General features: G+C 39.1%; 1 protein-coding gene across 1 annotated transcript; it reads left to right on the top strand.

The window, feature by feature from the left end:
- Nucleotides 1–16128: 16128 nt before the first annotated feature.
- Nucleotides 16129–33868, top strand: CDC7 (cell division cycle 7; the record flags this gene model as incomplete). The annotated part of the gene is made up of 11 exons (XM_084243252.1): nt 16129–16234; nt 19860–19943; nt 20186–20321; nt 24809–24902; nt 24987–25129; nt 26328–26580; nt 27201–27296; nt 28043–28221; nt 28925–29007; nt 31510–31659; nt 33480–33868. The coding sequence occupies exons 1-11, from the start codon at nt 16144–16146 to the stop codon at nt 33866–33868; spliced, it is 1698 nt and encodes a 565-aa protein (XP_084099378.1). The 5' UTR covers nt 16129–16143.
- Between the last annotated feature and the right edge of the window lie 38221 nt (nt 33869–72089).

Consider the following 72089-nt stretch of genomic DNA (forward strand, 5'->3'; position numbering starts at 1 on the left):
TACTGACTCAGCTTCATATTTAGGTTCTTTCATGGCATGTCTTTGGTATTTGTGCATGTCACATCTTCTTGCTAAAATGTTCATGTTCTTTAATACAAATGGAGCACCATAGATTATCTGTTTCCCACTGTGAGATAGGATGAGGTTTGGCTTCCCAACACATATTAGCAGTTCCTCTTAGCATGTTAGTCCCAAAGACCCCCAATTTTGACTGTACTTTTCCCCTCCTGGCAATTACATGAGTTCTCTGAGATTTTGGTGAAAAGGAAGAAGACAGGCCTCCCTGATGGTGCAAGGGGTTAAGACACAACCTATGAAGCTATCCACAGCCTCTGCAGCATGAGTTTGATCCCCAGCCAGGGAGCTACCCACATGGCGCAGCAGACCTCTCCTGACTTGCCCGCTGCTCCCCTCAGCAGTGTCTTCAGTCCATCTGCCTGTTCTGTTCCCCACTCTGTCTCTGGTGAATCCTCTCGCCCCCCATACCTATGGCCTATACTCCAGTTCTTGCATTCATAAATAAATAAATCTTTAAAAAAAAAATGAAGATGAGAGGCAAACAATGTCAAACAAAAAGCCAGGAGGGGTTCTGTGATATTATAACTTGTAAGAAATGTTGATATTTATAAGAAATATATTTCTCATATATATTTGCTCTTCACAATTTCTGGCTCACAGCTCCCAAACCCCTTGGGATTTCCTAAGTGTTGAAAGCCCTTAAGGTGTCTTTTGTTACTGAATGAGGTGACTTGGAAGTACCTAAGGATGGAGGCTTGTCACCTGGAGAATAAAGCTTGTGATGATAGGTTGGAACTTCCAGTCCCACCCCCAGACTTCCAGGGAAGGGAGAGATGACAGGGTAGAAATTGAGTTTAATTTTCAATGCCAGTGATTCAATCAAGTGTGCCTAAATAGTGATGTTTGCAGGCTGATTGAGGGGCAACCTGGGGCCCCCAAACTTTACACACTCTAAATAGGTTTTGCCATCTGCTGTATAGAGACAAAATATACTCTTAGTGCATAAGACCTTCAATAAGAAAGAACTTCATCAGAAGTAGTGTGCAAGAAAGAATAACAGTTTCTAATTAAACACCCAAAGTTGTCCATCCTCTTGAGAGTAAATACCCAGCCAAACAGGACTGGCCCAAAGCAGGGCTGCTAAGGCCTGAAAGCCTGCCACGAGTCTAAGGAACCCTCTGGCAGGGAACCATAAGAAAGGGGCAGAAGAGGTCAGGCAAGTCTGGAAAGAAAAGAGCAAAATTAAAATACAAGATTAAGATTGCCCTTGTCAGCCTCCACATGGGTCTCTAACCCACGTCTCTTCTAACTATCTCCTTCCATGTCCCCAAGTCCCTGGTGCAAGTCCCAGGCCCAGAAGCAAGTGCAGCTTCTTCACATGTTTCTGCTCCATGTGCCTCCTCCCAGTCTTCTCTCTTCTCAGTATCCTCTTGCAAGATTCCTTTTTATCTTCCCCTTAATGGTCAGCTCCACCCTTCTTCAGGTAAGGCAGGAAACAGGGAACCTCCATGTGTTAATTTATACTGTTGAACTGGTGAAGGAAATTCTATGGGGACTTCATCTGGGGGTATGGATGGGGAAGCAAACATTGTTTAAAAATGAACAATGAAATTAGAAAACAGACAGTAGGGAGTAGAAGAACCACACGCAACCTAACAACTCCTCAGGAAAAAAGCACACCACAAAAAGATAACCACCCCCCAGATTACAACGACAGTAACTTGGAAGAACTTCTGAGACTTCCAGAAAGAGAATTTAAAATTGCCATGATTAAAAAAGTGACAGAAGTCATAAAGGAAAACAATGATATGAGAAAAATAATCAACAATCAGAAGAATGAAATTGAGTCCCTAAAGAGGGAAGCAAAAGAAACGCAGGAGATCAAAGAATTAATGGAGGAACTAAAGAACTCTGGGAAAAGCAATGAAAGCAGAATAGATGAAATGGAAGAACGAATAAGTACTCTTGAAGACACAGAAATAAAAAGAACCAAAACAGAAAAGGAAAGAGAAGTACGAAGGGAAAAGAACGAAGAAAGACTTCAGGAACTATCTGACTGCATGAGGAGAGGAAATATAAGAGTTATAGGAATTCCAGAAGGAGAGGAGAGAGATGTAGGAACAGAGAAAATATTCCAGGAGATAATTGAAGAGAACTTCCCAAATGTGAAGAAGGAGCTGAAAATTGATATACAAGAAGCAAGAAGAACACCAAACTTCCACGACGAAAGGAAAAATACAGCAAGACACATAATAGTAAAGCTCCCAAGAATCCAGGACAAGGGAAAAATAATGAAGCTGACAAGAGGGAAGAAACAGATAACATTCAAAGGAAAACCAATCAGGCTGACATCAGACTTCTCTGAAGAAACACTACAGGCAAGGAGAGAGTGGAGGGACATAGTCAACAGACTCCAAGAAAACAGATGCCAACCAAGAACACTCTATTGCACAAAGATCTCCTTCTTCTATGAAGAAAGAATAAGGACCTTCCCAGACAAACAGAAACTCTGGAATTTCATTACGACTAAACCCCCACTCCAAAAAATACTACAAGGAATCCTAAAGCCAGAACCTCAGAGGGATGAATAACAATGAAAAAAGGCCAAAAAAAAAAAGTTATTAAAAGAATAAATAAATAAAATCAAAGGAAAGACAAACACAATGGCAAATACAGATGCTAACATATCAATATTAACTCTAAATATAAATGGACTAAACTCTTCAATAAAAAGACAGAGTTGCAGCCTGGATTAAGAAACAAAACCCAACCTTTTGCTGTCTCCAGGAAACACATTTAGCTACAAAAGATAAAAATAGGCTCAAAGTTAAAGGATGGAAAACAATCCTACAAGCAAATGGACCAAAAAAGAAAGCAGGAACAGCTATACTTATATCAGATAAAACAGATTTCAAACTCAAAAAAATAAAAAGAGACCCCAATGGTCACTACATTATGATCAAGGGGACAATACTTCAAGAAGAAATAACACTCATTAACATATACTCACCAAACGAAGGAGCACCAAAATATATCAGACAACTGTTGTCCTCTCTGAAAACAGACATCAAAGAAAACACATACGTAGTGGGAGACTTTAACACACCACTATCAACAATGGATAGATCAACAAGACAAAAAATAAGTAAAGAAACTAAAGCTCTAAATAAGGACCTAGAGCATTTGGGCTTAACAGACATCTATAGAACACTAAACCCCAAAAAAAACGGAGTACACATTTTTCTCAAGGGCACACGGATCATTCTCCAGGATCGATCACATACTGGGGCACAAGACAAACATCAACAGATACACAAAGATTGAAATCATATCAACCATCTTTTCTGACCATGAAGGCATCAAACTAGAAATAAACCATAAAAAGACGGCAAGGAACTTTCCTACCTCATGGAGATTAAAAACCACACTACTGGAAGACCACTGGACTAATGAGGAGATCAAAGAAGAAATTAAAAAATTCTTTGAATTGAATGACAAGGAGGACACCAATATCCTAAATGTATGGGATGCAGCAAAAGCAGTAATAAGAGGAAAATATATAGCAATAGAAGCTCACATCAAGAAACAAGAAAGAACTCAAAGAAACAACCTAATCTCGAAGCTCAAAGATCTAGAAAAAGAACAACAAAAAACCCCAAAACCAGTAGAAGAAAAGAAATAATAAAAACCAAAGCAGAAATAAATGAAATCGAAACTAAAAAAACAATCCAAAAGATCAATGAAACCAAGAGTTGGCTCTTTGAAAAGATCAATAAAATAGACAAACCCCTAGGCAGGCTCACAAAGGAAAAAAGGGAGAAAGCACAAATACACAGGATCATCAATGAAAGAGGAGAAATCACAACGGACACAGCAGAAATCAAAAGAATAATCAGTAACTACTATGAACAGTTATATGGAAACAAGTTCAACAATCTAGAGGAGATGGACAAATTCCTACAACTCTACAATCACCCAAAGGTAGATAAAGAAGAAATAGAACACCTAAACAGACCAATTACAAGCAGCGAAATTGAAATGGTAATCAAAAACCTCCCCAAAAACAAAAGCCCTGGACCTGATGGATTTATAAATGAATTCTACCAAACATTCAGAGATGAATTAGTGCCTATCCTTCACAAACTCTTCCAAAAAATTGAGAAGGAAGGGACAATACCAAACACGTTCTATGAAGCCAACATTACACTAATACCAAAACCAAACAAGGACAACACAAAAAAGGAAAACTACAGGCCAATCTCCCTAATGAACACTGATGCAAAAATCCTCAATAAAATTTTAGCTATCAGAATCCAACAATGTATCCATAAGATAATTCACCACGACCAAGTAGGATTCATTCCAGGGACACAAGGATAGTTTAACATCCGAAAATCAATCAACATTATCCAACACATCAACAAAAAGAAATATAAAAACCATATGATAATATCAATAGATGCTGAGAAAGCTTTCGACAAAGTGAACACCCATTCATGATAAAAGCCCTTGAAATTCTTGGGATACAAGGAACATACCTCAACATCATAAAGGCCATCTATGACAAGCCAACAGCCAGTGTCATTCTCAATGGTGAAAAGCTGAAAGCAATTCCATTAAGATCTGGAACAAGACAAGGATGTCCACTCTCACCACTGCTTTTCAATATAATACTGGAAGTCCTAGCCAGAGCAATAAGACAAGAGAAAGACATCCAAGGAATCCAAATAGGAAAAGAAGAAGTCAAACTATCACTATTTGCAGATGATATGATAATATACATAGAGAAACCCAAAAGCTCCACAGAAAAACTAATTCAACTAATCAATCAGTTCAATAAAGTGGCAGGATACAAAATCAACACGCAAAAGTCAGTAGCCTTCCTATACACAAACAATAAATGTGAAGAAGAAGAAATCAAAAAAACCATTCCTTTTATTATTGAAACAAAAAAATCAAAAATTGGGGAATAAATCTAACAAAAGAGGTAAAGGACCTATACAAAGAAAACTATAAAACACTGTTAAAAGAAATAGAAGAAGACACAAAGAAATGGAAAGACATCCCCTGCTCATGGATTGGAAGAATAAACATTATTAAAATGGCCATCCTACCAAAAGCAATCTACAGATTCAATGCTATTCCAATCAAAATTTCAATGTCATTCTTCAAAGAAATAGAACAATTATTGATGAAATTCATATGGAATCACAAAAAACCCCGAATAGCCAAAACTCTCCTGAAAAAAAAAAGAAGGGAATGGAGGCATCACACGCCCAGACTTCAAACTATACTACAAAGCCATAATCATCAAACTGCATGGTATTGGAACAAGAACACACATACAGACCAATGGAATCCAATAGAAAATCCAGAAATAAACCCACAGATTTATGGTCAACTAATCTTTGACAAAGGAGCAAAGACTATGCATAGGAGCAAAGAAAGGTTGTTCAATAAATGGTGCTGGCAAAACTGGGTCACTACATACAAAAGAATGAAGCTTGACCACTACCTCACACCATACACAAAAATCCACTCAAAATGGATTAAAGAACTAGACATAAGACCTGAAACCATAAAATATATAGAAGGAAATATAGGCGAAACACTACATGATTTGCACATCAAAGACATCTTTACAGACACATCACCCAAAGTAGTGATAGTGAAGGCAAAGATAAACAGCTGGGACTACATCAAATTAAAGAGCTTCTGCACAGCAAAAGAGACAATAACCAAAACAAAGAGAAACCCCATCAACTGGGAGAACATTTTTGAACCCAACACTAATGATAAAGGACTTATCACAAAAATCTGCAAAGAGCTGATGAGACTCAACAACAACAAAGAAAATAATCCAGTCAAAAAATGGGCAGAAGAGCTAAAAAGAAACTTCTCTGAAGAGGAAATGCAAATGGCCAACAGACATATGAAAAAATGTTCAACATCACTTGTAATCAGGGAAATGCAAATCAAAACTACCATGAGATACCATCTTACACCAGTGAGAATGGCGCACATTAAAAAAACTAGCAACAACAAATGTTGGCGAGGGTGTGGAGAAAAAGGAACTCTTCTGCACTGTTGGTGGGAGTGCAAACTGGTCCAACCACTATGGAGAGCTGTGTGGAGATTTCTGGACCTACTAAACATAGAGCTTCCATATGATCCAGCAATTCCACTCCTAGGTATTTACCCAAAGGACACAGAAACATCAATTCCACAGAATACCTGCACCCCTATGTTAATAGCAGCACTATTTACAATAGCTAAGCTTTGGAAACAGCCCAAATGCCCAAAAATAGATGACTGGATCAAGAAGATGTGGTCCATATATACCATGGAATATTACTCAGCATTCAAAAAAGATAAACACATGCAATTTGCAGCAACATGGATGGCGCTGGAAGGGATCATGCTCAGCGAAATAAGCCAAAAAGAAAAAGAAAAATACCGGATGGTCTCACTCATAGCAGGAATCTAGAAAACTTAAATAAGGGACCAGGAAAATGAATAACTATAAGAAAGTGAAAATCAAAATCAACAAAAATCTATGAAACAGAGACACTTTTTGGGGGGTGGGGGGCGGGAGGGGAGGGATTGGGGTCAGAATGGGGGGGTTGCAATTGTATGGGGAATATAAAAATAAAATTTATTATTAAAAAAATAAATAAAATAAATCTTAAAAAATAAAAAAATAAATAAAAATTAACAATGATGTAAAACATATATATATAAAAATATTTAAAAAATAGATTACACTGTTACAGTGAAAGCTCCATAAAAGCACAAGGGGATGGGCTTTACAGAGTTTCCAGTTTGATGAACATGTGGAGATTCTACGAGAGTGATGAGACTGGAGAGGTCACGGATACTCACTGTGTTTTTGCTATAACTTGCCTTATGCATCTCTTCCATCTCACTGTTCCTAAATTATATACTTTTTAAAATAAATCAGAAATCAGCCCATTTGCTCAGGACATCATGGAAGGAGGTCAGACCAAGGAACTGCATAGGCGACTTCAGGTCTGACTTGGGTGGTGCTGGGGGTCCAGGGAGGAGTTTGGTCCCTCCTCCATTCCTGGCTGCTCCCACACTTCTCACCCAAAATTATTCCAGATTGAACAATTTTGGTAAAGTATATGGTCATTCTAGCTAGATCATATATTGTGGTGAAAGTCTTAGCATTAACTGAAGTTTTTTTAAAATGAAGTTTAAACTTTAATTAATAACATATTTATAGTTTTTACTTCTTTATCAAAGAAAATAAACACCTCCTATTTCAAATTATTCTATCTTGTCCTAAGAATAAAGAAACAAGAGTAATTTTTCATCTTTCACTCTTTATTTGAAGATTGTCCAACAGATTTAAGTTACATAAGTGATTTCTAGAAAATTTATGAGCTTAATGGCCCCTTTATTTTCTGTTTCACCATTAAGATTTTTTGTTACTATGAGCCAGACATTTCCCAACATAAGAGTCTCACCAATATCTTAGTTTTCAAAAGTTTTTGCAACAGAAGATGCAAAATGGACGCTAATTATTCTTCCTATGATAGTGTAATTGCTTGTTTTAAATAGCGTAAGGAAAATACTTTAAACAATTTATTTTACTTTATTTTATTATTATTTATTTATATTTTACATCATTGTTCATTTTTAAACAATGTTTGCATTCCCCTGGCCCCCTATCAGATGTAGTCCCCATAGAATTTCCTTCACCAACATACCGTACCGGGGCACCATCACCTCAGTCCCCTGTGTTTCTCACTCCCTCCCTCTGTTCCCTCTCCCTCCTACTCCCCTGCAATATGTCTCTGGTTTATAATTGTCTGTTTGTTTTTGTTTTGTTGTGTTGTGTTTTTTAAACAGTTTATTTTAAATCACAACAGTTCACCTAGAATGATCAGGAACCTTATGAAATATTCCTAAAATACTCTCAGTAGTTTGGGAGAACTGAACCTGCAGATGATTTGCCTTTAACATTTAAAGCAAGTTAAAAGGGACAGACACAGGCAAGCACTGGCACCTTTGAGATATGAACATGGACTTTCCAATTCCAAGTTAAGCTGAGATGAAACCTAAATCAGTCAGATCATAAAGTTCTTATACTACACACTGTACCGTGCTACCCGCCAAATAAAGTATGGCTCCTTACAGAAAAAGTGATATTGAAAAATAATCAAGGGAATTTTTATTTATTTTTGTATTGAGATAACATTTGTTTACAACACCATATTTTTTTAATCCATGAACATACAAAGTTGACTCACCATATGAGTGCTGCTATTTGCTCCTGCTTGATAATTGAAAGGAAAGGAAAGTTTAAATAGAAATAAAGTAACAACACCCTTATCAAGTATGTCAAGGAATGTTGTACTTCAATATTGGTATATAGATTTCTTTTTTGATCTTTCACCTTTTCTTTTGGGCAACTCTAGTCTTTCATTTATTTAATAGTTCATTCAACAAATGCCTCTTTGAGTGTCTGTATTTCCCAGCTATTTTGCTAGGTGCCAGTGACATAAAAATGAGTAAGATGTCATTCCTGTCCTCAAGTTACTCCAAAAGAAAAATTAGTTACAGCTTATAAGTTGTATAGGATAGGTTGTTCCAATACTTTTAACTATCCATAAAGCAACGTTGCACAAATTTGGATACCTTCTGTTTTTCACTGCTGCTTAAACACTGAAGATTGCCCACCTCGGTGCAAAATATAAATCTTCATAAACTTATTTTTATACGGTGTGTATAAGAAAAGTTAGCAATATGATGTAAGTACATCATGTGCAGTTATTAGTTATAACAATAGTGGGTCATGACCACAATGTAGGGGAATGAGGGAGAATCAAGGGAGACTCAATATTTCTAAGTTTTTTCATAGTTTAGCTCAGATAATTATATGAGTTTTCCAGACTCTGGACTAAGCTGTTTAATGCAGAGTCTGGGATCTTGTGTTCGAGCAGAATACCAATGGTTTTCTGGTGACTTAACAGAGAGTTTAGTCCCTCTTTTTATTGTTTTCGTAGGACTTCCTAACCTCATGCTGAAAAAAGAACAAATGTAAAATGACAACCCCAAAATGGCATGGAAGAGGGATGTGGGCATATCCTATATTTCTATAACTACCTACCTAAGGTTTACGGAAGAAAAAATATAATAAAATTTGTAATACTAGTTGTTAGACCAATTTTGCAATAAAGTGCTCACTTTGTTCAAGCAAAATGTAAAGTTTAAGGGAACTTACCCTTCATTTTTAATCTTCATGGTGACTACCCATGGGTGAAATGCAGTGGAAATGCAGTGGAAAGAACGCATTGGCCAGGAGAACTATCTTGTAAAGTCAACTTGCTTGACAAGTTCCAGATGTTTTGGCCAGAAATATTGAGATACTATAGTCTCGCCTAGACCACAGAGATATGATTTCTTGCTATACTTAAAATGAGTATTTATTTATATAGTTATCTGCTTCTAGGAGCAAAAGTTAGAATTTTTAATTTTAGTACTTTTTGTTTGGATTGCTGTTTATTTGAAATGTTATGCTTTATTGTGGCACGTGTAAGAAGGCAGCAATCATATGTATTCTTTGATCTCTGCTTTCCCTTCTCTTTTGCTCTTTGGTTGTCACCCTCAGCCATTTTCTTAGCTCTGAGATTGCCGAAACATCAGGGCTCCACATTCTAAAGCTTATGACTTGTCATCTTCAGGGATGGCTACAGGCAAGGATATTCCTTAGCTCCCTACAACATATTTTGCAATCAGTTACTCCTTTTTATAGGGGAGACCACAAGGAGGTAATTTGTAGGCAGTGGGGATATAACCTGCTTTTATAACACCCAGGGGAACTTCAGCTTTCTACAGAGGTGTCATAAAAAGTCTCAAGAAGTTTATGATGTAACTTAATTTACTCCAAATTTGAAGGCATATGCTACTCTATCCTTTTCATAGGGAGAGTTAATGTATTAGAATGAATGAGGAACAACATAAATAGGATTTAAAGGATTCGATCATTGCTTCCATTCCCAGCTCGGAGAGCCTGAGACTCAGTAGCTATTTGCCTTTGCTTCAAAACGGCACTGAGTATTTCCTGGTTTCTCCTTCCTCGTGTTTAAAATCGAGCACCAAAGTGTCTGACCATCCATTTTTACACTGTTCACAAAGATTTCATCCGGTGGATTTGTGCCATATTTCCTCCATCTCTGCCTCTGTTTTGTTCATCAAGAGGTTAAATTGGGACTCTCAGGTTACGGGAAAAAAATGTCAGGAGGCACTAGTAATAATTTTTAACTGCTGTAATTAAAAAACACTAAAGTAAATACTTGTGTTCTCTTCCCAGCACCCCCCCCCCCCATTTTAAACACCGGATTTACTGTATGATAAACATTTCTTTTGCACTCCTTAGAGACATTTGTTTAATTTGTGCATGCCATGATGCACAATTTTTTTGTGCTTTTGTGATGCTTCAGGAGTTCGCAGACCTCTTCCAGAAAGGGTTGAATAGTAAATATTTTAGACTGTGGGCTATATATCTCTGTGGCACCTTCTCAACACTGTAAGGCAAAAGCAGCCACAAACAATAGATAACCAAGCACTCATGGCTATGTCCCAGTAAAAGTTTATTTATGGGCACTGAAATTTAGGTTTCATAATTTTCATGTGTCACAAAATACTTTTTCAGTATTTCCACCGTAGCCTGCAGTATGTAGAAAACAGGCAGCGAGCTAGATTTGGCCCTCTGCATAGTTCACAGACCTCTAATGTGCCAATATCAGTCTTAAAGACAGATAAGTTTCTTACTGTATTTAATGCTTCAGAATAAATTGTTCCTGTGTCTTCACAGTGAGAGGGGCAGGTATTTACAACCCAATTGTAAAATTGTCCTTTGGGATAAAATTTGGCATTTAAAACCTAAAACAGAAAGACAATTGTTCTAAATTTGAAAAATCACTAGCACTGAAGCCCAAATTAACATTGCTGTGTTAAACTATATTTCAATAAATTTCTTAAAAAACAAACATTCACATCTTTACGTTTTTTAAATAAAAGCTGACTAATTATAATATTATTCTGGAATTAAATACATACAGGAATTGAAAAGTACTTTATACAGTACTGATACATTATTTTAAAAATTTACTCTCAAGCATATTTCTTTTCCAACAAAAGGGCACCAAGACAAAAATCCTGAACTTGGAATTTCTAGGGATTTTTCAAAAACTTAAATAATTTTTAAAGTTAACAAATAATTGGAAGTCAAGCCATTATGACGTCATTGTAGCAGGTATTTATCCCTGTAATGACTGAACTATGTTGTTAGTCCATTCCATAGTGGTACCAGATGCTGGCGAATTCTAGTCCCTGGAGATGGAACTTGACATATCACAGTATTTGCTCCTTGACCTCCCAATCCTAAGAGTGTTTTACTTTATCTTGCAGCACAGTGATTGTAAAGAAAATCTCTGTTTTTAATAAATTTGCATTTACATTTTTTTCAGTAGGAATTTGGCACTATGAGTCTCTATGAATTTTTGTAATAATAGGATTTTCTCCAAAGTGCTTGAAATCTGTTTGTTTCAGGGAAAAATATGTTGTTTTCTTTTTATGCTGTTATCACCTTCCAGTATAGTAGGTTTATTTCATCCTATAAATATGTTTTCTCCCTTGGTAGACTTCCAGGTATTTTTTTACAGATATCCCCATTCTTCATGTCTTTAATTTTGAAACTGACCAACAACTACCCACAGGTTACACAAAAATGGATAAATGAACAGAGAGAAAAATCAAGATAGGGAATTATTATGCTAAACAGCTTGACTTCCCTTTTTCATTGTTTACCTAAGAGATTTGTATCTCTTCAAACTATACTACAAAACAGCAAGACAAAAGTCATTAACTTCTTTCCAATAATAGAACATGCAATTACTTAGAATTTCAAATTGAATTTCAAATATAACTTAACCTGAGTGATTTATTTGCCAGCAATGTTGAACAAAATTTTAAGAAATATATAGTTGGGTCTACTGGAAAAACTGGATATCCACATGCAAAAGAATGAAGTTGTGCCCTTACGTAACACCATATATAAAAACTAATTCAAAATGGATCAAAGATCTAAACATATGGACTAAAACTATATCACTCTTAGAAGAAAATAAAAGGCAGAAGTTTCCCTGTTTTAAATTTAATGATTTATTGAATGTGACATAAAAGTCAAAAGAAAAAAATGGACAAATTTGATTTCATAAAAGTGAAAACCACTCATGCATCAAATGACGTTATCAACAGAGTTAAAAGGCAACCCACAGAATATTAGAAAATATTTGCAAATCACATATGTGATAAGGAATTAATGTCCCAAATACAGAAAGAACTCCTAAAACTCAACAAAACCAATTAATTAACCAATTAAAAATGCACTCAGGGTATCTCTTCTAAGATATACAAATGGCCAATAAGAACCTAAAAATATGCCCACCATCATTAATCATTTGGGAAATGCAAATCAAAATCACAACAAGATATACTTCACTGCCATTATAATAGTTCTCAAAAATACAGACTATCACAAGTGTCGATAAGGATATGGATAAATTAAAACCTCTGTACACTTAGGATAGGAATGTAAAATTGTTTAATTGCTGTGGGAAACTGTAAAACAGTTCCTCAGAAAATTAAAAATATACTTATATGATCCAGCAATTCCACTTCTGGTAATATACCCAAAAGACCTGAAAACAAGGCCTTGAAGAGATATCTGTACATCATGCCCATAGCAGCAGTGTAAGAGGGTTCTCCTTTTCACCCACATCCTCCCCAGCATTTGTAGTTTCTAGTTTTGATAGGGGCCATTCTCACTAGTGTGAGGTGGTATCTCATTGTGGCTTTGATTTGCATTTTCCTGATAATAAGTGATGTTGCACATATCATTTTTCATCTGCCTGTTGCCATTTGCATTTTTTATTTGGAGAATTGTCTTTTCCACTCTCCTGACCATTTTTGCACCTGGCTGTTTGCTTTGTTTTTGTTGAGTTATATAAACTCTTTGTGTAGCTCTTTGCTATCAGTCCCTTATCTTTTACCTGACTATTTCTTAGTCCATCCAGCATACTATGAAAAAATACCATAGACTGTGTGACTTAAACAACAAATACTGATTTCTCCTTATTCTGAGGGTTGGGAAACCCAAGATCATGGCCCAGATAGATGAGTGTTTTGTGAGAACACAGCTTCCTAGTTCATCAATAGCATCTTCTATCTATGTGTCATCTTCTAGCAGAAGGGAGAGAGTTCTTTGGAGCTTCTTTTATAAGAGCAGAAATTCCATTTGAGGGCTCCACCCTCATGACCTACTCATCTCCTAAAGGCCACACCTCCCAATACCATCACATTGGGGATTAGGTTTTAACATCTACAGGAATATTTATGAGGGATATAAACATTCAGCCTATAGCAATTGCCCTAAGAGAAAATTTCTGTCCATATTCAAAAGCTATGTATTTGTTTTATCTTTATTCTAGGTTGTCTATCATTGAGTTTCTGCAAGTGCCTCAGCTTAATAGTAGAGTTAAAAAAAAAGATGGGAGGGGAGAATAAGACTTCCAATAACTTTTCCTTTTTGTACGCAGACATTTCTTTCCTTCCTTTCCTCTTTTCCTCCTTCTCTCCCTTCTTTCAGTCCTTCTCTTTCTCTCTCTCTCTCTCTCTCTTTTTTTTTTTTTTTTACCACAAGTTGGTACTTCCATACAGAGAGAGACAGAACAGAATTATTTGAAAGTTGTTCTGAGAACTTACCCTGAGCTGACTGTACAACTAAGCAGGGGAACCCCCTACCCCCTTTTTCCAGAGTGAGAGGTTGGACCCAATTCAAATTTACACCATCCCTGAGGTCTCCAAGTGCTGGACATTTGTTTTTCCCAAATTAGTTGTATATAATCACTTGGCATTGAAATGCAGATCAGTTAGGCCCAAGTAGTTTAATCCCCATTAATAAGATTGTTCTAATGTGTCCCTTATAAAAAAGGAGACCAATAGGCAAGATAACCTTTGCTGCAGCACAGACTGTCAACAGCAGATCAGTAGCTCCTCTTGCTAAGCCTTAATAACTTTCCCAGATAATGTTCCCTATTTACAATTTTTGCTTAAAGAAAAAGATAATCTCATCTATTCCCAAGGTTTAAGTTTCATATATAAACTTAAACTGCCAAATTTGTCTTCAGCTTAGACTCCATTTCAAACCATTATGTTCATCTGGTCATTTATTTGACATTTTCAAGGATATTTGGGACTCAATTAGTCAATTACCTCCAAAGACCTCTAGGAACACAACTGTCCTTCAATAAGTTCGTTTTGTTCATTTTATCGCTTGTTTTAGTGAGTGAGAATGCACACCATGGAGAATCATGGGACATATCAGTTAGAAAGGACATGTTATAAAAAATTTGGACTTGCGTTTAAGTGCTTTAGGAAAGGGTCACGGAAGAGGGACTTTGCTCTGGATTGGAAGCTGTATGAAGTAGAAATAATTCTATAACTGAGTATTTTAACACGTGTTATCTAGAAGGACTGAGTATTAGCTACTTTACTGAGGCTAAAATTGTAATTAGTAAGCTCCTCATCATCCAGATCTCCTCAGAGGAGTCACTCCTGACCTTTCCATGAAGCCACTCTTCTCTTAAGCCACTAGCACATCCTTCCTTTGGAGCTCGAATCAACATCTGAAAGAATGTTATTCGTTTATTCCTTTATCATCACCACCTCAATGGAATTTAACTTCATAAAGGAATGGCCTTTGTCTGTCTTGCTCACTGCTGTTAACTCCAACCCCTTCGAACCTGCCAACCTCAGAACCAAGGACTCAAAATATATACTGAGTGAATACTACTGTGTTCATTTCTGTGACTACAACCACAAACTTCCAGCAATTGTGCTTTTTGTTTGTAAAGGATAGGGCACTCAACACAAAGGAAGTTAAAGCAGGAACCCAAAAAAGTGTCTTTTATCAAGTGTGCTCAGTCTCCTGTGGTCACAATAAGTCAGGTCGTGCCAGGTCCACACAGAAACTTAATCTCAAATTCATCCTCTCTCTTTCTTTAACCGCACAGGATTATTCTTGGCTTTTACTTCCCTAACCGCTCTCCCACACAGCCGCCCCCTAGAGCAGCAACCCACTGCCCTGCGCAAGCGCCGCTGGCGGCGCCACAGCGCCCGGGGGTGCACAGTGCGCATGTGCACCCAGAAGCAGCGAGGCGGGAAGTGTTGCGCAGGCGCATTTGGCTGACTCGCTAGTTGGGGCGCTCTTGGAGGCGGGGGCCCACTGGGCAGCCACAGAGGCCGTATTCCTTTAAACCGTGAGTTTCGGACGGTTTGTTCATGGCGTGGGATTATGAGGGATTAGAAGTGAATTCTGGATCGTGGCTTTGGTCTTGTCGCCAGGCGGCCCCCACCCCCTCCCCTTCCGAGCCCGCTGACCTGCGGCGGGAAAGTCGCGCGCCTGCGCACTGAGCATTGTCTGAGTGAGGGCGGAAGGTCCTCCCAGGTGAGCTCGCGGCCCGCGCTCCCAGAAGGATCCCATTCATTCCACCTCGTCCTCTTCTAGGCCCTCGTGGCCAGGGGCGTATCAGTTCTCGACCAACTCGCTGGGGACCTCGGACGAACCTCCTGCCGCTCCCTAGCAGCAATCAAACGATTTCCTCCATCAGTGCTACTCAGGTCAAACCGCTTTCCCCGCTGAGGCCTGCCACCCCCGAACCCCCAAACACACACACCTGCGCGAGCAGAGCGGCCCGGACGCGCTGTGTCAGCCGTCCCCCCACCACGCCTCCCTTCCAGGGCCGCCGGGGCGCGGAAGTCTCCCCTTCTAGCCCCGGCCGCTGTTTCCATAAGGTAGAAGAGAGGTACATGGAATCCTTAGAAAAGGCCCACTGTCTTCCTGGGGATGTGGACGTGTGATGCGTTTTGCCCTTGGGGGTATGATGTTTTAGTGCTTGGTTCAGTGAGTGATTGAAACCTTTCATCTCCAGGATCCTGAATTTCTCGGCGGCTTTGCTCCCCCCCTGTGAACATGACCCCTTAGGTGGCCCTTCGCATCCCAATTTTGTGATAGAGGCTTCTTTGGGGATTCAGATGGATGAACCAATGGCTTTTACTCCCCTGTGTGACCGGCTTCAGGCGGATGGCTCGTTAAAAAAATATGAGCAGAATTATAAACTACCAGGTATGTATTTAATTCTAAAAATGCACGGTTTCAAATTCTGTATTTGCAGTTATTTGAAACAAGAAAACTTTCTGAATCTCAAAGGTGAGTTATATGCTTATAGAGAAACATTTTACAAATCAGTAAAGCTTAGTGAGTTCTAGATTTAAGATTGGATTGCGTTTTATTTTATTTTATTTTAAAGGATACCAACCTATCTTTTTTTAAGATTTATTTATGCATACAAGAACTGGGGTACAGGCCAGAGGTGTGGGGGATGAGAGTATTCACCAGAGACAGTGGGGAACAGACAGACTGACTGAAATACACTGCTGAGGGGAGCAGCAGGCCAGTCAGGAGAGTTCCACTGCACCATGTGGGTATCTCCCTGGCTGGGATCAAACTTGTGCTGCTGTGGCTGCAGATAGCTTCATAGGTTGTGTCTTAACCCCTTGTGCCACCAGGGAGGCCCCCAGATTGCATGGTCCAACCATGTCATTTTATCGATGACAGTGCGAAGGTCTGTATATTAGCAGTTGTCCAAAGAACAAAGTTTGTTGATAGCTAGACTAGAATTTCTCTTCTCCTTGACTTATGACTCCTTTCTCTTCATCATATTGCAATAAGCTTGGATTGAGAAGTCGATGAGGGATTTTCATTTAGGTATTCAAAAGTAGAATTCACTAACAAAAATAAATGAAATGTTCTTAGCAATAATAAAACACAAGGTCTGGGAGTACATCATGAACTCCATCCTGAAAAAAATATGATGGGACAGGCTTCTGCTTTCTAACTAAAACTGAACTCATCTTTTGTGTCATATGAGTATTTTTCCTGATGTCCCTATTTTTGGTCAGTATTATGTCATTTACCTATGCTTATAACTTTGGAGTTGCCTTTGATTTATGCTTTATATTTGCTCCCCATGTCCAGTTACTAACTTTATCTTACTACTGTTTTTTTTTTTAAAGAATGATTTATTTATGCATATGAGAGCTGGGGTACAGGCCAGAGGTGTGGGAGTTTCACCAGAGACAGTGGGGAACAGAACAAGCAGATTGACTGAAATACATTGCTGAGGGGAGCAGCAGGCAAGTCAGAAGAGGTCTACTGTACCATATGGGCAGCTCCCCAGTCAGGGATCGAACTCATGCAGCAATGGCTGGTGACAGCTTCACAGGTTGCGTCTTAACCCCTTGCACCACCAAGGAGGCCATCTTACTACTTTTTATGTATGGCATTGCCTCTTCTTCCATTCCTACCACATGAATTTATTCTCTTACACTTTACTCCTGAATTACAATGAAGTTTTTTACTGAAACTGTCTGCTCCCAATTCTTTTCTATCCTCCAGTTCATCTTGTGCTACTGGAATAACCTTAACATGCCACTTTCATCTAATTTCGTAAATGCTGCCCCTCTTCCCTTCAATCTTTTTGTAATTGCCTGCTTTTCACAGTTCAGTTTTCCTTTATTAGTCCTTGGGCATAATACAATAACCCAGTCCTTGCATTCTTGTATTGTTTTAGCTCTCTGTATCTTGTCTCTTCAGATACATCATAAGCTCTCTGAAGGCAGTATCTCCTTTACATGTAATGTACATTTGGCTGAGTGTATGAACGAACAAATCTGGCTTTGTTTTTGATTTATATTGAAATGAAAGCTACTGTTCTAATACTCTTCTGAAAAAAATACTGGGAAATAAAGAGTGGGTGAATTTTATTCCAGATTTCACCAATCTCTCTGAGTGCCCATGATAGTAATAATTCATTCATCCAGCGAACATGCTAGGCTAGGCACTGTTTTAACTCAGAGCTCAGTATACAGTGAATTATACAAACAAGCAACATATATTGGTGTAACTTATAGTTTAGTGGGAGGAAAACAGTGATCAAATGAACAGACAGGAAATTTGATACTGGCTAAGTACCCCAAAGATACTCAGGTAAAGCAAGTAATGGGGAAGAGTACTTCTTGAAATAAAATGTCAAAGACTGACAGTTGAGCCAGTCATTTGAAACCATAAGGTAAGAGTATTTGAAGCAAATAGAAGATAAAATTCTTCCTCCACCTGTTATCTCCCTGCTTAAAAGTTTTATGATTTTTACTTTGCTTTACTTCTCTGCCTTTTCCTTCCTTGGTCACATTGAATTTCATTATTTCCTCCCTTTACCCTCTCTCCTTTTCTGTGTCTTTGCATACATAGTTTCTTCTTCCTGAAATCACTTTTTTTTCCACAGCTGAATATTCCAAAACACAGCTTAATTATCACCTGAAGTTTTCGGCACCTTCAGAAGTATTCATTGCCTATCCCTACTGCCTCCTACTTTATAATATGTGCATTCCTGTATTATTAATAAGGATTTTGTATGAAGAGTAAACTTTAACATTTGTCTTTTCTTCCAGATTAGAGAATAGGGATTTCACCAATTTTGTTCTTTTGTTTTGTTTTGTTTTGTTTTGTTTAAAAAAATGCTAAGCGGGGCCTCCCTGGTAGCACTGGTGGTTGAGCGCAGCGCTGTGAAGCTGTCTGCAGCCTCTGCAGCACAGGTTCGATTCCCGGCCCGCCAGGGAGAGTCCCACATGGCGCAGCAGACCTCTCCTATCTCGCCCACTGCTCCTCTCAGTATATTTCAGTCAATCTGCCTGTTCTATTCCTCACTCTGACTCTGGTGAATCCTCTTACCTCCTGCACATCTGGCCTGTAACCCGGTTCTTGTATAGATAAATGAATCTTTTAAAAAAAAAAGCTACGCATTTTTAAAAATATTGTTAAAGAATGAGTATAAGTAATAGCTCTGTGAAATTGGGCAAATTGTTTAACCTTCCTGAATAAGGCTTCCTTATCTGAAAAATCAGGATGCAGTTTCTGTTGTCAGTGTCACTGTGCTGTTGTGAAATTTAAAAGATAATACATGTGAAAGTGCTTTGAAAATGTCTTAAAAACTATTAATACTATACAGAGTAGTACAACCTTAGGTAGCTCATGCTTGGCCTAGATATTGTAATACAATCTGATGACTCTTAAGAATATGGTTTTTTGTTGTATATAATAGTTTATTGATTTTTGTAGTATTGCCTCTCCTTATTTTAACCATCTTTGTTTTCTTAAAGAGCTTTTATTTGTTTAAAAGCAGCAGTTTATTTGCTGACAAAGACGATTCTATTCGTAATTGGGGCAACTTTTTATAAATACATCATTTCTAAAAGCTTTACTAGGTCTTTTCTCTGAGCGTATAATGTGAATATTCAATACATAAAACTTTTCCAGGCCTGTAAGATTTTGTGTCTTCAGGGGAAGAAAATAGTTTTCAAGATTGCATTGTGTCCTTGTCATGCCATCTAGTGATCACAGCACAAATTGTTGATTTATTTTTTTTAATTTAGCTTTGTTTTGTGGTATTCTGTGCTATGTTAGTGTATCTATTAGCATGTATTTCTAAACTATAGAAATCTGGTGTGTATGATTCTTGACTTGCAGTTTTGTTAGTTTGAGGTGTCTGTGAGTTACACCCACGTGATAGATTTTATTATAGCGATTTTTTATTTTTAATCCAATTACTCATGTTTTAGAATTTGTTTCATTGAGGTTTTAAACTATAAAATATACTCATTAATTTTAACTGTGATTCTTATTTCCTTGATAGGCATTAAAAAAGATATTGAGAAGCTTTATGAAGCTGTACCACAGCTTGGCAATGTGTTTAAGATTAAAGATAAAATTGGAGAAGGTAATTTGGGGATATGTTTTATTATCTTTATTAATTTTTTCTTCTCTTTTTCCCATATAACCTTGATTTTCATTATTTCTTACTGAAAAATATACTTTTTAAAAAACATTAAGGCGCAATTTTATTACTAATAGATGATGAGATGATTTGGGACTATAATCCCAAATAGTAAATACAAGAAGCAAATCTTTACATCTTTTTACTGATTTTAAAAAAAAGTTGAAAAATAAATTGTCTTACAGGTACTTTCAGCTCTGTATATTTGGCCACAGCACAGTTACAAGTAGGACTTGAAGAGAAAATTGCTCTAAAACACTTAATTCCAACAAGTCATCCTATAAGAATTGCAGCTGAACTTCAGTGTCTAACAGTGGCTGGGTAGGCAATTTAAAGATATTCCGATTGAACTGACTGTATATAATTTTTGAACTTTTTTATTAGATGAAGGGATGATGAGATTTTCCATGAATTAAACATCTTTAGTTAGGTGTTTCCAGTTTGCTAGCACTTTCTAGGAATGATTGGTTAAATTTATATTAATGTTTAGAGTGGATTTTCCTTGGGGCTCAGCTTGAATTCCTATTCTTTTACTAGATCTTTTTCTATTCTTCCTGCCATGTCATAAACTTTGACTTCGGTCATCCAGCTAGTTTTTTTATAATATGCAAAACTCATATTTTACATCTCCCTAGCTTTTGATAGCCTCATCTTATATTCTATGTGAACAACAGAATAATCCAGCATGTCTTTTTCATCAGTGTCTGCTAGATCATTCCTATTAACATACAGACATGATTTAGAATCCCTTATCCTCCCTGTACTGCCATCCTCCTAGCTGCTCCATTATTTCTTTGTTCCCTATCATTCCCACACTTCTCAGAAATTATCTATACATACTGTTTTCACTTCCACACCCGCTTTCACTGTACACACAGTATGACTGCTCTCAATACAAGCTGAAACTACTTTAGGGAGAGTCAGCCATGACTTCCATTTTGCCAGTTCCTCTTTCCGTTCATATGTTGCCTTTTGACTTCTGTACTGCCACTTACTCCTTGTTTTCTTCCTGCCTTATTTGGCCTTTCGTATTCAGTATCCTTTGTCAGCTCTCTTCTGTCTGACCTCTAAATGTTGTTGCTCCTCATTGTTTGCTCTTGAGTTTCCCTTCTCTGTTCTTTTCCCTGGATAGTATAATGTATTTTCACATGACTTTAAATAGATAGTAAACTCTCTAACTGCATTTTTTTTTCTTTTTTAGAATTAAATTATTTTTATCAAAGTAATCTTGGTTTACAATACTCTGTTTTAGGAGTACTTTTCACACCAGTACAATGATAACAAATGTATGTTATCACACCATGCCACCAGTAATACTCCAGTATAGTTTATTGGGCCCCACCCTTCCCTTCCAGTAACCTCAGTTCTGCAGTCTGATTTCAAGTGTTTGTTTTTGGTTTAGTTTTGCTTGTTCCTTTGTTTTGTTTCTTTATATGACGCACATGAGTAAAATCATCCAGTATTTGTCTTTCTCCTCCTCACTTACTTCACTTAACATAATCCCTTCTCATTCCATACATGCTTTCAAAAATAAAAGATTTCATAATTTTTTATAGCTGAGTAGTATTCCATTGTGTAAATATACAATATCTTCTTAATCCACTTGTCTGTTGTTGGACACTGGTTTTTCCATAGCTTGACTATTGTAAATAGTGTTGCAACTAACCTAGGAGTACATATATCCCTTTGAATTAGTATTTTCATATTCTTGGCTAGATACTAAGAAGAATGTTGTGATAGGAATGTGATGAGGGACACAGTAGTCATGGAGCAGGTTTGCAAGGCAAGACTATGCTACTGAGCAGAAGTTCTTATGCCTTTTATTGAAGCACACAGGCTAGTAAAAGCTGATCATGTGAAAATGGTATAAGGAATAAAGTCCAGAGGGTGGGAATGGAATGGGGGACAAAGTTTTACGAGGAACAGAGAAGGGGACATCGTGACCACGCGTCAAGAGACATTTGCGTCAGGAAAGTATTATCACAGGCAGAGTTATCCCAAGACCACCATGAAGATAGTCACATAATCAGGTCAGCAGTGGCCTAGGCATCCCCAGGCCTGCCTCATGATACGGGCTATACTCCATAGGTAGTCAAGGAATGCTCTGCTATGATTTGTAAATAGCAAATAGGTCACAGTTGCCCATGAGTGACCAGTTAGTAGCCAGCTCATAGGAACCCACAGGAGAATTGCTGGATCATGTGGTAGATAAATTTTGAGAAATCTCCACAGGGGCAGGATAGTCTACATTCCCACCAACAGTGTATGAGCGTTCATTTTTCTTACTGTCTTACCAATACCTATTGTTTCTGGTCTTTTTGGTATGTGGCCTCATAACTCTTAACTGCAAATTTGTATTTGTCCACCTGACCATTTGATATTTCCGTTTGTGTGCCTAATAACCATCTTAGACTTAACATGCCAAAAATCTAAATTTTGCATCTCTTCACCTGCCAAAAGAGAGAACAGAAATCCTTTTGCAACAACTTATTTTCATCTGCTCATCTCAGCAAATGACACCACCAGTAGATACTCAGTAGCTAAGACCAGAAACCTAGTAATCACCCTCAATATCTATTTCTCTCCTAAACCATATCCAAAGGCTGGACATTTTGCCTCCAAAATATATCAAGAAATCCACCTTTGTTTTTATCTTCCAATCACGACTTCAGTCAAAGCCTAGATAACTTACTACAGTAGCCTGCTTTGACCCATCTTTCCATACCCGCCCCTCCATCCCCATGGTCACACAACAGCCAGAATAGCCTTTAAAATATAAAGATATGTAAGTTTATAATATGAATGGGATACTGTTTGATCCAGCACTTATAATCTTTATATGGTTTCCAAAATACATTTACTTTGAAAAAAAATGCAACCTTATCCCCTGCTGGTCTCCCCATTTCCTCTGCTGTGCTCCCATTTCTTTCATTCCTCAGATTTGTCTCAACTCACTCACCTCAGGGCCACTACCTGTACTGTTTCCCCATATGCTGACTTCTCACCTTTCTGATCTGAGCAAAAGTGGCACCATTTTCTGTAAAGTAAATTAGACTCACCTATTTATCATTGTTGATAAAGTCAATCTCTTTCAAAACCCTTGTAATCTGTTTTTATCCGTATTGTCCACTAGTTAATAAACTCCATGTGGGCAGAAATCAAGTTATTTTTTTTTTATTGGCAAATCACAATGCTGATTAAATATTTACTAAATGAATGAACAAGCCTATTTCTTTGTTTCACCCTGTTACCCTGTTTCACCTTGTTTATTACAAAAAGGGTAAACTGACCTCTTAGGGCATAATTACTAAAGTACTAGTACCCTGAATAAGAGCATCCTTCCCCCACACTTTTAAATACCTCCTTCTGCCACTTTTCCTTTCCCTGCACTTCTTTGAAGTACATGCTAAAAAAGCCTTTATCTCATTTTGCTTTCCTTTCTAGCTCCATGCTGGATTTTCTTCTTTTCCTTGTCTGATATTTCAGATAAAATATCTCTATATTCTGCTTGCACTGTGTCTTATTTTCTTTCTATCTTATTTTGCATTGTCTGTTCCGTTTATATTGTCCCTTGAGATACTACTGTCAGTTGATTCTTATTTTCCAAACCAAAAGGCTTCCCTCATTCCTTACTCTCTTTGACCTTAATGCTAATCACCTCTTCCTTTCAGGCTCCTCACTTGGGTAACATCCTTTCGCTGGCCTTCTATAGCTTCTTCCTTATTTTGCCCTCCAGCTGAACCTTGAGGCTTTTTCAAGGTTTAGAACTCTAATCATTTTCACAACTTTAGCTAATCACTTCTCAACAAGTATTATGGACTTCTCTCATTTCTCACATAAGATTTACTCCCATATCTAGATACCCTTATCAACATGATGGGTTCTTGGTTTTTAATGCTGTTTTTGCTGATTATTCTACATATTTTGTTGGTATCCATATTGTTTTTACTCAGGCTTAAAACCATGGGAGTCAATTTTATCCTGTTTTCCTCATCTTATATAAAGCAGTTGAGTATAGATCTGCAGTAAACTGCCTGGATTCAAATCCTGGCTCATGACTTACTAGGCTAGTGACCTTGGGGAAAGTTCCTTAACCTCTCTGTACCTCTATTTTCATCTATAAAACAAGAAATAATAGAAACAGCCCTCATAGGGTTGTTGTGAAGATGAAGTGAATTTGTTAATAGATGCATATAGTGAATGCTCACTGTCAGCTATTATTGTTTTCTAGTTATTACATTATCTGATATTAAGTCTTATTAACTCATTCGTATTATTTCTCATTTTGTCATTCCCCCAATTAAAAGTATGATTATCAGATGTGTGAATTATTATAGTAACCTCATAATAGGAGCTGCATATTTTGTCAAGTCACTTAAATGTGCACACTATCCTATATGATGGTGATTTTGAGTAAATTTTTTTTTAATATTTATTTTTATTTACTTATGCATACAAGAACTAGGGTACAGGCCAGAGGTGTGGAAGGTGAGAGGATTCACCAGAGACAGAGTGGGGCACAGAACAGGCAGATCTACTGAAATACACTGCTGAGGGGAGCAGCGGGCGAGTCAGGAGAGGTCTGCTGCACCATGTGGGTCTCCTCCCTGGTCGGGATCAAACTCGTGCTGCAGTGGTTGCTGATAGCTTCGTAGGTTGTATCTTAACCCCTTGCACCACTAGGAAGGCCCTTAAGTAAATTTTATAGCATTATTTATGCATTGTTAAGATTGCAGTTTTAAGAAAAACTAAGCATAAAGTTTCAGTTCATTTGACCTTTCCTGTAACGTTGTGCATTTTTCCACTAGGGGGCAAGATAATGTCATGGGAGTTAAATACTGTTTTAGGAAGAATGATCATGTGGTTATTGCAATGCCGTATCTGGAGCATGAGTCCTTTTTGGTAGGTTTTACTGTTCTTGAATTTTTATTAGCTAACTGTTTCAATGAAAATAATTTTATGACCTTATTCACAACTTTATTTTAGGATATTTTGAATTTGCTTTCATTTCAAGAAGTACGGGAATATATGTTTAATCTGTTCAAAGCTTTGAAACGCATTCATCAGTTTGGTATTGTTCACCGTGATGTGAAACCAAGCAATTTTTTATTTAATAGACGCCTGAAAAAGTGAGTATGTCAGGTTACTAGAAAATACTTACATTTGATTGAATTTGTGTTGTGGGTCCATCAGACATAACTGTAGTAGCACAGATTTTTTTTTTTATTCCAAATTTTCATTTGATCAGGGAAGGGAAATACAGTGAAGGAAAAGGTAAAATTATATTAGTAAAGCTATGTACATCATTAGATGTTCCATGGCCCAGTAGAAATAGCATTTAGCTGAATGAAACTTAGAAAGGGTCTAGTCCTTTTTGACCTTAGCACATTTCTCTTAATCTAGGATTTTTTTTTTCCTAGCAAATGAGGGGATTAGACTACATTATAGTCTGAATACTGAAATTCTGCTTGTATGTGTATTTCTTATGCCAATCATATATATAAAGGCCTAAACAGAAAATAAATACTGCATTTATACAATGAATCAGTCATACTGAGTATGGCCAGAAGAATAGAAATTACAACTTCTTTCCTTGCACTTTTACAGTCTTGACCTTTCTCTTTAATTAGATCATGGTTATAGTTTATTTTTCTTTTAAACTTAATGTTTAATTAAAAATGATGTACTGTGATGCCATCTCTGCCAACAACAGAGAACAAAGAATTGTGCTTATATTCTGCCCTTCTTGTCTGCCTTTGTCAACAAAATCCATTGGAAAGGGGAAAAAAGATTTTTGTGCAAGGGTTAGATATATCTTTTTTTAAAAAAATATTTATTCATTCATGCATACAAGAGCTGGGGTACAGTCCCAGAGGTGCTGGGGGTGAAAGGTGGGGAATAGAACAGGCAGATCTACTGACATGCACTGCTGAGGGGAGCAACGGGCAAGTCAGGAGAGGTCTGCTGCACCATGTGGGTAGCTCCCTGGCTGGCTGGGGATTGAACTCATGCTGCAGAGGCTGTGCATAGTTTCTAGGTTGTGTCTTAACACCTGCGCCACCAGGGAGGCCCCGGGTTAGATATATCTTTCCTTAATTTTCAGTCCTAGTTAGCTGTTAAGTCCTTATCGTATCTATAAACCTTATTTTTCTTTTCTCAAGAATGTTTTACTTTTTAATTGAGGAATAATTGATATATATGTATATAAATTCTTAATTGAGTCCTAAAAGAATTGCAGTTTGTGAATAAATACGGTTTGAGCATATTATGATGTTACTAAGCTTTATTAGTTCCAGAAAAGTGAAAATGCTTACTTTTGTTTCTTAGGTATGCTTTAGTAGACTTTGGTTTGGCCCAAGGAACCCATGATACGAAAATAGAGCTACTCAAATTTGTCCAGTCCGAAACTCAGCAGGAAAGTTGTTCACAAAATAAATCCCGTGTAATCACAGGAAACAAGATTTCTCTGAGTGGCTCAGGAGCACCTAAAGAGCTGGATCAACAACCTGCCACAAAAACTTCTGTTAAAAGGCCTTATACAAATGCACAAATTCAGAGTAAACAAGGAAAAGATGGAAAGGTTCTCTTTTATTTCTTAAGTACTAACACGGTTTTAGAATTACACTCCTTCGCCAACAGAGGGAGATATGATACTGGGATATACTTGCAGTTAAAAAAATTATTTAACATTTATTATGTATTCTGTCAACAAGATTTTTCACTAAGATTTGTAATGGATGGTTTAACTATTTCAAATCTAAAATTTACTTGGTAGGTTTATAATGTCTTTGCCATTACAGTTGTATTATACAACAAAAAGTGGAAATTAACAAATTTCCCTGCATGTTATAAAGTTCAGATTAATTATTTTTTTTTTTTTAAAGCACTAGTTGTAGGGGAAAAATTCTGAAGTGTCTATCTCCATTTTAGCTGCACAGTAAATGTAACATCCATGCAGGTGATTTTTGAAATTTTTAAGTTATATATATTTGTGGACTATGATAACATTGTATGGGTGTTTAGAGTTCTGTCTAGACTATTTTTTCCTTTCACAGAAGTGTTTTGGTACCTAAGAATGACTTGGATGCAGCTGTTTTTGTTTCATGTCACTTAACTCTTTCAAAACTATGGCAGAGTACAGCTGGCAGAAAGTGTTACAGATATAATCCTTGTTTTCCCTGTTTTTTGTTGGTATTGTAGGAAGGATCTGTAGGCCTTTCTGTCCAGCGCTCTGTTTTTGGAGAAAGAAATTTCAATATACACAGCTCCATTTCACATGAGAGCCCTGCAGTGAAAGTAAGTAATGTAGCTTAATAGTGCAATCATCAGTCAGTTGTACACTCCAGAGGATTTAGGGAATGACTAGATTAGCATTTGTTATCAGTAAGTCTTTAGAGTTTTGCTTCAGCAGAGGTATTACTGTTTTGAGCATCTAGTCAGTGCTCTTATATTTTCCAGTTTTTTTTCCTGAACCTTTCTGGTAGATTTTTTCATCATTTTTGGTTACCTTATTATTATTGCTCTTTCTCTAGAGGAATATTTAGAATATTAAAACCTTTTCTCTCTTGGCTATCATGTGAGCTCCCAACAACTAACACATTTCTGACACACAGTAAATAGTGTAAAGATATATGTAAAGTTTACAAAATAGCCTTTGATGTTAAATAGTTTTTAAAGTAATTTATGATATTCTGTAATAGATAGCATGAAAAACAAATTGAAACTGAGTTTAGCCAGTGTTAATTGTGCAGTTTACAGTTCTGAAATGGAGTTAGACACTAGAGCATCACTGTTTTATACTTTTGTAACATATCAGGCAAAGTTCTAATAAAGTGTAAGTCAGTATTTGCCAAACTAGGACTGATTAGTAGATCTTAATATGTTTGTTCAAGCAGAAGAACCTAAAAAGGCTTAAATATTTTAATAATTTACAATCCAGTGGTTTTAAAAGTTATGCTTCTATTGTTGTGTTTGCCATACTAGCATTTGAAGGCCCCCACTTAAATGTTAATGGAAATAGAAAATGCAACTTTCTTTTACAGCTTATGAAGCAGTCAAAGACTATGGATGTGCTATCTAGAAAGTTAGCTACAAAAAAGAAAGCTGTTTCTACAAAAGCTGTGAATAGTGGTACAGTGAGGAAAACTTCCAGTTCTTGCCCATCTAGTCTGACCTGTGATTGTTATGCAACAGATAAAGTTTGCAGTATTTGCCTTTCAAGGTAATGTATTTTGATGGCTTATAAAATCACCAGCATTGCATTAGTTTTGGAAGACAACTGATAGAGTTGTGTGAGAGGAAGCAGCACAATTTTGGAACTACATATGCACTAGTGCAGAGAAAAATACCGTGAAGAACAAAGACTATTGGCATGTGTTGTTTATTTGACATATATATACTTTTTGGAAAATTTACTTGCTCTTAGAGGCAAATAATTTTGGTTTGGGGTAGCTTAAAATTGGATATTTTGCTTGTGGATAAACTTTTTGTTTTCTTTATTCCTGCTGATGTAGAATAACCAGAACCAAAAAATAGGTGTCCTCTCTCACTCCCACCTGCTACATTTCACCGTGATAATTCCTCCCACCCTTTCAAGAGTTGACTTTGAGTTTTCTCTGATTGACTCAAGTACAAAAGTGACTATATCAGTAATTAATCACTTGAAACAAATGATTTTTATGTCTCTGAATTGCTGTTGTGTTCTGTTTTTCTATTATGGCTCTTACTATCTACCCATCTGCTACCTCTTTTTACACCCGGAACTATGAACTGGGGGATGGGGGAGAGGACTGTCATTATTCTGAATTATAATTTGCGTTGTAATAACTTGTGTAGATTTTATTGTGACTTAAATTGATAAATATTTTTGTTCTTAAATAATTAAGCTTTAATATAACTAGAAAAATCTTATTTGTTATCATAAGGCGACAACAGGTTGCTCCTCGGGCAGGGACACCAGGATTCAGAGCACCTGAGGTCTTAACAAAGTGCCCCAACCAAACTACAGGTAATTTGCACTAGAAATACAGACCCAAATAAAATTAATTACCCAGGCATAGTTTATTTTATGATCTCTGTCTATTTATAACCAATATTTGAGCTCTGTTGCTTTTAATAAAATTATATACATGATTTTAGCAATGTGACAGTCCCATTTTTGAGCTAATGCTATTTTTGAAAGAATCTAATCCTAGTGTGGCTGTTTTCCTTTCACATTTTTTTTTTTTTTTCATTGCATTTTGCTTATCTGTTTGCAAGATGTTGGGGGAAAATTGTATCTAGTAGTTTTTGCTAACTTAAGACTGGCAACATTTTATCTGTTTGCTTAGTACCTCAGAAGTCAGAAGATTGAAAAAAAATTGAAAACAATATAATGGCATTGCATTTTTGAGAAGGAAAATTCTCTAATATAAAAAAGTTGTCATCAACCCAGTTTCCAGGAAGCATCTATTGAATAGATGAATCTTGCAATTCACTTGGATTACAGACTTTAAAGAAATGCATTCATTCATCAAGTGTTCTGTATTTGCTAAAAATATAAAAGAGTAATAGAATTATCTGTTTACATTATAGTCAGACACATGCTTAAATAATTATAAAATAACCTGTTGAATATGGTGATAAAACTGTATACAAGATATTTGAAGGATTTCTAACTGCCCTTACCTGAAGGGATTTTGGAGTAAGTTACATAGAGGAGATATGGACAAGAAAACAAAAATGCACAAAGCGTTGGTCCTAGTAGGAATCAGGAACCCTTTGAAATCTCCTTTAAATATAACTAACTTTTATGTTGTTGGCACATAAATTGTTTGTTAGTCTTGATTAAACCTGTGTTTCTCTTTTTAGAATAATGTCTTAAATATAACCTCTGAAAACAGAGTATAAATCGGGATTGAGGTTTTTCTTTGAGGCAGGAGTAGAGGAACTCATGAAATAGCATACAGGAAGCTATAAAAAGTTTAGTGTTTCTATAATGTAAAATGGAAGTTAAGAAATGCTAAGAAGTAAACCTGAAAAGATGTAGGTACGGTCAGATCACACTTGATAAACAATTTGGACTTCATTCTGTAGATGCTGGAAAGTTATTTAAGGGGAAAAGATAGTATGGTATGCAAGACATATGTGCAAGAAAGATAGAATTTGGAGAGTGGTATCCTGAAGGGGTACAGAGAGAGATGATGAAAACTTAACTGAGGGCACTAGTAATAGGAATGATAGAGGAAGAATTAGAAAGGCTCTGCCTTGTGATAATTGGGTGTAGGAAGGTAAAGAAAAAGGCATCCAGGATGTTTATCACATTCATCACTTGGGAAAGTTGAATGGGTACCAGTAATCAAGATGGGGAATAAAGAAGAAATAACATAATTGATTTGAGATATTTGTGAAACATCCAGATAGAAATGTCTTACAAAATAAAAGTAAGCACGTGGAAATCTGAACTAGAAATAAGTTGAGTGTCGTCGTTATATATAAATGGTAGTTATGAAGTGAATGGACTAATCAGGGAGAGTTGAGAGGGAAGAGGCTTGGGGAAAATGTTGAAGAAGCAGCCAGAGGTACAAAGTGAACTAAGAAAGTCAGATGATGCAGTTGCCAAGAGATAACTTCTTGATATTGGGAGGTCAGCAATTAGGAGAAAAGATGATCCTAGGAGAAAAAAATGTGGGTTTTTTTGGAGGGTGGAGAGGACACATTGTTTTTTGTTTGGGGGTGTTTTTTTTTTGTTGTTGTTGTTGTTGTTTTTTTTTTTTTTTTTTTTTTTTAGGTAACATTAGATCACAACACTGCATAAGTTCCAGGAGGACATTTTCCCATCTCCACAACTGCATATATCTCACCACACCCACCTCTAAATATTGGAGTTTCTTCTCCCCATTCCTACCAGTGGGTCCCCTCTGGTTACCACCTTTCTATTGTCAGGGTTTTTTTTTTATTTTGTCTTAATGAATTTCTTAACATGCAAGTTAATTGGTCTTAACCTTAAGTGCCAAAATTCTGAAGATTAATTTTTGTATAGAAAAAGTAAGGGTTAGCACCTTGCCAAGGAAGGGTTTCTGATGTTCAATACTTCTCACTAAAGTGAAAACCTTTCACTGAGATGTATAGTTCTTGAAAAGCATGCAGATTTTTTCCAATGTTGCTATTTTTCAATTTCTTTTGATCTTATAAAATGTGCATTTACTTAGTGTTTTGCAATAATGAAATATCTTTTTAAACTTATCAACATGTTGCTCAAGAAAGCAAACAATGTGTTTTGTATTAAGGATGTTAAACCAAGGATTCTCAATCCTGGAATTGTATTTAAAGTCCCTGAGGAACTTTAAAAAAGATACTGATGCCTGAACCCTACTCCAGAATAATTAAATCAGAATCGCTGAGGCATTCGGCCTATGCATCAGAATTTCTTTTAAGGCTCTCAAGATGATTCAGATGCACAGTGAAGGCTAAGGATTACTGATGCAGATGACAGAATCAGAGTATTTTTAAAGTTTGTTTTCTGTTACAGCAATTGACATGTGGTCTGCAGGTGTCATATTCCTTTCTTTGCTCAGTGGACGATATCCATTTTATAAAGCAAGTGATGATTTAACTGCTTTGGCTCAAATTATGACAATTCGTGGATCCAAGGAAACTATCCAGGCTGCTAAAACTTTTGGTAAGTAATTTTTTTATGTTATAGAACAAAAGAAACATGCCTCTGGCTATCACTTGCAAAGCATTTAATAAATTATCAGTATTACAAAATTCTCTTCAAATAAACATTCTGTGTTCATAACGTTCTCTAATCTTAGGTAGAGAATTTCTCAATCACTTGAAAATAAATAGCATTGTTAAGAAAATAGTCTGTCATCAGTTCTGTTCGGTTAATCATTTAATCTTATCAAGTACAAACTATTATATTTCTCCACTATTTATAATTTTAAAAGAATAAGGAATAAAATCTTAATTCTTTGTATTTGTGGCTTGATTTTATCATATAAATATCATTAATAATGTTTTAGTTTATTGTATATTAAGCATCAGTTACTCTTAGGCCTGTCTTAATTTATCTTAGTCTGTACACACAGCATATATTCTGTTGTACAGAAATGAGAGCATGTGGATTTCTATGTTCCTTAGGGTTAAAGTAGCAGAGAAGAGAGATGAACGAAACACCTGTACTGATTGAACATTATTGTAAACACGTATTAGATGTAGGAAATCATCTCCTTAGCTACACAAGTTCTTGTACTTCAACACTTGTGTACTTTATGGGACATCCAAAAATTATCTCAGCCTTGCTCTGATCAACAACTTAAATGTCCACTTTGTATTTATTCTTCATGTACACTGTAGTTAATGCCTTGCAGAGAATGGTGTGATTGAGTCAGTGTGCTATCATACCATATGGTACACCCCTTTGGGGATAAAGTTTCAGTCCGCCTGTCACAAGAGTAGGTGGGCTGCTTTATGCCCGGCCCCTGGATCAGTGCTACACGATAATTATCTGACAGTTGTCTCACCCCAGCAGGTTAGGATAATAAAATTCAGAATAATAGGATATGGAGAGAGTCCAGACTTGTTAGTTTGAAAAACATCTGATAATAACCAAGAACTGCTTCTGGCTAGGAACCACAGTGAAAATGATTGTCCTGTGCTTAGTTAGGTACCAGTGCCGTAGTTTCATCCATCAGAAACAAAAACTTAGTGGTGGCTGTGAAGAAAGCTTCCTAATGGAGGCTAACCAGGAGATGTTTCTGCAACAAAGCCAATCCATAACTGGTACCTTTCTTGTACCTAGTATAAGAGAATTTTATCTGCGGGTAATAGGATAGAATAATAGATACAGACAAGGGTAAAGTAACCAGGAGTAGAAAGCAAAACTTACACTTTAGAAATTGTATTCTTACTTTAGCATGCTTATTCTCTACTGGTTGAAAAAACTTAGCTCTGCTATTCAATAACTTCATAAGAAGTTTATGGACATAATGGTTATCAGACAACACTACAACATTTTGTTGAAGAGCTTAAATCTCTACCACCTGTAGTCAAAATCATACTGAAAACCAACGTGGAAGTACAACATCTGACAAAAACGCTCCAGAGCAAGTGTCAGGCTAGCCGGCAAGGACCTTTAGAGATTTATTATTATAATGGTTGTTGTCATGATTAAAAAATAATGCTTTGCAGCACCTGTCGCATGTTTTTTTAGTATGACTTCTGTGGTTATTTCAGTCAAAATTTACTATAACTTTGCACTGAATATGAATGAAGCTGTGGAAGTCCCCAACATCCCTTAATAAGTCACTGCTTTTTGCTCCCCCCACTTTATGAATCGGTCTTCAGTGTAGTACAATACATAACTTTAGTATGTGGTTCTCCAGTTCATACTCAGCATAAATATACTTGCAAAGGACAGTTTGACTTGCAAGTTTCTCACAAAGAGTTTTCTGATATATTCAAATAGTATAAAATGTTATTTTTTTTCTTTTTTAGGCAAATCAATATTGTGTAGCAAAGAAGTCCCAGCACAAGACTTGAGAAAACTCTGTGAGAAGCTCAGGGGTATAGATTTTAACACTTCCAAATTAGTCAGCAGTTTACAGAAGCCTGCGTCTCATGACCCGGCTTTTTTAGGGAAATCTGCCCAGAATGACCCCATACAAACACTTCAAGCACAGCACTCAGGGAATTCACTGTATAAAGGGGGCAGCAATGACTCTGGGGGTCGGTCTGATGAGTGTGCTACCAGTTTAGAAGGCTGGGATGAGGTGCCTGATGAAGCTTATGACCTGCTTGACAAACTTCTAGATCTCAATCCAGCTTCAAGAATAACAGCAGCAGAAGCTTTATTGCATCCCTTTTTTAAAGACATGAGCTTGTGATTATCAAGTCTTCATTTAATGTTTGCTGTTGTATATTGTGAGGTGGGTTGAAAAAGAGTTCTTTGTGTAATAGTCATAAGTTATTGATTAGAAACCAGGACAAGATGAATAATTTATTTTTAAATTGAAGTATTTGCTCTCAAGGCAGATTCTGAAATACAGATTAAGATTGCTTAAGGGGCCTGGGGTCATTTTTTGGACTAACAATGGGTCTTTCGGTTAGAGATACCCCAGCATATTCAAATTTTTAGTTTTCCCTAATATTTCACTGTCATATGCAGATAAAGGAGCAGTGTTATCCTAGTACATAGGGATTCTAGATGCAAGTCAGTAAATTAATGGATATTTCAGGGATTAAAATATACCGTGCAGTGTCTAAACTAGGTCAGAAGACTTAGTTTATTGATTTCTTCAAGCTGTGATCTGTGTCCTTTTAAAAAACCTAACCTGATTCTGGTGTTCTGTCCATTCTGTAGGTAAAGAAAATAATTTCCTCTCTTGCAGATGTATATGTTGTATCTTTCATGAACACTAAACAAGTACTGAGAAAATGTTTGTCATGTCTGGTGGGGGTGGGGAATATCACATAAAATTACACCTTTCCATTTTTAGAGTATTTTTTGAAAGCATTTTTTGCGTGAATTGCCATGGTTTCTTAATGATTTCTCTCACTTTTTCTGCCTTCTTAATCCCCACGTAATACAATCTCCTTGGAATTAATATGGTGCTTTCAAAACATTTCTGGGTGCTTAGTTAAATGTTGCTTATGTTTACAGTTAGAATCTTAAAATAATGCTACACTGGTTGAAAAAAAGGGACACTTCAGGGCCAAGGTGAAGATTAATAGTCCAGAATGCTTTTCTTTTTCAGCTGTATGCTTTTTCACACCATCTTAGGTAGAATTAGGTAGCTGCTGAAAGGAAATTGACAAGCAGAATTGAATCTATTGCACATTTTTCCTTTACGTGACGCCATCAAGAGCTATATAACCTATTGGACTAAGTTGGCTCTACTCAAGGAAGAATGAAGATTGGGGTCTTGGGTGGATTGGTAAGAGATAGTGAAGTAAGCAAAGTAGAAAAGGACCTAAGATAGAAGTTTATGTATTACTGTATGCCAGAATGATGTATAGCAACGACAGCTATCCAACTTCTTGTGAGAAGTCAGTCTGGGAGTGAGGAATGGATTTGCTGAGAAGTTTCCTATTTTGTAGTCATAGAGTATAGAAACAGCGTAAGGATATTATTTTCATTTTGTTATTTGACCATGAAGTCAGTTTGTCTACCTAATCTATTGCTAAATATAATGTGTGTGTGTATGTATCTACACCATTACCTTTGATCTGTCTTCTCATACTATAATTTTATGAAAACCTAAATGTTCTTGAATTTGTATGTTTAATAAAGTTATCCTTTTATTTTTTTATGTACACTATTCATTTGTAAAAATGATAAAAAAATTAACCACTGAGTGTGTTTTCCTTCTGAGATTGAAATGTATGTTCTCTTTTCAGCACACAGTAGGTAGTGAATTAACAAATATTGACCTGGCTCAAGTAGTGTATGAAAGATAGAAGTAGATTTGTCCATAGAGAAGGTGCTAACCTGATTACATTTATAGGATATTTGTCACAAATGATAAAGCAAACCATAATGAAATCTTTACTCAGCCAAAAATAATTTTTCAGCATGACTCACAAGTTAACATATTCTCAGAGAACTGATAGGGGAAAAAATTATCACAAGAGCAGAGAAGGGGTTCTCTAAGGATATTTAATATTCAGGACTTTTTTCAATTTTCCATTAATGTTACTTAGAATAGAACTTGGTTGATATACAAGGAGGTAGAAGGAGTTAGTATTTTAAAAGGTATCTGATGTTGCAATTTAGGTGTCAGGAAATTTCAAACCCACTAGAAAATGGTATATCAATTTTGGCAAATAAAAATTATGAAGGAATTTCCATACACATTCAGGTTTTTCAGCCTTCTGAACATCACTTTATTATGTCAGCTCCCTAAAAGCTTCTAAGTTAGGCAAAACAGTCATTTCTAGGGAAGAAGGTAATTTCCTATTATTATGGAAGTTCCCGGAATATTTGACTATTTTTCATTGTCAACTTTTTAAAATTGTTGCTGACACTCTCGAGATGAAACTGTTAAGGATGTTTTCATTTAATAAACTAGACATTTACAACTATAAGTACAACAAGCTACAAGTATTGGTTTTTGAAACAGACTGCAGTTCCCTAGCATTTTTAATGAAACTTTTCCTTATAAGGGGATGATTATGGTTGCCTTAATGACCTAAATAAAAATGTGGCTCAAGAATGATTATTCCAAAGAATTAAACTTAAGTTTATTTTAAAATCTGAACGAAAGTCATCAAGCAATGTTAATCTCATGTTTCTGGCATCAACATTTTTAGAAACAAAAGGGTGTTACAGATGTTAGTATATTGATTGCATAAAATCTTGAAACCCACAAAACATTTAGGCTTATGTCTTAGTAATTTCTACTGTTTGTGTAATTTCAGTACTATGCATCACCAAAAAGTTACTTATTTTAAAACATGGCCAAATTTGGCGGGTAATGCCAGTGTCAGCAGATGTATTGTTTCCGCCTGCAATTGTGCATGCTGTCTGTCTGGTCTTTAAAGAACACTATCTAACACCAGGCAGAAATGTCAACATGGTTCGAATTTTTTCCTGTGTTCTTAGAACTGATGTTTCCTAATGTTGTCAAATTGTGTTGGAACTGTCTGTCTTGAAAGGTGGATATTTTCACCCATGTACTAGATAAGTAATCAGAATTAGTTAATGCTCTGTCAAATTACAGCAAGATTTCCAACAAAGTAACTACAAAGGTCAGTGCTTTAGAATTTAGTAAATAATGGCATTTTAAATATCTAAGTGAGAAGGCATAAACCTTAGGAAAACCATTGTAAACTGGATGAGAAAATTATAAAAATGAAGTTCAGGAAAGCAATTGCAAAATAGTTTTGAGCTTAATTTGTCTGACCTAATTTTTTTCTCAATAGAAGAAAGTGCTTTAAAAGAATAAAATTGCCCTTGACCTTTGTTTTCAGTGCTTTAAATAATTAACCAAATTTAAGATGATATAGTAAATTCAAAAGGATAAGCAAAGTAAGTGGGAATATACATAGCTTGTATAAGGCAAGAAAGATGACTAGGAAAAGACGTAAATGATTTAAAATTTCAATTTAAGCATGCACTGTATTCAGAATGTCCTTTAAAATTTAACATTTATACCCTCCTAGCCGTTAAATTGGTTCCATCAAAGACCCTGTGAAACACTAGAGAATGTAATCTGATGAAGAAAAATCCATCAGATTTTAGTTCTACATTTAGGGAAGGTCAATGTCATGCTCTAGTCAAGAACCAAGAAGATGAATCAAAGGATAGGCTTCCTACATCCTGAAATCAGAACAGTGACAATAACAATGACAAATAGGGCACGAGTAGCACAAATGAGAGAATGAAGGAAATACCTGATAATTTTTCTAATCAGAATTTTTGCATATGTTTTTAACTACATTGTGTGGATGTGTCTGTGTATGCGGTTAATTATGCATTCACCCTTTGTGTAAATTCCGTCTAACTTATCCTAAGACTAACACATGATCTAGAAATGACTCCAACTACAAGACCGAGAAAGTAAATCAGAAACAGATGTGTGGCTCTGTAGCCTCACCTTGTGTTATCTGTCCTAAGAAAAAGGAGAAGCGGCCCGAGGGATCCAGCCACCTCCAAATTTCTCGACATTCATCTTGATACCTTTTCACTCAACTTCTGGTGAGTTGTTGGTCTTCCTACTCTCAAACATTCTGATTAAAAACAAAACCAGTCCCACTGTATGTGTATGTATGTGAGTCATCTTCAGACAAGTGCTAGCAATGTTCCTTCACACTTTCCCCACCTGAGGTTTGTGAAATGAATGCCTCGTGTTCTGCGAATGTCCTTCCATCATTTTTTGATTTTAGAACTATAGCAAATATGTGCTCATAAAAAGGAAGCTCCTTCCACTTTTGTGTGTAAAAACCAGTGTCTTAACATCTCTTTCCTGTGTGCTATGAGGAAGCACCTTTCTTCCTTGCCCGGATAAGACTGACTAGACTAGTGCCTGGCATTACTGAGGTGTTCAATAAATGTTTGTTCAGTGAATGCAATTAAAGTACATTTAATTAATGAATTTGCTTTCTGGTTAAGCTATTAAACCAAAACCTCTCAATAAGGTTACCTCTCTTTTCCTTAGCTTGGTGCAATTTATTTGATAGGGAATGACACCAAATGGGAAGATGGAAGACCTCATTCCTAAGTACACAATCTCCTTCCAGTAGACTCTTCTTGCCCCACCCTCCGCCCCCCAATTACTATGTAGTTTAGATGAAGATAGAATTTTGATGCCATCCTTTAGGGTCAGAATAGCCCTTAAGAGATATTTGGATGGGTCCTCCCCAATGGCACAGCGGTTGAGTGCTGGGTTGCGAAGCTGCCTGCAGCCTCTGCAGCACCGGTTCGATCTTCGGCCCCTGGGCGAGGGTCCCACATGGCGCACAGACCTCTCCTACCGCCTGCTGCTCCCATCAGCAGTGTACTTCGTCAGTCTGCCTGCTCTGCTCTCCACTCTGGCTCTGGTGAATTCTCTCACCCTCCCATGCTTCTGACTGTACCCAGTGCTTGCATAAATAAATAAATAAAAATCTTTAAAAAAAAATATGAGAAACACTTGAAACAATCTTTAAAAAAAGGGGGGGGGGGACATTTGGATCTTTCATTGCCATTACCTGTAATGCCTTTCCCTCCTCTCTATCCCAAATGTATTTACTCATACTAAGTAATCAAAGGTCCTATTTGGCCTACAAATCCTTTCCTCATCCATTCAAAGGATCATTTTCTTGGTTTTCTATAAAATAAGTTATAAATTTCTGGAAGGTAGAGACTGTACCGATCCCCATTGAAGACTCATTATTCAGTTGAACTTTAGAGGTTGACTAGGATCCTGACACCAGGAGATGTCTCCAAACCCTAGGGCAATCCCAACCTCACGAAAGTCCCCTCTTATTCTTAAACATTGACAGGATTGTACTGTTTTCCACTGTCCTAACACTTCCCAGTACCCCCCACCCCATCCCATCCACACCAGTTCTAATAGCTCCATTCTGATTTGCTGGTACTCCATTCCATTGCTTTGACTTCAGGGAAGACAGAGCAGCTGTTGGACAGACTGTCTGTAATAACCCTTTGCATCCTTGTATAACAGGCAAGTGAACCAAAATTTCTTAATTATTATAGTCAGGTTTTTAGCTTATGTTTAGCCAAACAACCATAGCAATAAAAAACTTGAATTGTTCTAAGGATTTGTAAGTATAAAGTACTGTAGGAAAGCATGATACACAATTATGCTTTGCCAATGTGATTCATCTTCGTACATGCAGGACCCTATTCATCTTGGGTTTTTCTGAGGCAGCTTTAGTTCCCCAAAATGTCAACCCTCATTGATGTTTTCTGAGAATTCCAACATTTCTGCATTCAAACTGCATTTCTAAGAATGTCTCTCTTAACTAGAAGTAGTGGAAAATTGTTAGAAATTTATTCCAGTTTTTTTAGCTTTGAAGATAGATCCATTATATACAAAGTAAATATCAAAATCGACAAGCAACTTTAAACCAGAGACACACTGGGGCAGGAGGGGCGGGAAGAGGAAGGACTAAGGTCAAAATAGGGGGGGGGTGCAATTGTATGGGGAATATAGCCAAAATGAAAATGCATAAATTATGCAAAAATGAAAAATGATGTAAGAATTATATAAAATACAATATTTTTTAAAAAAGATAGGTCCATTATAACCTAAGTGGCATTTGAGGCTTTGTCTGCTTTGGGAATCAGCTGATATGCATGTTATTGAGTAAAACGGATATTCTCCCAATGTCTTTTGAGCACCTAATATGACATTAAGTATTTGTGGGAAACGAATGCCCCCTTAGAGTTTCTTGATTAAAAATAAATAAATAAATAAACCCAAACTAGAGACAGAAAAATATAAAGGGTTTAGCCAGATCTAGTTCTTTCTTGTACTGTGGATCTTGGTTTCTTCAGCTGCAAAATGAGGTTTATATGCCTTCCTCGTTGGAGGAGTGAGAGCATGCTTCTTTAGCGTTATCACACAGTACAGAATTGTTTCCTTCCCGACTTCCTTTTTTCCTCCCTGGTTTCCCTTCACCTCTCCTACAGGGAAGCATTTCATTTCCTGAGAATATCTTATATATTTCTTGCCAACCTACCTCCCTCTCCTTATCTCCCCTTCTCCTTCTTCTGCCTCCTCTCTCTCTCTCTCTCTCTCTCTCTCTCTCTCTCTCTCTCTCTCTCTCTCTCTCTCTCTCTCTCTCTCTTCTCTCTCTCTCCTGCAATGCAAAAGTGTCCTTATCTGGGATGATGTGAGCCTGAACAATAGTCATGCTAATTTTCTGTGTATTTTGATGTTTTGCCTATCCATCAGATGGTAGGAGTTCTTTGGTATGTGAGCTGCCCAGACATGTTCGGACTGGTGTATCAGTAAGGTTATAACTTTTCTCTAGAAGAGAAAAGAGGGTACACAGAAATACTGGTCCTTACACAATTAAAACAACTTTACCAAGCAGAGGGGATGCTAGTGATCATCTACCACACCCTCATCTTTTCCAGCCACAAACTTCTCAAATGTTCTACAACTTCCCCTCTGGGTTTCTGCATATCCTACTTCCTTTGCCTAGAACATTTTTCCCCCAAACTCCTAGCCTCTGTCACCTGCCTAACTCCTTTTTCAGCTTCAGGGCTCAGTTCAGACATAACAGCTTTTAGGAAGCCTTCTTTGCACTATACCCTTCCTCTCTGATCTCTGGATCCTTCTCATCCTTCAGTATCCTGCCCAGATATTATCTCCTCAAGCAGGCCTCCCAGTTTACTTATTTGTCATCTCTTCCTCTAGCACCTAGAATAGTGCTTGGGATAAGTAGGCACTTAAAACCCTGTGATAAAGAATGACTGCTCTCACAGCTTCCAGTAGTCTCCTTTCATTCCTATGTGACAGTATATGCTGCCAGTCCCTCCTATTTATCTGTATCATCTACTAGATTCTTAACTTCTTATTTTATGCACCATTATATCATCAGTGTCTGGCACAATATCAAGGCTCAAGAAATAATAGTCAAAAAATGAGCATACATAGCTATAATATATACATATGCAGACAGTAGGGCTACAGCAGAGCAAATAATTTTGGTTTTTTTTTTTAAAGTTCAATAAAGCAGAGAAAGGGTACCAAGACCAAAATGGGGTTCCATTTTGCTTAAACAGCATCTGTACATTCAGGGTCCAGATGGGCTTTTAATATCAACTGAACTAGATAGATCATGGCCTGAATTCTCAATAAAAAAATTTCAAATTAATGACTAGCTTTGTAGGAAGTGAAACATGGTTTGCAGAGCAAGTGTTTGGGAAGCCACAGAAGATTTGAACAGACAGAAAAGATGTTTGGGAGCAGCCATCTGGTCATCTAGTAGATAGGGTGATAAAAATATGCAACAGGAGAACCTACATAGATTTAGACAGCGCTGGGAAGTGAGATTAATGTATAACATATAAAGAAAAAAATTCATAGACTTGAACTTCTAAATGTGGACTCTGGGTCCATAGACAAGTGTCCGAACCTCTTCTGTGAAGGTCCCAGTAAAGGCAGAGTCACCAAGGGCCTAAGTCACTTCCATTCCATCAATGACCCCAATATTTTTCTTTTTAAATGACAACATGACAAAAGAAGTTTATAAAAATAATTTTAAAATACTTCCTCTAACTAATTAACATATTTGCTATGTCTATCATACATTTTAAATATGAAGCCACAAAATTGTTGATACTGAAACATTTTTTTGACCTAGAAAAGCAATGAATTCATACAGTCTAATGTAACCTCACCATGAGATAAATGTCAGAAGTCTAAATTTGAATCTAAATCTCAAGCTAAGTGCACCCCAACCTCCAATCCTATAGTCTTACCGTTGAGGGCATCTCATCTGTGTGTGCCCATGAACTCTAACATCCAAACAAATGTGTTAAAAGTTCTCTGATCCAGGGTGGAGGCTAAGCACCTGGCTAAAAGAAAGCTATAGTCTAGAAAAGGAGCCTACATATGTATTAAGGGCAGGGAATGTTTGGTATATTTTATAAGTTTCCAGGTACAAATTCCAGAAGCGGGCCTCCCTGGTGGCGCAAGGGTTAGACGCAACCCATGAAACAATCTGCAGCCACTGCGGCATGAGTTCGGTTCCCAACCAGCCAGGGAGCAGCCCACATGGCACAGCAGACCTCTCCTGTCTGGCCCACTCCTCCCCCCAGCAGTGTACTTCGGTCACTCTGCCTATTCTGTTCCCTGCTCTGTCTCTGGTGAGTCCTCTCCCGCCCCCAACCTCTGGCCTGTACCCCAGCTCTTGTATGCATAAATAAATAAATTTAAAAAAAAAAATTCCAGAAGCTTCACTGTCCTCAAGTTCCCAAGTCAAAGAATGCAGTAGACAGAAATAGTGACTGCCTCATCTCTCTCAACAGATCCTCCTGGCTCTCTGCTGCTGAAGGTGAGACAATTGTGTCTTGCTTACTCTCCCCACTTCAGTAGAGAAAACCATGTTAAACAGCTTGAGTCTTTCCCTTTCTGCCACCCCCAAACATATGCATCCCCCCCACCCCATCTTACTCTCCCTGTTCTTCAGCCTTCCATTTCTCTACATCCCTTTGCCTCTGCCTCCTCCCTGTGCCTCTGGCTAAAGACAGCCAAAGGGGATCAAGTAGAGAAGCCATTGTATTCCCCTGTCAGATGCTAAACTGATCTCCTGACCTTGAGAAGTCAAGAGGTACAGCTGGAATTCTCAGTAAAGAGAGGCTTCTTTGATGATCCTTTTGGACCAAGATATTTAAATGCTCAATTTCAGCACCACCCTGTGAGATGGCACCAAATATGCTGCACCAGCATGGCCTTGGGCCTGCAGCTCTTGAGATTTGAATTGGTGTGGCAAGCCATCCTTGTACAGCAGTGTTACCAGCAAAGCCCTCTATCCTCAACCATATGGGCAATAATTCTAGAGGATTTTCCCTTATCTGTGCCCACAAGTTTTTAAGAAGAGTGTCCCTGATGGAATAAGCATCTGAAATCTTTGCAGGATTCCTATTGTCAGGATCCCTCTGACAATTCCCACTTTCCTCCCCAGATGCCACATTTACACATTTACACAGTCCACCAAAGCGGGGACTTGGCAGTGGTGCACGAGGCCCCTGAAACTGGTACTTTCCTAAGTGCACATTTAAGGGGTGGCAGATGTTTGAATTGGCAGCTGGGCTATAGAAGGTGGAAATAAGAACATCATGTTCCTATTCACATGAAGTCATGTATGCTTTCTCCAGCATAGGATGAAATTGCAATAAGAAGGAAATCTAGACTTCAGTGTTTTGGTTTTCTTCTGGATATAAATTTTAGAGAATCTCTCCATACTGTGAAGCCTCATAGCACTTTGTACCTCTTTTGGAATCTTGCATTGACATGGTTTATATGCCTATCTTATCCTTGAGCCAGGCCTTAATTTTCACATTCCAACCTCATCCCTTGCCCCCCCCCCCCCCCCCCCCAGTGTGTAGCATAGTACTTTGCACAGAGCAAGCATTCAATGATTATTTGTGGAGCTGTTAGAGATGCTTTCTTTGGAGCTGTTTTCATTCAATGCTTCCATTACCCAATTTCATTTGAGTAACTTAGAATGTAAAATATTAGAAAGATGTCTGTAGAGACACAAGTTGGGGTGTGTATACTCAGGTCTCAATACTTCCCTTTTTCTTTGGGAAACTCTCAGATATGCAGAGTGGTCTGTCAATGATCACATTAATGCTCTGTAACCCTGACCACCCCCGCCCCCAACTCGCCCTACCCTGCTGATGGATCCAGGCATTATAACTGCGCAGGTGGGTTCCCTCAAATTTTACTTCCAAATATTTGAAACTTTTGGGCAATGGTCTTGAGCTGAGTCCTCGTCAAGAGTGGATTTGAAGGGGAATTCAAAGACTTCACACTGGGGCTGCCCTTGGCCCCTCCTCTCTGATAGTCTGGTCCTTCAGCCTCTCTGATTACATGAACAGCCCCAACATCCTTCCAGGAAATCCCTTTTTTGCTCAAGTTGGCGGGGGTCAGTTTCTGTTGCACATACTCAAAGGAACCAGTGAAATGATTGAAAGGGGCACAAGGAAAGCCTTCTGGGCTTTGAGGGCTGACACTGCCTTCCACTTGCTGTGTGATTTATCACAAGTCACAACTACTAGGAGCCCCACACACTGACCTTTCAATCACCAATAATTCAAGCCTGTGTGGTGAGCGCTCACTGAAGCATGGATAGAATTGTAAGCTGCAGGAAAGGCAGTGGGAGTTCATCCTGAGAATGAGGAACAGCACAGGCAGAGATGGGCACAGGAGAGCAGGGGTCTGTCTGGGAAGCAGAGAGCTCCTCTGGAAAGTGGGGTTCCTTGTTTTCAAATATGGATTTCATTGTTATTTAGGTATGACAAGGTCAACAGACTCAGAGAACTGTCATTGAGAAAGTTGTCTTATTCACTGACCCCAAGAGAAGGAGTATGCCATGTGCCAGAGGCATGGAGCAACACTGGGGTAGGTCAGGAAGAAGCAGGTGGAGCAGAGGAAAACATGGACAAGAGCCTTTTTTATGAATTTCAGGGCAAACAGGCTGACAAATTTGAATAATTTCAGCCTGCTCAGGGGCACAGAGGTTGTCTAGAGTTTTCTGCCGCCTGGCCTGGGGGGTTTCAGGCAGGGCAACGGTAGCCTTGGGTATGAGAGCCTGACAGCAAGTGTGGTTGAGAGTGAACTCTGGATCAATTGGTTTGCCTTGGAAAGGCGCACTCAGGAGCTCGCTGTTCACTATCTCTAGGATACAGTTACCCCTTGGGGGGTTAGTCGCTCTGGGGTCAGGAGGACCCCACATGTCAAAGCATCAAAATGCAAACAATAAAAGACATGGTTGGTGCCTTCCTCTAGGAGAGTAGCAGGGTTTGAAAAAGGAAATGGGAATTGGGTGAGATCATGAAGGCTCACAGATGTCAAGGTAAGGAGCTTGGCTTTTATGCTATAAATTCTTCTGCAGCACCCTAAAGGATTTTGAGCAGGAAAATGATATGAGTTATACATTAAGAATAGTACTCTGATGTCTTTGGACAGATGAAAAGGAACTTGTGACTGACTGGTTGGGGATGACGGAAATAAAGGAAAAAACACTGACTCCAATATTTCAAGCCTTTGTGAGTAGAAGATAGTATCACTAGTAATAGGTACAGGCGTCTGAGGAGAAGGTACCTCCAGTAGGAGACTTGGGAGAAAAGTGGACAGAAATAATGAGTCTCAGAGATGCTGAGAAGGAAATGGCACATCCACATGGCATGAGCAGCAGGAAGTTTCCATGAATTATTGCTTCTAGTGATTTTATGGCATTGTGTGTGTCTCAACTTGAAGACTCGAAAGGACTCTCATGTCCTACTGTCCTGGTCCTTCCCCAAGTCTTAACACAGTGCCTCACTGCTTTGATCACTGCTATTTGGGAGGTTAATCTAGAATATTTCTCAGGGGACACATCCAGTAGGACTTATCCACATACAGAAGGATCATTCTGGCTTCTCTCACTGCCTAGCCAGGGCTAAAGGTGTAACAAAATTGCACCCCCAGGATACAAGAGATTAATTCCAGTGAACTTTGTCTTCCTCATCTGTAAATGAAGGAGCTTTCTAAGTGTTCCATGAGGTCTTTTCTGCTGCTAACATTTCATCCATCACTTTTGAGACTTCCTGATGCTAATGTATCAGAAAGTTGTCTGTTCTTTTTTTGGTCAATATCAACTTCAGGCAAGCCTCTTCTGTCTTGACTCCTGTCAGAGCTATTAGCCTGAGAAGCAGTCCATTCTACAGGTAGTCGTCCAGTCTGTTCCCTTCCCCATTCTTTTAACCTTGGTCTCCCTTTTTGCCTAGGGTAAGGAACTCCCCTCCACAAATTGGCCCATCTGTTGGAGTGAGCGTCTTCCAACTTCTGCTTCAAACATAATCGGTAGATATTTGGTCACTGAATCAAGTCAGAAATTCTCTGGAATGTCCTAATTCTACTATAAGAACTTGAATAGAATGGGCCATTCAATGGCTCAGGGACCATGATGAAGAAGAAAACCACCAGGAGAAAAAAGGGGGGAAATGTTGCCCTTATTATGGGCCATCCATATATGACCCTCTACTGGATTCCATAGTCCCCCTTACTAACCATTCCCACAGTGCTTTGAACTATTACATCATCAGCTCTTTAAGCTCAGTGTCTCTTTTCCCATTAGAATGTATGCTCCATGAGGACAGGGATTATACTATGCCTGTCTTGTTCACATCTCTATTCTGGTTCCTCATAGACTGACAAGAAAATAGTGGCTGCTGGGTAAAATTAAAGGAATAATGAATGAATTTTTTTATACAATAGTTCTAAAAGATAATAGCATTTCCATTTTATAGATGAAATTGAGGCTCAGAGGGATTTGCTGGCTTGCCTGGGTCACATAGTCAGAAAGCTGAGGAGTCAAATGACTCAATTTGGGTGACTAAAGACAGATTTTACTCTGTGTGAACTGTTCCAAATGTCACAAGTTTAGGTTTAGTTATATAGATAGGAACAACTTGCCATTGGCATAAAAAATGTAATTATTCTTGGGGGTAAGGGACTTTTCAGTTTTACCTATAGACTTAGATCTTTTGATTTCCTAAGTATCTTGTCCTAATGAAAGGTTGATGTTATCTAAGTGCAGAAGAGGACAATCACTGGGGTTTAATCACTTCCCTGATTTTTTTTTAAAGATTTATTTATTTATTTATACAAGCACTGGGTACAGTCAGAGGCGCAGGAGGGTGAGAGAATTCACTAGAGCCAGAGCGGGGAGCAGAACAGGCAGAAGGACCGAAGTACACTGCTGAGGGGAGCAGCAGGCGGCAGGAGAGGTCTGCGCGCCATGTGGGACTCTCGCTGGTGGCCAGGGATCGAACTGGCACTGCAGAGGCTGTGGGCAGCTTCACGGCCCCAGCGCTCAACCGCTGCGCTACTGGGGAGGCCCTCACTTCCCTGATTTCTAAAGAATCCAATAGGACAGGCAAATGTTAGGTACCCATCTTCCTTATCTGGCCCCTTAGCCATTTATTGGAGGTTAAAACTTTTGTTTACCCTCAGGCAGAAGATTCTGGCATAGGCCACTTAACAGCACAGGTCAGAGCCTATTCTGACTTCAAGTCTATGCTGGTGTCTTAGGGGGTGTCCCAGAATGCTGTATAATGTGCTCACAGTTCTTTGAAACAGAAATGGCCATAATTAACTTAAAACAGAATTTTTTGGAATGATATCCAGGGGCTTACAAAATAGAAGAGGTAAGAAACTAGGACAGAGCTGGGATTCAAGAAGAAAGTTTAGGTTGGAGGCTGTCTCTCCAACATGGAGACCACTCTTGCCAACAGATTTTTTTTCCACTCATCTACCACTCTGCTCAACTCAGAGTCCAAGAGGGAGGATTTAACTGACAGAGAAGTCCAGTGTACCTGTGTTGACAGTTTCAACAAGACTGTACATAACAGGGAGAGAAACTCTTCCCCAAGAATCCAAGTGATCATACTAGGTAAAAAAAAATAGGTCTGTGTGCTGGGCATCCAAAAATATAGCAAGTGTCCATTACAAACTGTTACCTGGAGAACTGCCAGCATCCGGAGCCAGAAATGAGCTGTCCTCTCAAGTTAATGGAGGGGGGGATAGGCAGGTGGAGGAATCACCTCAAAGATTACAAAGCCACCATTAATGCCAGCTGGGTTCCTCCTCAGAAGTTCTAAAATGCTGAAGAAAGTGAGAATTCACTTGTCTCCGAACTCAGTCACATACACCCCTCGTCCCCTAGTCAGACTGGCTTTGTTTGTTGCTTCTGTTGTTATTCACATATTCCTGTGGGATCATGTCAAATCCCTATTTCCTGATGATCCAATATCCTTCTGCAATCAACTGGCAGGGGGTGAATCCTGCCAAAAACCTCAGGTAGCAGCCCTACCCAGCACCATTTTCAGCAACATCCTGTGCTCACAGCTTTCCAGTTCAGCAACAAAAGCCAATTTGGGTTTGTGAAAATTTCCATAGCCTCCTACTAGGCTAATGCTCAGATATCTAACCCATAGGCACAATGACATTAGCCAGATTATATTTCCTTCACGATGGGTCCCAGCCCCCACTCTGCTCTGTGTCATGAATACCTTATACAGGACACCTTTAGTGCTGGCAATGAGCTCTGCCTTATGAAGCATCCCATAAAACCTCTTCAGGAGGTGGGACATATTTTAGGAACCCAGAGACTTTAAGGAACCCCATTATAGCCATATGATGTGAATGTGGTAGATTCAGGACCGGAAACCAAGACTTTTGGCCCATGAGCCCAGGCTTCTTCATTAACAAGGTTGCTAAATCAGGTGAGTAAGAGGCTTGTAATTCTGTTACAATATGCCCAGAGAGCCCATAATTCTATAGTTACAGCAAAGCCTGAATTTTCTGTAGAAGTAATGGGCCCAGAATTTTCCCCTCAGCAAGTACCTGCTGTGTTATCAGGCTCTGGGCTAAGCACTTTAATGCATCACCTTCAGTGCCTCCAGATACTTTGATATTTACTCTTAGCTCCATTTCACAGACGCACAAAGAGGTTAAATAATTTGTCAAAAGTTCATACAAATAGTATGAATAGTATGGAAGAATGAACATTCAGATTGTACAGCTGGCTTCAGAGTCCTTCTGTTTTCCCAATGCACCTATATTTATAACAACAACTCTCTCCCATAGTATTTTCTCTTTTCCTGTGACAGCTATTCTCTCTCTCTCTCTCTCTCTCTCTCTCTCTCTCTCTCTCTCTCTCTCTCTCTCTTCCCCCCTCCACCATCCCCAAAACAATCTCTTTTTTTTTTTTAATATATATTTATTTATACAAGCTCTGGGTACAGTCAGAAGCGCGGGAGGGTGAGAGAATTCACCAGAGCCAGAGCGGGGAGCAGAGCAGGCAGAAGGACCGAAGTACACTGCTGAGGGGAGCAGCGGGCGGCAGGAGAGGTCTGCAAGCCATGTGGGACCCTCGCCCTGCGGCTGGGGATCGAACTGGCGCTGCAGAGGCTACCAGCAACTTCGCAACACAGCGCTCAACTGCTGCGCCACCAGGGTGGCCCCCCAAAACAATCTCTTTAGGAGTCTCCCTGTCCTTTCTTTTGAGACTTTATCAAAGTATAATTTACATACTATAAAATTCACCCATCATAACTGTACAAATTGCTTATTTAAGTAAATTTAGAATTATACAATCATTGCAATTATCATATAAACTACTTTTACAATACTTCTATAACTACTTGATGGACATTTAAATTATTTCTATTTGGGGGTATAGGGAATGAAAAATAATTTTCTCTCTACCCTTCTTAATTCTTGACTGAGAGCCCTGTAATAAAATACAGAGTAACAAGAGAGAAATAAACAAATTTATTAACATGTATGCCTGATGTATAAGGAGAGATACTCAAGGAAAATGAGTAATTTCCTGAGGAGGCCTAAGTTACCAGGAGGCCTAAATACCATCTTCAGCTAAAGACAGTCAAAAAAGTTGTGAGTGGGAGTGAGGAGGTGGAGGGTATTATGAAATGCTGGTATATAAGGGTAAGTTTTGTTATGCAGCTTTAAATCAGCGCCTTTTCATTTAATAGGATTTTCCTGTGGTTTAAAATCATACTTCTGGGGCCTCCCTGGTGGTCTAGGGGTTAAGTCTCAGCGCTATCACTGCTGTAGCCTGAGTTCAATCCCCAGCCAGGGAGATAACCCACATACGGTACAGCAGACCTCTCCATTTTCATCAACTGTTCCCCTTAGTAGTATATTTCAGTAAATCTGCCTGTTCTGCTCCCTACTCTGTCTCTGGTGAGAATCCTCTCATCCCCTGAACCTCTGGCCTGCACCCCAGTTCTTGTATGCAAAAATAAATAAAAATAAAATCATCCTTCTCTTCCTGGTACAATAAAAGGAGACAAACTTACATTTATAAATGTAAATTTCCCTTACTCTGTTTTCAGCAGCCTGATGTTTATTAAAATTATCAGCTCAAATAATATTTGCCAAAATGCATATTTGAGGATGGCACATTCTGCTACACATCAGGAGGTAATTATGAATAATGCAGCTATGAGTATTTGCATATGTGTTTGTGTGAATACAGGTCTTCATTTCTCTAGGGTAGATACTTAGGAGTAGAATTTCTGGGCCATATGGGGAATATATATTTAACACTTTGAAACTATCAAACTATTATCCACATTTAGCTGTGACATTTTGTATTCCCAAAAACAATGTATGAGAATTCCAATTTCTCCATGTCCTTGCCAATAACTTGATATTGTCAATTTTTCCATACTTATTCTCATGATGGATAGTAGTAGTTCATTGTAGTTTTAACTTGCATTTCCTTATAATTAATGATGTTGAGGATCTTATAATATGCTTATTGACCATTTGTAATCTGTTTTTGAAGAAGTGCCTTTTTAAATCTTTATTTTTATTGAGCTACAAAATATCCTTATATATTCTGGATACAAGTCATTTATCAGATATATATTTTATGAACTTTTTTCCAGGTCTGTGGATTGCCTTTTCATTTTTTCAATGGTATTTTTTAAGAAGCAGGTTTTTAATTTTGATAAAGTACAATTTATGAAAATTTTCTTTTAAACATCATGTTTTTTTGGTGTCATATCTAAGAAATTTGCCCAATCCAAATCCAATAGGTTTTCTTCTAGAAGTTTTATAGTTTTGGCGCTTAGATTTAGAGCTAATATTCATTTTGAGTTGGTTTTTTTGCATATGGTGTGAGTTAAGGATGTATGTAAGTTCATTTTTTGCTTATGAATATTCAACTATTCCAGCATTATTTATTGAAAAGGATATTGAGTTACTTTGACACCTTTGTCAAAAATCAATTAACCATAAATAACAGGGTTTATTTCTGGAGCCTATTTTTGTCCCATTGATTAATGAGACTATATGTCAATACTACACTACCTTCATAACTGTAGCTTTATAATATTAAATCCTCCAGCTTTGCTTTTTTTCCAATTTACTATTTTCCTAGATTTTTTCCTAGGTCTATTTTCATATAAATTTTAGGATCAGTTTGTCAAGTCCTACCAAAAAAAACAAAACAAAAAAAAAAAAAAACCAACCACAAACCTGCTGGGATTTTTTTTTTTTAATATTTATTTTGCATTGATGAACTGGGGTGAGAGAATATACCAGACACAGAGTGGGGAACAGAACAGGCAGATCTACTGAAATACACTGCTGAGGGGAGCAGTGGGTGAGAAAGGAGAGGTCTGCTGCACCATATGTGGGTTAGCATCCTGGCTCAGGATCAAATTCAGGCTGCAGGGGTCATAACAAATTCAGGCCGAAGGGGTCATAGGGTGATAGCACTGAGACTTAACCCCTATGCCACCACGGGGGAGGCCCTCTGCTGGGATTTGGATATGAATTGTGTTAAAGCTATTGATCAGTTTGGAGACAATTACTATCTTAACAATTATGAATCTTCTAGTCTATGGACAAGGAATAGCTCTTTAATTTCTCTCATCAATGTTTTGATATTTTAGTATATAGGTCTTGTGCTTCTTTTGATAAAATTATTCCTAAGTATTTTATTCCTTTTGATTACTAATAGTGTATCCTGCAACTCTACTAAAGTTATTGGTTCTAGTAAATTTTTCAGGTTCCTTAGGCTTTTCTACAGACAAGATCATGTCATTTGCAAATAAGGACAGTTTTAATCCTTCATCTTAAATCTGTATGTCTTTAATGCATTTTTCTTGTCAAATTGTACTGGCTAGTACCTCCTATATTAAGTAGAATAAATGTGGTAAAAGCAAACATTCTTGCCCCCTTTCTGCTGTCATTTGTACAGATCCTCAAACTCCCTTTCCAAAGGGAGTCTTGATGCCTCTTCCAAAAAAAGGAGCAGGCATTGCAGATACACAGGATCTCACATTACAGCAACTTTCCAGCAGTGGCCTGAGACTCCCTAACCTTTACCCTATCTCTAAGCCTAGTTTCCTGTCTCTACACCCAGTCCTGTACCCAAAGACTTCCTGCTCCCTTAAGGTATCCCATCATATCTCCTCATGCATTCTTGGCTCCATACCTAAATGACTTTTGAAACTCACAAGACATCCATGTTTCTCTCTCAAAGGTCCCTCTGGAGCAGCCTCATCCTCTCAGCACTCAGAGGAGCAGCACCTGCTTTTTTGGCCCCCTTCCATGGGGCTGTGTAAGGGGGAATTAAAAATCAACTAAAATGCTTGGAGCTGTGATGAAAGATCTCCCTAAACCCCCCCAAAACAGCAGAGGATGACTCTCAAGACAAGACTTTGACAGCTGAAACCTCCTAGGCACTTGGGGTCTTGCAAAGAACTCTCTAAATTCCAGCTGCCTCTGTGCTTGCTCTCTTCTCTCACATTCTCTTCAGAGCACCTGCTGAAGTCCAAACAGCCTAATCCCTCTAAAGTCCCTTAAACTCAGGATCTTTAGTTATGCATCTCCCTGCCTTCTGGAATGCCTTCCTACTTTCGCCTGCCTTTCCATAACCTGCCCATCCATCAGCACCTCACTCTAGTTCTCTCTCTTCCACAAAAATTTTCCTGATCACTCTGGCCTCTAAGGAGCTCTATACCTCACCACAGCTGTATACAACCTAGTTTAGCACACGATCATAAAAGATTTCTGCTATGTAATTACATTAATTTTAAATTAATTACATTAATTTTTCCAGTCACTTGGATGTAAGAAATTTCACATTTATTTTTACTAAGTCATGATCTCTGACTTGGCTCTGCCCACCAAGACTGATGAGAAATTCACTACTGGTCACTTACAAGAATGTCTCCTCCTCTCTGAGGTTCATGTAGTATGACCATGGGGCAAGTTTTCAGTACCCTTCATCACTGCTAAGTTATTCATTACCTGTGCCCCAAAGCCCATTAGCTAGGCAGTGCCACCAAATTCAGCTGTCATACAGAGCCCAGTGTAAGTACCCAGGAAAGCCTTGTTGACAAACTTGCCCTTGGACTATGCGGGTTCTCTACTCCTGCTCGCTCACTTGTTCTTTGTGTCATCTCTCCCAATAGAACTGTTTCCTTGACAACACCAGGATTTCGCAGTGTCCAACCATGGCTAATCTTACTTCTAGGAGATCACAGAAATAGGTGGAGCCCAGCACCTTCTAGCTCAGCTGGCCAGAGTTGGAAGCAGCTCTCTTGTAGGGATGTTGAAGCCCTGGGGCCTGCAAGGGCCATCCAGGACTTGGGCTACCCCATCTTTGATCCTAGACCCAGAAATTATCTCAAAGTTTATACTCTTTGTGTGCAGAGTATGTAAAACAGCCTTGCTGTTTTGCTGGCACTTCCATAGCACTTGGAGGGCCGTAAATTTAAAAAGTTACTTTTCTCCTGTCAATTCAAGCCAGCCTGGCTCAAATCCCTTATTCTCCTTTGTCAATGAGGCAAAGACTCAATTGTTCAACCAGCTTTGTCTTGCAATTTAAGCAGTTGTTTCCCTGCCCTTCCTCTTTCTGTCAGAAACTTCTGTGCCTTTCACTTGACCCTGCTCTTGAAGTGTGTGCAAAATCTGCTCTTTCCAACCTTTTATTTCTGCCTGCAGGGGGTCATTCTGGGATAGGTGGGAATAGGGATCTGAGGGAGGAAGAGATGGGAAGTTTGGGATTAGCAACTTTTAGTTGTGTGTTATTTTGCTGCTGGACAGGAACAATCAAAATAACCCTAGTGGGGAGATCTCCAAAAACCCAGGCACAGGTATGCTTGCAGGTAGCCTGGTGCAGGGACACAGGATTGGCCTGGTTGCTGCCCATGTGCTTCTATATGAGCTGCTAGAGAAGACCCTGTGGGTCCTTAGCCAATGGAGGTATTTCTTTCCAATTTTTAAATCCAATGGGCTTTTCAGGAAGGCCCCTTGTATAGTTTGTTCCTCCCTGTCTGTACCTCCACCTTCACTCACTCAACTCAGCAGCCTCCATCCACTACCTCTAATCCTCCTGGATTATCTCCCTCAACACAGTGTGAAATTCATTTGGGGGCGGGGCGGGGGAGGGGGACTGTCTCTCTCCTAATTCCACCCAATTCAGTTCCCTACTCTTTTATTTTTTCCCAGGACCCTGGCGTTTTTTCTGTTTAATTTCTTTTGCAAGTTCTTATTCAGGGCTTAAAAGGATCTGAAATCATATCCCTTAACTTAAAATTCCCCAGTGCCAGAGGTTATGTCTTTCCCCACTCTCCACAGTGCCTCGCAATTCTTGTCCACAATATATTAACCAGTTCCCACAAAACCTCACATGTCTCACAGCTAAACCCCAGAATATCTGAAGGAAAAACTCAAGACTGGCTCCTTAGACCCACAAGAGTTGCTGTCCTCTAAATGATGGCCACTTCAGACCACCTGTTCCTCATGTGCAGACCAAGGTGTGTTTATGAGGTTAACAGGTTGATTTTCTGTTTGTGACTCTTTTAACCCCTTTTCCTTTGGTGGAAAGGGCAAATGGAAATGCCTGAAGAGAAGCTACTTCTGATAACTTTAGATACAGCAGAGTCATTAGTTTGAGCAAATAGCCAAGGTCATGCTAACATAATTGTGTTTGAGAACAAAGTGTGGTCCTCAGACAAATGGTATCAAATCTTAGGCCCATTCCAGACCTACTGAATCATAATCTGCCTTTCGACAAGTTCCCCAGGTGATTGGAATAGACATTAATATGTAAAAAGCCGGGCCTCCCCGGTGGCACAGCGGTTGAGCACTGGGTTGCGAAGCTGCCCGCAGCCTCTGCAGCGCTAGTTCTATCCCCGGCCACCGGGCGAGGGTCCCACATGGCGCGCAGACCTCTCCTGCCGCCCGCTGCTCCCCTCAGCAGTGTACTTCAGTCCTTCTGCCTGCTCTGCTCCCCGCTCTGGCTCTGGTGAATTCTCTCACCCTCCCACACTTCTGACTGTGCCCAGCACTTGCATAAATAAATAAATAAATATTTTTTAAAAATATGTAAAAAGCCCACTATCTTAATGATTACATTGAGACATGATCATAAACTCTGCCAACCTGGATTTATGGTCCCCCTCCCTAGCAGGGAGATGGTAGGGAGGGGGCCAGTAGGGGCAAAATGGGAGTTTAAGAAGCCACAGGTCTAAGATCCTCTCCCTTCCGGCCTCCCTGATTTGGGAGTATGTTCTCAAGAGCCTGTCTTTCTGCTCCAGGCTCTTGCAATATGCAACTTCTAATAACTGAACTGTCTGCTACTTAGTTCTATTTGTTGTTATTATGATCATTAATGTGGTAACTAGGAGAGTGGGTTTGTGGGAGTTAGTCATGTTAATATCCAAAGGTGCAAGTGTGAGTGGGAGACCCCTATACCTGCCACAACCCTTTATTCCACGCTTACGCATATATCCATAGCCTCCTGCAGAAGCTTCCCATCCCAGAACCGTAATTACTATGAATGTTCTCTTGCTACATCCTGTTTCTGCTTTTTCTAGTTCTTGACATTTTGATTTTTTTCTCCTATTCAGACTTTCAACTTGCCTCCTGGCTTCCACTCTGCTTTCTCCATTAACCTTCAACCTTCAACAGATGATTCTGTTAGTACCTTCTGCGTATCCTGGAAGTACTGAGGATTCAAAGTGAATCCAAGTCACGCTTGCTTCATCGGGCTTACAGCATTGCATGGATGCCCTTGACACACATCAAGGACTGTGCTAAATACGTCACTTAAATCATCTAACTCCATTTTCACAGACTGTCTCCACTTTCTCGTTGAAGAAGCTGAACTCAAAGACTCAAGTAACTTCCCCAGGGTCACAGCAAATTAATGCACAGTCATGATACAAGCCCAAGTCTGATTGCTTAAAAAATCTGTCTTAACATAAACCAAACTATAAAATACTGTCTTCTACATTACCATATCTCAGGTGCTCAGATCTGTGCCTGAGCATCTATCATGAAATCAACATTTATAGAAGGAAGGTGGCATTTAACCATCCCTTGGGCTACCCCTTCAACTACGGAGCCACCTTAGTTTGGGTCCTGAGGTCTCTGGGCATCTCAGGGGCACCACAGACTCCCTGCTCCACAGCCCCTCAAGCGTAGTATCAGGGGTGCGTCCCAATTTACTTCTGCAAGACACTTGACAGAGAGCTTGGCATACAATAATCAAGCCATGCACATCAGTTGTAACTGTTACCAACGCTATTTTTATGTGTGCTCCTCTTTAGTACCTAGCTGGTTAGCCTGACTTGAAAAGACTACTCTCGGTGTTCACATGAGTCTTCCTTGTTTGGTGACCCAGCAAGGTCAGTCATTATAGAGCTCTGTTCCATGCAGTCTTTATCAATTTTTTCCTTGTCTTGTTTTCTGGCTATAGCTTCCAGTCTCAGTATTATAACTATTGATATATCCCTTCAATCTTCACACTCATTTCAGGCATGGCTTTGAAAACTGAAGTTTTAGTTCATTATATGAAAATGAAATTAAGTTAAGGAACAGTCCCCCTCTATGTTCTCATGATTTTCTGATAACTCAGGTCTGAAATGCCCACTCTCAGGGTTCAGAATAGTTAGACAGATAACAGAGGCTCAAGCCCAAGAATGCATGTCCCTTTTGAAAGAGAGATCTTGTTTTCTTCAGCCTATTCAACAAAAGTTATATCTTAGGCATCAAATAATCTGAGACATATTGCAATAAGAAGTTTACTGTATATGAGTGACATTAGATTTAAAAATATTTATACATTTGGGACTTTGCCAAGTTTAAAGGAGGAATTCTCCAGCAGTAGTCTTGCTCCAGTGCTACCATCTGAGAAAATTTAATTTCAAAAGGGCAAGACATTGATGTCAATTGACACTGGTTTTTCTTTGATGAAGAATGACAAACAGAAGCAGCTCATGGTTATCAGAGTCACTTCCAAGGGTGACCATTCAACACATCAGCCAATTTGTTTCAAAATAAAACATTTGTGTTTTCACTCCTGTTCAGCCACCTGTCATTCATGCATTTGATTAACATTTATTACATCCTACTATGTGCTAGCCACTGTTCATGGTGCTGGAGATAATGTCGAACACAGTGTTCCTTTCTCTCAATCTAGTGAGAGGAGACAGTAAAAAATAAAACAAACAAAATTCATAAACAAGAAAACTATCAGAGGGTAGGAAGTTCAACACATGAATGAGAATGGGGGAGTCTTTAGAGACTAAGTGGGTGACTGCTTTATGTCAAGCTGTCAAGAAAGCATTTTCTGAGGAAGCCAATGACAAGCGCTTCCTGGGAAGGGGAGGAAAGTCTAGGTCCAATATTCAAAGACTTGAATAAACTTGACATTCTGTCCCTGCACCCTTCTATTCTATTTCATTAAATCATACACTTCAACTAGCCAATAACTAGGTGATCCATTTTTATAATGAGAAAGAAATTCCTTCAACTAACCCATTACCTCCTTTAGTCTTGTTCAAACTTTCTGAAGTGTGAATGAGATTTTTTCAGAAACCTTCTACAGTCTCTACTTTGACAAATGCAACTCTTAAACACAGTTGCTCAAGATATTTTCTTTTGGTAAACTGGCTTTTTTTTTTTGGAGTCTTTTTTTAGATTGGAATAAAATCATTAAAAGTGGTCATGTTCTATCACTTATTTTGTTTTCTTTCAGTATTAATCTTAGACATCCTTACATTTAAAGGGTGTGTACTAATTAGGGAAAGTGAAGACAGATTATAACAACTAAATTTCACATGCTCACCCTTCTGTGACAGCTTCCCTCCAAGTAGTGCCTCAAGAATACACATTTCTTTCGTCTTGCATTGCTACCATCTCGATTCACCACAGAAAGGGAAGTGAGAATCTGGACAGATGCACATGGCATTTTATAGCCAGGCCTAAGAGCATTCTTTCTATTCAGCCTCTGGGTAGAGTTCAGTCATATGACTCCAACCTAATGAGGACTCCCAAGGTTGTCTAGGAAATGTAGTTTTCCCTTGTGCTTACTTGAGGATGATGAATAGCATGAAATTTGATGAACTGAAAGCATTGTTTCACTCTCCTCACCTTCTCTCCCCTTCTCTACCCTCTGAGGTAGATTCCCTACTGGGTGCAGAATGATATCTGCTTGCAGTGGGCACTGAATAAATATTTGTTGGTTGAATGGAAAGAAGAATGGATAGATTCTAATTTAAGGTCTTAAGAGTTCATAGGGGCTTCCCCGGTGGCACAGCGGTTGAGCGCTGGGTTGCGAAGCTGCCCGCAGCCTCTGCAGCACCAGTTCGATCCCCAGCTGCTCCCTGGCCACCGGAGGAGGGTCCCACATAGCGCGCAGACCTCTCCTGCCGCCCGCTGCTCCCCTCAGCAGTGTACTTCGGTCCTTCTGCCTGCTCTGCTCCCCGCTCTGGCTCTGGTGAATTCTCTCACCCTCCTGAGCTTCTGACTGTACCCAGTGCTTGTATAAATAAATAAATAAATCTTAAAAAAAAAAAAGAGTTCGTAGAAGAGTGAACTAGAATGGTTATGTGTTGATTAGCAAATTAATAGAAAATTCCATATTAATTTACAATAATTATAGGAAGAAATTAAAACCTCACTGTTCAAAAACATACCACATTAGGGATCCTTAAGAAGTTCCTTTCATTATTTCAATACACAACCTTACTAGCCAAAGTCGATGCACTCTCCTCCCCTCTTAATCATTCTGGCAATCATTCTGTAGTTGCTTCAAAGTTTGGGAAATTATTCTGAAGGCAGCATGGGCCATTGATGGCATTGACTTTGGCTCCTCTCACCACCATTCTCAGTGTTGCCATAAACCCAATTTTAAGTTGTGTTTACTTGAAGTTGGCTACTCTTGAAATGAAAGGAGTTTGTGGGCCAGTTTGATTCCCCAGCCTAATTCCGCAGTCAAAGAGAGGAAACAATCCTGAATTTGTGTTATCCTGAGCCTACAGTGACCTTCTGGGCCAGCCAGGGTGCCAGAGGGTGCACACATTCTCTGAAATGACAGTAGAGAAAGAACATACCATTGCCCAAGGATTGGCACTGGGCCCCTCTTCTTCCCTGAGACAGGCTCAGCAAGACCCTGAATAGGACTTAACTCTTTCCTATCTAAACCTCTATACAGAGGCTCATCTATTCTGTCTCTTAGATGAAAATTAATCAACCTAAAATAGATAATAATTAGTCCTTGGTGCTAACTTATTTATTTGTTCAAGTGATTATTTGATTGATGTATTTCTCTACCTTTATACCAGAGAGGACCATGTCTGCATTATCTTTTATTCCCTAGAACCTAGCATGGGACAAGACAAAGAGTAGGTACTGTGGAAACATTTATTAAATGCAGAACAATTATGGGCACACCTTTTCTCAAAGCTTAGGCTCTTGTTTTGTGTTGTTTTAACACCTTCTTCTCCCACAGTGATCATTTCCCCTTCTTATTGTAAACACAAAATATGCATCAAGTGGTTTCAGTAAGTCTCAGAATCACCAGGACAGAAGCTTGAGGTTAGCCCCATCAGCAACTTTCAACTTTGGGCTGGTCATGAAAATGCTTTAACTTTCAAATAATTGCTCATGTATATGCATAATAACCAATGGGAATGCTCTACAAGCCCAGACGCAAATACTGTCATATTTAGTGTTTGTTTTTTTTTTTCCTCACACAAAACAAGTACTTTAAATTCCCTGGTTTAATAGATTGTGGGGTTAGCTGGGAGTCCAGCATCTCTGTCTTGGGTCTGTCTCCCTCCCCTTGACTTGTCCAAAATCTCAAAGGCTCACATAATCTGAAAAGAAGGGTCAGTCTGGTTTCCACACTTCAGTGGGGAAATGTTGCTGATCTCTGCCATGGCTGGGAAGTTGCCAAATACAAGCCTTTTTTGCTGCAGGGCTCTGCACAGCCTGCTCAAGGTCTGTGGGAAAATTGACACTCTACCTGCGCTCAGCTCAGCCAAGACTCTTCCTTGCTTCAATTCCAGAACTGCAGCTTTTAGTGCTAACATTCAGTCCTTTCTATCACCTTTCCCCAAAGGTCTAGTTACATAAGAGGGATGCATCAGATTTTATCAGACTGTCCAGCCCTGCACACCCCAAATTTCTGAATACTTTCCATTTCCTTGGATCAGGCCACTATAGGTTTGGCCACTTTTCCCTTTTAACACTTGAAACACAAATACCTTCAGTTCCAGCAAATAGGGCTACCCCTATCTACCCACAACACAAACAAGCTCGTCACTGGCATGGACATAGCTGCCTGTGAGCTCTTCCAGTTAGGGAAGTACAACCTGGACTTCAAATTACCCATCAACCCCACCAGGTGCATCACACCTGACAAGCAGGGCAACCTGTACAAGTCCTTCATCAAGGACTACCCAGTAGTCCTGTTTATCAAAGACCTCTTAGGCCAGGATGTCTGGGAAGCATGGCAGAAGTCCACTGCCAGTGCAGGAATCCAGGTGGTGGGGGATGACCTCACAGTGACCACTCCAAAGATTTCCAAGGCCATGGGCAAGAGCTCCCATAGCTGTCTCCTGCTAAAAGTGAACTAGATGTGGGTGAGAGACCCATGGAGAAGCTGACAATGGCAGCTTTTATCTTAATTTTGATTTTGCTCTTTTTCTTTCAGACTTACCTGGCCCCTTCTGCCCCTTTCCTGTGGGTCCCCAGAAGAAGGTGCCTTAGACGTGGCAAGCTTTGGGCCTCAGCAGTCCCGCTTTGGGCTGGCCCTCTTTGGCTGGGCATTACCCATGAAGGGATGGATAACTGTGGGGGCTTCACATGAAGACTGTATTCTTTCTCTTTCTCTATTGCACACTAATTATATTAAAGTTCCTTTCCGTTGAAGGTCTTATGCACTAGAGTTTGTTTTATCTTTATGTGGTGGATGACAGAACCTATTTAGAGCAGGAAAGTGTGGGGGTTCTGTGGTGCCCCTTACCTTGCTTGATAACAAATAAGGGAGAGGATTAACAAGGGTGCAGCCACTTAGAAGTATGTAGGGTTTAAAGGGAGCCAGGGTGTGAGTTGGATTGGGGCCGGGGTAGGGGGAGGCAGCTGCTATAAGGTGTGGTGGGGCTTGGATCCTGCCCAGGACCTGGGCTTCAGGCACAAGTGCACTCATACAAGCAAAGACTTGGTCACCCTCCAACATAACTTCCATCCTGAACCAGGATCCTATGAGAGCTGGTGCACTGGGTGTTACTTCCTTGAGGTCTTGCGGCTGGGGCCAGAAATTCCCAGCATTCCACTCACTCCTCAGAGGTCTTTCTGGAAATGTGCACATATGTGATCCCTCAGGGGATAACACATTTATCCAGCTGACCCACCCCCTCATGCTCAGCATCACTGGACACCCGCAATCATTAGATTTTCTCAAACTCTAAAGCAGGCTTTGGAGCTAAGCGGCCTGGGTTCAAAGACCAATGCTGCCTCTTGCAGCTGTGGAGCCTGAGGCAAGTGACTTAACCTCAGAGGCCAACCTGGAGGTTCCACACTTGCAGATTCAGGACACACAGTTTGGAGAAGGTGGGCACAGATACATTCCTTTGTCCTTGGGTGCCATTAACCCTGTCATGCCACCATAGCTACCTACCCTAGAGCCATGTTCACCAACAGAAAGATAATGTGAGTCATGCTCTAGAAAATAAACAGTTGAGATTCATTTTAATAATATATTTTATGTAAGCTAATATGTGCAAAATATTGTCATTTTGACATGCAACTGATTTAAAGAATTACTAGGGAGCTAGTGTATATCCAGCTTTTGGTAGGATGCCTGGGAAAACCCAGGAAGCTTAGCTCTAAGTTTTAAAATTCAATTCATGGATGGCGCTGGAAGGAATCATGCTCAGCGAAATAAGCCAAAAAGAAAAAGAAAAATACCGGATGGTCTCACTCATAGCAGGAATCTAGAAAACTTAAATAAGGGACCAGGAAAATGAATAACTATAAGAAAGTGAAAATCAAAATCAACAAAAAACTATGAACCAGAGACACTTTTAGGGGGGCGGGGGCGGGAGGGGAGGGATTGGGGTCAGAATGGGGGGGCTGCAATTGTATGGGGAATATAAAAATAAAATTTATTATTTAAAAAAAATAAAAATAAAAATAAATAAATAAATAAAATTCAGTGGGTAGTTTACTCCTACAGCACACCTTAGATTGGACTAGCCACATTCAAGTGATCACATGTGGAAAAGCTACCATATTGCATAGCACAGCTTCAGAAGCATGACTCACATAACTGGGCTGAAATAATAGCAATCAAAATAGCATTTTTTTGATCACCAACTGAGAGACCTTGGGGACACTACTAAACCTGTGTCTTCACTCTTCTGTGAAAGAGATGTAATAATAAAACCTAACATATGGCTATAAACCTTAATTCGAGGCATATATCAGAAGCTCACATATATGTTTCCCCAGCTTGGAATATCCTGTCTCCACCTGCAAATCCATAGTCATTCATTAAGATCTTGTTTAAAACCTACCAACGCTGTCTCTCAGATAGCATCAGGTACTCTGGCGCTGCACCATCTTAGCACATTTTCAGGCCTCTCAAATTGTGCTTCCTACCCTGCTTTGTGGTCATTTCCCTACCTGTCTTTGAAATAAATCTGGAAAGGAGTATTGCATTTCTCAGATGCACATTTTCAACTTCTGAGCATCTCTACATCAGAATGCACTCATCTTACAATGAGTAGTGTTTCTCTTTCTTGGCTAGATAAAACTCAAAAACAGAATAATGTTATAATTGCAATATATGGCATAAATTTGATAAATTTTAGTATTTCCCCCTTGTGTCCCCAGGCACAGGGCTCAGCAAATGTAATAAATGTGTTGAAAACACTGACAACACTAATAAAAGTTTACGGCATTCACCACATGTGTAAATTATTTGGCTGGCTGCCTCCCCTCCCCTCTGAAGGCTAATCTCTCCAAGGACAGAGACTGTGGTTCTTTCATGGTGAAGGACTGAGGGTCTCGTGAGAAGTCAGAATGTAATATATATTTTTGAGGAAAATGTGCTCTTGAGTCACATGTGAGGAAAAAACTCCCACCCTCCTCACTACAACATGACTAGTCTTTAAAATTTCCTTCACCAAGATCTCTGATTACTGCAACAGGAAGCAAAGTGATACAGCTAGAGCCCCAGGTTGAGAAATGTGCACTTCTGGGACCTGGGCAGAGAGCATTTCCCTTCAAAGCTGCAAGTTTCCTCAGAAACCCCACAGGACCCCAAACAGCTTATCTTTCAAAGGCCTTGTAACGACAAGGCAAGAGCCTTTAAATTTCAAGTGTCTTAACAAAACTTTTTATATCAATTGTCAAATTATACTTTCTCCCCAATTCATAAAATGATATATGAATTCTTTTAAATGCAAAAAAAACCCTTCTTTTCAAGAAGCTCCAATTATTGTCAAATACCAATCACTAGAGAGAGAGAAAAAAAATAATGCTTTATCCAAAAAAAAGAACCTCAAAAGGGAGACAGGTACCTTTTCATCCGGGTGGGGGGATCCCCAAACATCATCAGAAACAAGGAAAATTTTTGTACACAGATGACTGCTATCCTAATTAAGATATGAAACATTCTATCCCCCAAGGCTGTTTGGTGCCTATATTCAATTCTTTCTACCACATAGGCAGGAACTAATCAGCTTTTTGCAACTACAGATTAGATTTTCCAGTTCTAGGAATTCATTTCAGTGGGATTAAATATATTTTTTAATTTCATAGTACTTTACTGCCCCCTCACCCCTTATGTTCCCTTGTCCTTTCCCTACCCCCCCTCCCTCTTAACCTCAAAGCCCTCAGGATATTTGTTGATGTCCAGTAGTTTTTGAAAGTATTTTATATTGTTAAATTGTTTGTTATACGACTGTCCAATCATCTGATTTGCTTTGCTGCATATAATTCTTTTGAATTCTCTCCACTGGTTGAAAATGGCTGTATTTTATCTTTTCTTATGGGTGTGTAATATTCCATGGTGTGTGTATTCCACATCTCTTTGATCCATTCGTCCATTGAAGATTTAGGCTGTTTCCATGTCCTAGTGATTGTAATAATGTTGCTGTGAATATTGTAGAACATGTGGATTTTTTTTGTTGATAGTTTCATATCCTGTGGAAATTTGCCCAAGAGTGGGATTGCTGGGTCATACGGTATTTCTATTTTTAATTTTTAAAGGTAAATCCAGATTGCTTTCCCTAATGGTTTCACCAGTTCATATTCCACCAACAGTGTAATAAGGTTCCTCTTTCTCCACATCCTCTCTAGCACTTCTTGTCAGAGGTCATTTTGATACGTGCCATTTTCACAGGGATGAGGTTGTAGTTCATTGCAGTTTTAATCTGTTTCGGAATTTAAGCTGTTTAGTAGCAATCTTTTTGAAGTAGTGATGAGCATATTTTTATGTGTCTTTTGGCCTTCTGAATATCCTCTTTAGTGAATTGTCTATTCATAAGTGTTGACCATTTGTTAATTGGTTTATTTGAGAAATAAGGGATTTTAAAAGACCTAAGTATGAAATGTCTGGAGGGTACACAGGTTTCCTAGAAGCACATATTGACTTTTAATTCTTTGACCTTATCTCAAAGTTGTTGTTTGAAGTTGTGCCTTGATTATTTTAAATGAGGAGATTGGAGTTCCTATCAAGTAATGAACGGACTCAGTCTATTTGGGGACTCTGTCTAATTAAACACACATAGACACCACCCCCCAAACTACCACCATCCCTCCTTAGGGGAAAGTGGGTGTGTTCTTTCTTTGGCAAGCAGTACAAATGCTTGGTGCTCAGATTGAAATAAAGGCATACAGTTGAACCTCTTTTTGTTGTTTGTTTTGCCTAAAGAGAAAATACAGTTTTTTTCAAATGCAGGTAAAATAAGTTGCTCCATGCCTTATCAGACTCTCAGGTAAACTCAGCATGTGCAGACCCAGAACTGGTCAGGGACTTTCATGCTGCAGGGGCTTGTGGGAGCACTGGCCAAACAGGACCCCCTGATGACTCCTGCATCCTGGGTTTTAAAAGGAACCAGTTACACCTTCTTTATTTGCTGTGTTTCTCTTCTCCTCCTTTTCTCCTCCTGTTCAATTTAAATGCCAATACCTTGACTAATGGATCAAGTAGATGATAACCAGGTCCTTCTTGCAGAAACCTTGGCCTGTCTCCTTTCTTCTCTCATGCTGAAATGTACCCAGGTTTTTTTTCTGGAAAAGATTCCTGATGTTTGAATGAAGCCCCCCTAATTATGGCTACTTGTGAGTTCACTAGCTAAGAGACATATTAATGTGATGCCATTGAACACATGCCATTCCCCTTGCTCTGCTCTGCTAAGTGCTCACAGTCTTTACCCAGTAGGCATCACAGTCCCATAGAGAAGCGGGACACTAGGGTTTTAATAAGGTCAGACCTGCAGTAGGGGTCTGAATAGAGAGTCCTTGTGTGGAGGAAGGAGGAGCTCTCAATTGTCTACATAGTAGCTCTCCATCGAGTGACCTCTATGTGAAGGCACCTTTCCTAATCTATTTTATTTCATTTTATATAACAAGGACTGGTAGCCAAGTCTGACTCCCGAGGAAAGCAGATCTGCCCAGTTCCCCAAAGCCCTCTCTTTCTTGACCAGTCCTCTTCACCCATTCCATTCTCCATACTGCACCTGAAACAGGGGCGTGGGGTATTTTTTCGACCCCACAATTAATTTTACTGGGACTAAGGAGGAATCTAAGGAGACGGTACAAAAGCACAGAAACAGATGAGTTTATAGTAGCTGATATCTTATCTGGCAGAACTTCCTGGGGAATCACTTCCTTTCCCCTACCCACATAGAAAAGGCCCTGACCCTTTGTGTACGGTGAGATAAACACATTTCCAAAGAGGATGGGCCCCTCTCTTCTAAAGATATTTCTGTGTTTTCATGCTGCCCTACTCTCTCCCCCAAGGCCTTCAGACTAATTAAGGAGAACATGACCAACATTAACCCAATACATAAAATCAAACAAACAAAAAACAACCTAGCAGTACTATGAACCCCAGTAGAGGAATAGACAACAAAATAACTGACTTGTAATCATCAAACATATCACAGCCATGAAGTCCAGGAAAGGGAGAATTGTGCCAAGCTAAGAGCCTAAAGGGACATGACAGCAATATGCAATGCCTGATGCTAAGCTTAGAACCTTTTTCTTTAAAGAATATTATTGGGAGAGATTGGAGCCCAATAATTAGATAATAGTATTGGGTTACTGTGCATTTTCTGATTGTGATAGTTGAATTGTTATGTGGACAAATCTCTTTGGTTTTTGGAAAGAGCATACTGAAGTGCTCACTGGTGATGGGACTTCACGGCAACAACTTACTCTCAAATGGTGCAGGAAGAAAATGTTCTTTGTGCTCTTTTTGCAACTTATCAATTTGAGATTGTTTTAAAAAATGTAAAACTACTCTGTATCCAGCAATTCCATTTTTAGTAATCTATTCCAAAGACATACTGTTGAAAATATGAAAAAGAAAGAGTACAAGGCCATTGTTAATTTTGCCAACAAAGATGAAACAATTCAAATGACCATCATTAAGGGACTGGTTAAGTAAATGACACCAGTCTAAAAAAAAGTAAATGATCAGTAATAGCTGCTGGTATCATAAAAAGAGAGAAATCAGATATTACATATTTCCTGATGGAAGAATACAGCATCTATGAAGCAGTCCAAACAAAAAAAGCAAATAAAAATCAAAACTGAACTGAGCAAGCTCAAAATCCAATCATCAATTTACAGCGGAAACAGCGGACAAAGAAATAATGACACTATGGGGAGAAATCTCTAGGCTAAGAAACTACCTGGCAAACAACCCAGTTTCTTCAAACGAAGAGAAAGTGGAGGGAGAATATACAGCTGAAAAGAAACCTAAGGAGACAACAACCAGTCACAATGTGTAGAACTTAATTGGATTTTTTGAATCAAATAAGGAAACTTTTAAAAACATTATGATACTTACATGACAATCTAATATTTGAACAGTGGCTAGATATTTGATTATATCAAGGACTTATTGCTATTTTTTTTTAATGAGATAACCGTATTGTGGCTAATGTCTTTTCCAAAAAAGGAGTCCTCTTTTGGCGTTTCATACAGAACTATTATGGAGGAAATTCTATGATGTCCAGAATTTGCTTCAAAATAAAATTTGCTTCAAAATAATGGAGCTAGGCTGGAGGGAAGTGAATGGAGATGTATATAAAACAATATTGACCATGTAGAAACTGATATGTACCTTTTTATATACTTGAAATATTCTTGTATATTCTCTCTTAGCACTTGCTTGGAATTTTCCATAATGAAGTGTTTAAAAATAGCACCTACTATGTACCAGTGGCTAAGCTGGCATTAATACACCAAAAGCCATCAATTGACATTACTGAAAAACACAGTCAGAACGCGTCCTTTATATTTTAGACATGTAAGGAGGGAGAAGAATTTGGTGACAACGCCCTTAACTCTCCTCTTACTTGATGAGATGAATATGCGATATCCTTTGCCAAATTAGAAATTGAGAGCAGAATGCAATCCTGTCTAAACTATTCCTCTGCAGAGCTCAGAGCTCCTTGAAGGCCGGAACCATTACTCAGGGTCCAGCTGCATAGCATTCTTATCCACCCAGAAACACATGCAGATATGTACACCATCAAAATCGGCCCACATGTGGGTTTTAACAAAGAGCAACCAGACAAAAGCCCCACAGACACATCTGACCTCTCCTTTAGCCTCAGGGCCCTCCATGGAAATGTGAACTTTTCTTTGACACTCGTAAGACACCCTTTGGCTATTAACAACAGTCCCATAGAGAGTGGGCAGTGCCCTTTGACTGCACCAGGGGCGGGGGCTCCAATCCTCTAAATTGATACCATTCAACCACAGTCTCTTCTTATTTCTGGAACCTACCCTACTTGCAGTTTAGCTCCATAGTCCTTGAGGATGGAAACATAAATTCAGCTGGACATTCCTCTGACAGAGTGATGACCTTTATAGTACATGCTTGCGATTTTGTCCCAAGGAATCAGGAAGAAATGGCTTCATTAGAGAAAGACATGGCCCTGGGCACGTATGTCCCCTCACTGCAATCCAAATGTAAGACAGATGTAACGTAGCAGAATACTTGACTTGATTATACTTGACTTATGTGTGACTTGCAGTGGGGGGTTTTAGTGATCCTTAGATCATGTTGCTTGTACTTTACTAACCAAGACCCTACAATCCTGCTCACTACAATCCTGCTCACTACCCATGAGCCCACAGAATGACACTCAGCTATCTGATAGACTCAACCATTTCTTACTTCAATACTAGTATATTAATTTGGTTCCCGGTGAATAAATTTTTGTGGGTTGGTCTTTGGTGGGTTGTAAGCCAAGACCAGTGTCCATAATGGTCTCTGAGTGGAACCTCCCATTGCCCTGTGCCTGTCTCTGAAATATTTATTCACTTATTTCCTTATCCATCAGAAACCCAGGTGATATAACTCTTGTTGATATTTCCTTCTGGAAATACCAATACCAATGTGTAACCTTTTAATGGACACCTATTACAAAGATTTGAACTCTTTTATTGTCCTTGCCGGGTTCCTATCCCCAATATGCATCTGAAGAAGGATCAGAAACTCAGAGATTAAGTAACTTGCCCAAGGCCTCCCAACCAGGTCTAGGCCAGGATTCTAAGCTAGGACTGTCTGACTTCCTTTCCATGATGTTAGGCTACCTCTCTCTCCTATTACTCCTTAAGTGTGGGGAGTGGGGCACGGTGTTCCCTGGGCCAGAACAGCTGACAGAATCCTCTTTTACTTTACATACAGCTCATGAAGTCAATTATTGGTTGAATGAGCAAAGTCAAGAGCAGGAAATGGGAGTAGACAACTCAGCCAGGAGAACCACAGAAAGGAAGAGGGAAGGAGGAGGGAGAGAAAGGGGGCTGAAAGGATGAAGGAAGTTGCTTCCCCTGCCTTGGTTATAGTGACTCCCAGTGTATTTCCAGCTGGCTTGTCAGTGAAGTGGGGTAGAGACCTGACAGCTGATGGAGCTCATCGCCATCCTCACAGAGCACGTGTACTCTGAGGAGGGGTGTTGACAGCACCATTTTCACCACAAAGGGAGGGGCAGTTCCTGCTCACAGGGTAGGACACATGTGAAGGGCGTTTGACAAGGAATGCATTACAGACTTACGAAAGAAGCTGCGTGGCCCACAAGAAGTCACTCTAAAGTATTGTGGAGAAAATGAGACCAAGATGTTATCTCAGACACTCACAGGCAGCTCCCAAAGACACCCCTGAGTCCCCAGTTCTGAACCACCCTCCATGTACCTACAGCTCTTAATCACAAAGGCTGTATTTAGAAAGCAGAGAAATTTTACAAATTGGCACATTTGTATAAACACAAAGATTTAACTCCAATTTTACAGCTCAGCTACTCCCTGTAATGTACAGTCCATAAAGCATTTACAATGTTGTTCAAAATCTATTACTATTTACATTCCGAGCCCTCCATGCAGGTAAGATGGGTCTGAAACTTGGCCAGAGTCCCAGGGAAACAGCTGGGATTAAATAGAAACCACATAAAGTTTAGCAACCAAAAGAATCCCAAATGGGATGTGAATAGAACTGGGAACCCCATGAACAAATCCCACAAATGAAGAGGATCTTGGTCACATTACCCTCAGGGAGACAGGAGGATTTGGGAGGTGACCAGATGGATATTCAGTCTAACCTCACAGCCTACATTTTATGTAAATTTGTATTCCTAAGACTTCATCAAATTCTATTTCCATTTGGTAACCAGCAACAGAAGTGTACGTTCACTGCCTTGTATCATCCAAATTCCTCTAGCAGGGACCTGCACCCTGGGACTCATCTCCCAATACTGCCCTTGGTCAGTGCCCTGCAGACGTGGAGACTAAACCCAACACAGTGTCACAGCTCAGCCCCAGGACTCCAACCCCAACCACTCAGAATAAGCTTCCCAGAGGGAGGCCAGAGGCATCAGGGGCTCTTAGCTGGCCCTGGATTAAGTTTAATCCTCTAGGGGTAGTTTTAGGATTGATAAGACTTCAAGCTTCTATCATTTCTGGCCCTTTAAAAGAAATAGAATGCAAAATTGGAAATACAAAATCAGGTACAGAATCTCAAAGGGGACCTGTACAAGAAAAACCCCAAAGCTTAAGCCTACCTTTCCATAAACCCACTTCTGCACAAATCGCCCCCTTACCATCCCCCCCCAACACACACACCCACTGACCACCTGACATCTTTGATGGCTGGTGTCGGAAGCAAGGTTTGACCTCATTTCCTTGGCACATACAGATGGCTGATTGTTGATTTTCAAACTCAGGGTGGAAATTAGAACAATCATAGTAAGAAGTAAAAAGAAATTTGGCAAGGCTGAGGACTATTAATAGATTGAAGCACAGTTGAGCTAATCAATTCGAAAGTAATCATATTAGAAAATTTTAGAAACTCGTACAGAATATTTACTGTTTTAAATAAACTCATGAGAGTTTGTTTGCCAGTGTATAGCATTTTATATTTATGGCTTTTTCTTGTTACTGCTGTTATTTTTCTAGTCCATAAATCCCTGGAGACTTAGAGCTCCCATTGTCTTGGGACCCAACACCTGAAAAATTGATCTATAGCTAAGCTACAAACCAAACATATTCTAATTCTGCCTTTTGCCTCTGGAGCTGATCTGGTTGACAATAGCACATCTTATCTCCACCTTAGACTTGATCCTTTGGCTATTGAAGCTGCTATGATATGACAAATAGAATGAAACACTTCTTGATCCATAGTGAATTAGACTATGAAGTAGCCATACCTAGCAGGGAATGTCCTTTCCATCACAGGGCATGCAACCTGTGCCTGTGAAGACAGGCAGCACCTCAGGCCAGAGTAGGCCATGCAGGCAGGTGCTTCAGCCCAGGTCTCCAAACAACCTTCATGCGAGCTCAGCTTCTCCAGCCAGGCTGAATATCAGGTACAGTTTGGGGGAGGACCCCAATTCAGCAGGAAGACCTGGATCAAAGAACATGTCCTTTGGATGCCACAGATTTTCTTATTAGAAACCCCAGGCCAGCGAGGGAACTGAAACTGCTAATTAGGGACATACCAGCAGGGCAGGAAGCCAAGTGTGATCTGGGAGGGGTAGAATAAGGTTCTGGCTGGCTGAACACTTGGACTCCTAAGGGGAGGGCAGTGGGGAAGGCGATGCACCCAAGGGAAGGGGGCGACCAAGATAGGACCAGCCATCTTCCCTTGATTCCCTTATGTCCTCATTGGTCAGAAACAGTTCTCCAAGGGCTGGAGTTAGGCTGCCATCCACCTTCAAGCAGCCCCGGAGAGCAGGGAGGTTGGGACCATCCTTCTGATTACTGTTGACTACAAGGGAACAAGTGTTCTAAGAAGATCTCTGCTCACATATCTCACTTTGGAAACTTCTTTCTGGCATTTTCTGGCTGTATCTGTCTTCTCTCAACCCTGGAAGGCCCTGGGAGAACACGCCTTATCTAAATAAAAACAACTTCCTTCTTTTGAGCTCTTACAGTGTGCTAGGAATTGTTCAAGGTATTTCACCTTAATTGTTTCGCTATACCCTCCAAGGGCCACTTTATACCTTAGGCACCCAAGACTCAGACGATCATTTATTTGCCTAACATGACATAGCTAATTGGTGTAACTAGCACACCAGTCCAGAATATCTGATTCAAAAACCATTTTCTAAATGTTTATCAGATACATGGAACTAGTTCCTACTGGATCTGAAAATATGGCTATAGTTAATTCTTAACTTACAATGATTAAAAAAGGTCCTAAAACAATTAATCCAAAATGTATCAACATTTGACCTTGCAATATACTTCTCTCCATTTATTTGAGCCACATTTCTGAACACTGGTATGTTTGCTATTCTAGGAATTTACATCTCTGAACAAAGTAATAAAGATCTCAGTTGAGGGGTCCAAAATGTGAGATTCC

Source organism: Talpa europaea (assembly GCF_964194135.1).
Source record: "Talpa europaea genome assembly, chromosome: 9".
Taxonomy (NCBI): Eukaryota; Metazoa; Chordata; class Mammalia; order Eulipotyphla; family Talpidae; genus Talpa; species Talpa europaea.